The sequence below is a fragment of the Ornithorhynchus anatinus genome, chromosome 3, assembly GCF_004115215.2.
Source record: "Ornithorhynchus anatinus isolate Pmale09 chromosome 3, mOrnAna1.pri.v4, whole genome shotgun sequence".
In the NCBI taxonomy this organism is placed as follows: Eukaryota; Metazoa; Chordata; class Mammalia; order Monotremata; family Ornithorhynchidae; genus Ornithorhynchus; species Ornithorhynchus anatinus.
Genome location: NC_041730.1, coordinates 91,102,266 through 91,174,354, shown reverse-complemented (window position 1 = coordinate 91,174,354; position 72,089 = coordinate 91,102,266). Strand labels below are relative to the sequence as shown.

Sequence of the window (72,089 nt, the reverse complement as noted above, 5' to 3'; positions counted from 1 at the left end):
CCCTTGACTGTTCTGTTACGCTTCACGCATAACTTTAGTCACCGAAGAAAATGTAAGCCTCGCAAGATAGTTCTGCTCTAATAATAATAATTATGTACTTGTTAAGTGCTTACTAGGTTCCTAACACTGCTCTAAGATCCGGGGTAGATACAAGTTAATTGGGCTGGACCTTACTCTCCACCCCTTCAAAGCCTTCCTGAAGGCACATCTCCTCCAAGAGGTTTTCCCAGACTAAACCTCATTTTCCTCATCTCCCACTCCCTTCTCCATCACCCCGACTTGCTCCCTGTGTTTGTCGCGCCTCCCAGCCCCGTAGAACTTATGTATATATTTTTAATTTTATTTGTATTGGTGTCTCTCTCCTCCACCTCTAGACTGTGAGCTCAATGTGGGCAGGGAATGTGTGTTTATTGTTGTATTGTGCTTTCCCACAAGTTTAGTACAGTGCTCTGCACAAAGAAAGCACTCAAATACGACTGAATGAACAAATCCCGTCCCATACGGGGCTCAGGCTAAGTAGGAGTAAGTAATCTCCATTTATCAGAGGGGGTAACTGAGGCACAGAGAAGTTCATCAACTTGCCCAAGATCCCACAGCAAACAAGTGGCAGAGCAAGGATCAGAATCCAGGCCCCTGCTCTTTCCAATCTGCTTTTCTATTCCATAAAGTCAAAATTTTATTTTAAAAACATATTGAAAAATAACTGCACTAGTGAGCATATCTTTAAAGCTTAGGGAGGAGAGAGACTAAATTAATCGTTGTTAAAATCACACGGTGATGACTAGAGCCGTATCTTCTAAGATGGTTCACTGTTGCAGTGTTTGTAGATATGAACTTTTCAAATCAATGGTAAGAGTCAAAATTACTAATTAATAATAATAATGTTCGTATTTGTTAAGCGCTTACTATGTGCAGAGCACTGTTCTAAGCGCTGGGGTAGACACGGGGGAATCAGGTCGTCCCACGTGGGGCTCACGGTCTTAATCCCTATTTTACAGATGAGGTAACTGAGGCACAGATAAGTCAAATGACTTGCCCACAGTCACATAGCTGACAAGTGGCAGAGCGGGGATTCGAACCCATGACCTCGGACTCGAAAGCCCATGCTCTTTCCACTGAGCCACGCTGCTTCTGGCATTGTGCCTAGACCTGCTAAGTCCTGGAGCATATAAAGGATATTCAGTTTAGACATAGTCCCTTCCCCAAAATAGGCTCACCATACAAATAGGGAAAGTCCGGCCCGACGGACCAAAAGAATGAATTCCAAATGAAAGGAACTTAGTAAAAAATTAAACGATCAAATTCCCAAACATTAAAACAAGTTGCCGTTTCTGAAATCTATCATAGCTCTGGTGAGCCACAGGTGAACCAGGGTGAACGTTTTTGTCTTCAATAAATGGCATGTTTCTTGGTTTTTAGAACTGAGCAAACGCCTTTACTACGCAGAGCTCATCGGAACACAAAGAGGAACGGAGGAAACCCATTTTTGCACCTGAATACACTGAGCCTTTTCAGCAGAAACACCAAAGTCAGTAGAAAGATTATGAGGCTAGAAGTCAGGCGATCCAGGTTCTATCTCAGCTCTGTCACTGACCCTTTTAGATTTAACTTTAAGGCATTCAAGTCATTTAACCTCTCCAGGCTTCTTTTTCCTCTGTAAAATGGGGATATCAAAACCCGTCCTATGAGAGCAAAGACTATGCCTGAGCTTATTACTTTGTGTCTACGCCAAGGCTTAGCGCAAACTAAAAGTTCATTAACTACCATTGTTTGTTATCAAGACTAATAATGACATTTATTAGGCAGTTACAACGTGACAAGCACTAGGGGAGATAGGTAATAAGCTAATGAGCTCAAGCACAGTCCTCGACCGACCCAGAGCTCACAGGCTATCTTATCCCTATTTTACAAAAGAGGAAACTGAGGCCCAAGTGGTTAAGCCAGTTGTCCAAAGTCACACAGTAGACCAATGGCAGGGCAGATCCTGGAACCCAGATCTCTTGAATCCAAGTCCAGAGCTGTTTCTACTACGTTATGTTGCCAGACCACTATTTCTTATCATTATTTTTACTATTGAAAGGAAAGAAAGATAGCTTCAACAGGAAGAACAATCTCAGGATAACTGAAGGAAGAGGACAATGATAATAATAACAACTCCCTAGCTCGGGCTCTTTCCACTGAGCCACACTGGGTAGATACAAATTTGTCAGGTTGGACACAATCCCTGTCCGAAATGGTGCAGATCTGTAAAATCCCCATTTTACAGCTGAGGTAACAGGCACAGAGCAGTGAAGACAGGAACTTGTCTGCTGTGTGACTTTGGACAAGTGGTAGAGTTGGCATCAGAACCCCGGCCCTTCTGATTCCCAGGTCCTTTCGACTCCCACTAGACCACGCTGCTCTTTTAGCACTTCCTAGTAGGGTCCTGCTACTTCTAGAAGGTTCGTGAATTGGGTTGCCTTTCTGCAAAATGGAAGGACGGCCCTCCCTCCCCCTTCCATCAACATTAAAGGCAATCACAGATTGAGGTCTCTTTCTGCCCAACGAAAGAAGATGGTCCCCCGGCAAGAGAAACGAATGGGACACAGCTCTAGCGTTTAGATAATCGAATGGAGAAAGCAATCCATTTCCAGAAGAAGCGTTCATATTTTCCAACTCAAATCAGAACTGGACATAACATGGATCATGTTTATAAATACTGCGTGGCATCTGGCATTTGTTAGGTTGGTAGCATAGCTTTAAAAACTCCTGCCAACTCTCTGTCAACTCAAGTTGCACCCAGTTAATGAGAGGGTAAGCCATTCGCTCGCCTGTGAGGTAAGCAGATGCCAGCGGCAACCAGCTCTACCCTTTTTGGAACAGGTACAAAATGCCAACGCTCGGGACGGGGAGAGCTTCGGTTCGGATTCCAGGAAAAGGGGCTCGAAGCACCAGGTCCTTCAAAGTATCCTCTTCCACCTTGAGCTTAATGGCCAAGGGTCAGAGATCACAGACTTTGGCAGTCTTGCTAACGTACCTTCATTTCCCAGCCGGGTCTCGGCTGGACCTATAAATTCAGCACGGTATGAAGCACTGAGTTGATGGAAGGGTAACAAATTGAACTAGAAATAATGTTTACATGCCCCGAAACTGAAGAGAAGAGGCCTGCCAAGAGTTGGCAGGGAAGGAAGGAAGGAAAAGCAACGATAGCCCGAGGAAGGCAGCTCTTGATTTTGTCCTCCATTATCCAGCGATGTCATAATAATAGTAATGATAAAAATAATGGTATTTAAGTGCTCACTCTGTGCCAGGCACTGTACTAAGTGCTGGGGATGATACCAGCAAATCAGGTTGGACACAGTCCCTGTTCCATGGGGGGCTCGCAGTCTCAATCCTCATTTTATAGATGAGGTAACCGAGCCCAAGCGAAGTCAAGTGTCTTGCCCAAGGTCACGCAGCAGACAAGTGGTGCAGTCAGTACTAGAACCCATGACCTTCTGATGCCCAGGCCCATGTACTATTCACTGCCCTATGCTGCTTCCCATAATTCCTGGAATTAACTTGATGAGAGTCTGTGAGAAGACAGTTTTCTATCCAGATATGATTTAGGCTAAGGTCCCTCACTCTGACTCTCTTTCACTTGCTCTCACGCTTGTCCATTAGAGATGTTATACTGGGAATTCCTTTAAGAGCTTGCAAGATTACATGAGGAGAGTAGAGATGGGTCCATTGGGAGAATCGCCCCATTATTTAGTCCTGTGGTTTATACTAGGCTACCAGAAAGAAACCACACTGAGAAGAAAGCTAATTTCTTGGCAAAAAATGTTTCTTTAATTTTATTCACATCAAGAGGAAATCACAATTCTAGAGATGGTCTGGGTGGGGGAGATCAGACAACTTAGAGAAAGGAGAACACAAAAATATCAGCCGGGAGCAGATTCACCAATAAATTATATTTCTCTCTCTTATTTTATGCTGTCAAGTCACCACGTAGCGATACCATGGACGCATCTCTCCCAGAACGCCCCGCTCTCCACCTGCAATCATTCTGGCGGTGGATCCAGAGAGTTTTCTCGGTAAAAATATGGAAGCGGTTTACCATTGTTTCCTGGCAAGCAGTAAACGTGAGTCTCCGTCCTCGACTCTCTGCCGTGCCGCTGCTGCCCAGCACGGGTGAGTTTTGACTTGTAGCAGATTGCCTTCCACTCACTAGCCACTGACCAAGCTAATAATGGAACGGGAATGACTCTGCTTGACTCTCCCTCCCAAAGCCGAGACTGGTGGAGGAAACTCCAGGTGCGACCCTGAGGGGGGGATATTTATCTTTAGTACGTTTTAAATAAATGTATGATATTTGGTGTATCCGTCCAGGTTATGTTGTCTCAGTGCTTTACCTCTTCTCATGCATCTGTCATCTATCCCGTTCCCCTCTTATATTTTTATAGTGTGAGACCCTCTAGGGCTGGGACCATATATTTTTTCAGCATGTCGTGCAGGGCTTTGCACAACCAATAAAGTTGTTACTACAGCAACTATTTAGTGAGTTTCTCCTGCATGCAGAGCCCTGAACTAGAGACTTGAGGAGAACAATAAAAGTAATAGCAAGTGCACAGCCATACAACTAGTAAGAGCAAAGGTATCAAAGAACGATACTTTCAGAGCCAGAATCTGGCCATCTTTAACTGCTCAACTTGACAACTGTGAGGTAGGGTCATGATGCCGCTAAGAACGTTTATTTTGCAAAGGCTTTTTTTTGCCGCTGTTGTTTCAGATGGCATTCGTCAAGCACTTACTATGTGTCAGATGCTGTCCTAAGCTCTGGGGTAGATACAAGGTCAGACACAGTCTCCCACATGGGGCTCACAGTCTAAGTAAGAGGAAGAACGGCTATCAAATCCTCATTTAGCAGTTGAGAAATTGAGGCTTGGCAAGTTAGATGACTTGCCCAAGGTCACCCAGCTGGAAAGTTCATCCAATAGTATTTAATGGTATTTATTGAGCGCTTACTATATGCACAGCACTGTACTAAGAGCTTGGGGGAAGCAGCGCGGCTCAGCGGAAAGAGCCTGCGCTTCGGAGTCAGAGGTCATGTGTTCGACTCCCAGCTCTGCCACTTGTCAGCTGTGTGACTGTGGGCGAGTCACTTCACTGGGCCTCAGTTACCTCATCTGGAGAATGGGGATTAACTGTGAGCCTCACGTGGGACAACCTGATTACCTTGTATCTACCCCAGCGCTTAGAACAGTGCTCTGCACATAGTAAGCGCTTAACAGATACCAACATTATTAATGTACAAATCGGTAACAGATAGAGACAGTCTCTGCCCTTTGACGGGCTCACAGTCTAATCGGGGGAGACGGACAGACAAGAACCATAGCAATAAATAGAATCAAGGCGATGTACATCTCATTAACAAAACGAATAGGGTAATGAAAATATATACAGTCGAGCGGACGAGTACGGTGCCGAGGGGATGGGAAGGGAGAGGGGGAGGAGCAGAGGGAAAGGGGGAAAAGAGGGTTTAGCTGCGGAGAGGTGAAGGGGGGAGATAGAGGGAGTAGAGGGAGAAGGGGAGCTCAGTCTGGGAAGGCCTCTCGGAGGAGGTGAGTTCTAAGTAGGGTTTTGAAGAGGGGAAGAGAATCAGTTTGGCGGAGGTGAGGAGGGAGGGCGTTCCGGGACCGCGGGAGGACGAGGCCCGGGGGTCGACGGCGGGCTGGGCGAGACCGGGGGACGGCGAGGAGGCGGGCGGCGGAGGAGCGGAGCGCGCGGGGTGGGCGGTGGAAAGAGAGAAGGGAGGAGAGGTAGGAGGGGGCGAGGTGACGGACAGCCTTGAAGCCTAGAGGGAGAAGTTGAAAGTGGCGGAGTCGGAATTAGAACCCTGGTCCTCTGGCTCCCAGCCCCATTCTTCATCCACTAGGCCATCCTCCCTCTTTAACAAGTTTCTGCTGAACTTTTGATATGCTAAAGTGAAACTTCTAAACATTTAACAGTTTTGTAAGGGCATAGTGGAAATAGTCGTTCTGTACTCAAGAGTGACCCTAAACATACAGCTATATGGAAGACTGGCCAACATTTCCAGAATTCTTTTCAAATAGATTTGTGAATAGAGATTACCCTCCAGTTACTGACTCATTTGAGCTCAGTAAAGAGTCTGTCGACAAGCCAATTCTTGAATTTCTTGAATTTAGACAGTGAGTCCTATTTGGATAAGAAATGTGTCTGGTCTGATGGCAGTTGACTACCACAGTACTTCGTACACAGAAAGCACTTAATTTTTATCATTATTTTATCCGGCAGCTATCACAATGCTATAGACACTGGGTGCCCAATAGAAGACACAGTCAGTGGTATCTTTCAGGCCGTAGGACCGGTTCATACAGCTCTGCCACTTGTCAGCTGTGTGACTGTGGGCAAATCACTTAACTTCTCTGTGCCTCAGTTACCTCATCTGCAAAATGGGGCTGAAGACTGTGAGCCTCACGTGGGACAACCTGATTACCCTGTATCTACTTCAGCGCTTACAACAGTGCTCTGCACATAGTAAGCGCTTAACAAATACCAACAGTATTATTATTATATGTGATCAATGATAATATTAATGATGCTGCTGCTGCCGCTGCAGGGAAAGGTGGTAGGAATGTCCTCTCATCCAAATTGTCACACCTGCGCTCCAAGTCCCTGCCATATAATAATCATAATGATGGTATTTGTGAAATGCTTACCATGTGCCAAGCACTGTTCTAAGCACTGAGTACTATTCTAAGCGCTGAGTCTATGAATAATAATTGCAGTGTTTGTAAAATGCTTACTATGTGCTAAGCACTAGTGCTGGGGTAGATGTGAGATTATTCATTCAATCGTATTTATTGAGCGCTTACTGTGTGCCGACTACTGTATTAAGTGCTTAAATAATAATGGAATTTTTTAAGCACTTACTATGTGCCAAGCACTGTTCTAAGCCCCGGGATAGATCCAAGGTAATGAGGAGGTTGTCTCACATGGACTCACGGTCTTAATCCCCATTTTACAGATGAGTTAACTTGTCTGTAGCTCAGTTTCCTCATCTGTGAAATGGGGATTCAATCCCTTTTCTCCCTCTTACTTAGACTGTGAGCTCCATGTTGGGCAGACGCTGTGTCTGACCTGATTACCTTGTATCTACCCCAGTGCTTAGAACAGCGCTTGACACAATAAGTGCTTAAGTGGAAAGACCATGCACCTGGGAGTCAAAGGACTTGGGTTCTAATCCTGGCTCCACCAGTTGCCTGGTGTGAGACCTTGGACAAGTCACTTAACTTCTCTATGCCTCAGTTACCTCATCTGTAAAATGGAGGTGAAGACTGTGAGCCTTATGGGGTACAAGGACTGTGTGTGACCAGATTATATCTATTCATTCATTCAATAGTATTTATTGAGCGCTTACTATGTGCAGAGCACTGTACTAAGCTCTTGGAATGAGCAAGTCGGCAACAGATAGAGACGGTCTCTGCCGTTTGACGGGCTTACGGTCTAATCGGGGGAGACAGACAAGAACGATGGCAATAAACAGAGTCAAGGGGAAGAATATCTCGTAAAAACAATGGCAACTAAATAGAATCAAGGCAATGTACATTTCATTACAAAATTAACAAAATAAATAGGGTAAAGAAAATATATACAGTTGAGCGGATGAGTACAGTGCTGAGGGGATGGCAAGGGAGAGGGGGAGGAGCAGAGGGAAATGGGGGGAAAAGAGGGTTAAGCCGCGGAGAGGTGAAGGGGGGGCGGTAGAGGGAGAAGGGGAGCTCGGACTGGGAAGGCCTCTCGGAGGAGGTGAGTTTTAAGTAGGGTTTTGAAGAGGGGAAGAGAATCAGTTTGGCGGAGGTGAGGAGGGAGGGAGTTCCGGGACCGCGGGAGGACGCGGCCCGGGGGTCGACGGCGGGACGGGCGAGACCGATCGACGGCGAGGAGGTGGGCGGCGGAGGAGCGGAGCGTGCGGGGTGGGCGGTAGGAAGAGAGAAGGCAGGAGAGGTAGGACGGGGCGAGGTGACGGAGAGCCTCGAAGCCTAGAGTGAGGAGTTTTTGTTTGGAGCGGAGGTTGATAGGCAACCAGCGGAGGTTGATATCCACCCCAGCCACTGACACAAAGTAAGTGTTTAACAAATACCAATCAATCGAATGCCATCTCAATCCATCTCTAACTCAAGCAGAAACTCCTGAGCATTGGCTTTAAGGCACTCAACTCTATCCTCCTTATCGATTCTTGCTCCTCTCTGCCTACACCCCTGCTGACATGCTTCACTCCTCTCAAATCACCCTACGCACCGTGCCTCATTCTCAGTGCTCGCTCCACTGACCCTTAGCTCATATCGTCCCTTCTACCCGGAACTTCATCTCACTTCACATTCAGCAGACCCCCTTCCGCTCCCCATTTTCAATGCCCTTCTAAAATTTTAACTCCTCCAAGAGGCCTTCCCTGATTAATCCCTCATGCCTCCACCTTACTTTCCTTGCTACTGTCAGTTCAGCACTTCTGGCCCACACTCCTTACACCCACCCACACGTAGCGAAGTTTTTCAACTCTGTTGCTCACCACTACCTGCAATTTATTTTAGCGCCTGCTTCCTCGCTACACCATAAGCTCCCCCAAAGCCGGGGTCTACTCTCCCAATAACTCGGCGCAGTGTTCTGCCCGGGGTAAGCACTCGATAAATCTTCTTGATTGATTGGGAAAGGGTATTTGAGAGCTCACACTTGGGCCACATGGCTCACACTTGCCCCACAGGGGCAGAAGATTCTGGGTGCTCATGGAACCTCTGACCAGTAAACAACAGATTCCAACCCACATTATCAAAAATCAGTCAGTGGTGCTTATTGAACATCTACTGTGTGTAGAGCACTGTACTAAGTGCTTGGGAGAGTACAACGGAATTAGTCTAGTAGACCATAATAATAATAATGCTGGTATTTGTTAAGCGCTTACTATGGGCCAAGAACTGTTCTAAGCACTGGGGTAGATACAAAGCAATCAGGTTTTCCCACGTGGGGCTCACAGTCTTAATCCCCAGTGTACGGATGAGGTAACTGAGGAACAGAGAAGTTATGTGACTTGCCCAAAGTCACACAGCTGACAAGTGGTGGAGCTGGGATTAGAACCCACTACCTCCTACTCCCAAGCCCGTGCTCTTTCTACTAAGCCACGCTGTCTTGTGGTCAGGGAACAGATCTACCAAGTCTACCAAATGTGTTGTACTATCTCAGTCATTTAATCAATCAATAGCATTTATTGAGCACTTTCTGCAGGCAAAGAACTCGTCTAAACACTCGAGAGAGAATACAGTATAACGGAGTTGGTAGACAAGTTCCCTGCCCAAGACTTTACAGTCTAGAGGCTTAGTACAGTGCTCTGCAAACAGTAAAAATTCAAAAAATGCCATCGATTGATAATAAACATACATTACCCCTGACTTCAAGAAGCTTACAGTCTAGCCAGGGAGAGAGACACTGGCATAAATGACCTTACATCCCTCATTTCTCTCTGTACAATTCCAATTGGATAATTTCTAATTCCACAACCCCAGATTCCAAAGCCATTTCACAAAATGCTCTTCACCTTCTGACAGCCTTGGCAATTTCAGAATGTCAAGCTCAGGACTGTCAGCACGTGAGACGCAATAGCATGTTTATTCATTTTGTAAATACGCCCAGGGAATAATAAGAATGATGAGACTTTCCAAAAACCCTAATGAGACAAACGGATTTGGGAAGAAGTAGAGGACACACAGTAGGAGGCAGAGCAAAGCTGCCAGTAGGACACGCTTGTTGTATGAAAAATCGAAATAAAAGCAACCGTGATTATAATATTAAGGGCTTACTGTATGCTAAACCCTGGGGTGGATAACAATAATGATAATAATAATGGCATTCGTTAAGCGCTTACTACTTGCCAACCTCTGTTCTAAGCGCTGGGGAGGATACAAGGTGATCAGGTTGCCCCACGTGGGGCTCACAGTCTTAATGCCCATTTTACAGATGAGGTGGATACAAGGTAACCCGATCTGATCCGGTGGGACAAGCACACATAGAGTTACCAATTTCAAAGATACAGAGAGCCGGTTTTTTAACCTTATTTCCTGGATGAGGAAACTGAGGGACAGAGAGGATAAATTACTTGCCCAAGGTCACACAACAGGCAGAGTTGAAGCTAGAATCTGCATCCCCTTACTCTGTCCCCTGCCCTTGCCGCTAGGCTATGCTGGCTCTCCGTACCCGTCGGCTGAAGTCAGAAACCAGGAAGATACTGATCGTAATAGGACAACCCAATAATTTCCTTCTATTCAAGAAATAAATATGTCCAGTGACACTGCTGAGATTCAAAATTCAGGGCCATCCCAAGGAGACATTCTCAATCTTCACTGAAAATTCACAGAGCAAGCTCAATTTGTAGGATAATTAAAAAAGAAAAACTGTATCACTTGGTTGCTGACAACTGCTTTCTACTGACCACACGCTACGACCCTTCGCTGCATAACGCCCACCCGGAAGAGAGTACCCGCAGGCCAAGAAGTCTAGAGCGATTCAGTTTAGCCAGTCTGTCGATCGTATTTACTGAGCACTTCCAGGGTGTAGAGCATTATAATAGTAATTATGGTATTTGTTAAGCACCTACTATGTGCCAAACACTGTTCTAACTGCTGGGGTAGATGAGCTTATCCCATGTAGGGCTCACAGTCTTAATCCCCATTTTACAGATGAGGTAACTGAGGCACAGAGAAGCAAAGTGACCTGCCCAAGATCGCACAGCAGAAAAGTGGCAGAGCCAGGATTAGAATCCACGTCCTTTGGCTCCCAAGCCTGTGCTCTTAATAATGTTGGTACGTGGTAAGCGCTCACCATGTGCCGAGCACTGTTCTAAGCGCTGGGGTAGACACCGGGGAATCAGGTTGTCCCACGTGGGGCTCACGGCCTTAATCCCCATTTTACAGATGAAGTAACCGAGGCACCGAGAAGTTAAGTGACTCGCCCAAAGTCCCACAGCTGACAAGTGGCCGGGCCGAGCTTCGAACCCATGACCTCCGACTCCAAAGCCCGTGCTCTTTCCACTGAGCCGCGCTGCTCTTGCCACTAGGCCTGTACTAACCGCTTGGGAGAGTACAATATATAATAGACACATGCCCTGTTCACAGCAAGCTTATAGTCTAGAGGGGGAGACGGACATTATAAATAAGTGAAATTACAGTCATGTACGTAAGCGCTGTGGGGCTGGGAGGGGGGATGAATAAAGGGAGCAAGTCAAGGGGACACCGAAGGGAGTGGAAGAAAAGGAAAGGAGGGTTTAGCGAGGGAAGGCATCCAAGTGTTCGTGACAGCCGCAAACCGGCTCCATCCAGCAGAGCAAAGATCACACTGCAACAGCCCCTTTTACCCACTCCTTCATCCCAAGCCTCTCCCCGCTTCTGCCTCAGGGTGGGTTCCCTCACCTCTGACCCTCGTCCTCAGGTTTCAGATTTGTCCGTCTCATGCTGAGTAGGCCAGGATGTCCACTCGAATAGGGATCTCTCTCTTCACGGACTCTACCCGGTCTTCCCCAAGGTGACCGCGGATTCAGCTGGTAGGAGCTCCATATCCAGAGAACATCCCCGGCCATCTCTCAGTTCACGGAGGGGTCCCCTTCTTCAACCCCCTCTTCCAACTTCTTCCTCTCTCCGGCTTTCCCTTTTTCGAAAGCGCAGTCTAGTTCCCAGGGTTCCCGTGTTCCTGTCAGCTGCAGAAAGTCTTCTTTGGCTACTCTTGCGGAAATGCTCCAGCTATTTAGAAATAATAATAATGCCGGGATTTGTTAAGCGCTTCCTATGCGCAGAGCACTGTTCTAAGCGCTGGGGGGAGATACAGGGGAATCGGGTCGTCCCACGTGAGGCTCACAGTTAATCCCCATTTTCCTGATGAGGTCACTGAGGCACAGAGAAGTTCAGTGACTTGCCCAAAGTCACACAGCTGCCAAGTGGCGGAGCCGGGATTCGAACTCATGACCTCCGACTCCCACGCCCGGGCTCTTTCCACTGAGCCGCGCTGCTTCTCTAATTCATCTCTTATTCATCTGTACTGTTCCAGTCGACGGAGTTGAACTGAGTACTATGTCTAGAACGCTGCGCTAAGGACTTGTGTATCTAAGTACATATGCATTATATTAATGATGTGCGTATATTTATAACTCCATTATTTATATTGCTGCTACTGATGCCTGTTCACTTGTTTTGATGTCCGACTCCCTGCTTCTAGACCATGAGCCCGTTGTTGGGTAGGGATTGTCTCTATCTGTTCCTGAATTGTACTTTCCAAGCACTTATTACAGTGCTCTGCACACACTAAGCACTCAATAAATACTACTGAATGAATGTCTGACTTCCACCCTGTCCCTCTGGTTCACAGTTTATTCCCCACAACCACACATCCTTCGAACCTAAATCGGTGATATGGACTGTGCGTTTACTTTAGGGAGAACACTGCATTAAACCCTTGGAAGAGTGCATGGCATAGTGGATAAAGCATGGGCCTGGGAGGCAGAGGTCATGGGTTCTAATCTAGGATCTGCCACTTGTCTGTATGACCTTGGGCAAATCACTTCCCTTCTCTGAGCCTCAGTTTCCTCATCTGTAAAATGGGGATCGAGACCAAGCCCCGTGCTGGACAGGGACTGTGCCCGAACCAATTTGCTGATATCCACCCCGGCACTTACTACAGTGCTTGGCACGCAGTAAGCACTTAGGAGAAGCCGAGTGGCTCGGTGGAAAGAGCCCGGGCTTGGGAGTCAGAGGTCATGGGTTCGAATGCCTGCTCTGCCACTTGTCAGCTGTGTGACTGTGGGCAAGTCACTTCACTTCTCTGGGCCTCCGTGACCTCATCTGTAAAATGGGGATGAAGACTGTGAGCCTCACGTGGGACGACCTGATCACCCTGTATCTACCCCAGCGCTTAGAACAGCGCTCTGCACGTAGTAAGCGCTTAACAAATAACAACACTCAGTCATTCACTTAAATACCCTCATTATTATTACAACATAATTGGTATAAACAGCCACATTCAACTTGGAAATATCAGTTCCTCATTCTAGGTTCTAATCTTGAGGGTTCAGGTCCAACATCAGGAGTTCCCCTTTCTCTTCCTTACCGAGACCAAAAGCCTCCAACGGCTCCAGGAAGCTTCACTGCTACATGAGGAGGCCAGGCAAAGACCTAAGACTGTTACATGACTAAGAATAGTAACCACAAGAGACAAGTTAAGTGCCTGCAACTATTTAGCCTCTCAGCCTAAGGTCAGAAAAACTTTCCCAGGATTGCACAATGGCTCATTATGCAATGGCTTTGAATTCGCTTAGTGGCTAGGGAAGGAGTGGAGCCTTCTGGAGAGAGAACAGAATGAGGAGCGAGAAGCTCGGGATCTCTGCGGCCGCCATGACCGCTGGGCGATTCTTTAACGTTCCGTCGTCTCCCTCCGGCCCGGCTCTCCCCAGCTGTAAGATGAGTAACCCACAGATCCGAGAGGATTCTTGTCTCCTCGGCTGAGTTAAGCTGAGGGGTTGGAGGTCATCGGTGGCAGGACATCTTGCGTTTGAACTGGGAAAGAGAGGCGAAACCCTGCTAATGATGATAATAACGTTCATTAAGCATTTACTATGTGTCAGGCACTACATTGAGTCTTGCCTTGTGCCGTCATCTTCAATCCATAGCGACGCCATGGACACATCTCTCCCAGAGCCTCTATCCGACATCGTTCTGGTAGTATATCCACAGAGCTTTCCTGGTACGGAAGAGGTTTACCACTGCCTCCTTTCACGCAGTAATTTGAGTCTTCACCCTTGATTCTCTCCCATGCAGCTGCTGCCCAGCACAGGTGAGTTTCGACTTGCAGCAGATTGCCTTCCAGTCACTAGCCACTGCCCAAGCTAGGAATTAATTCAGTCGTATTTATTGAGCGCTTACTGTGTGCAGACCACAGCACTAAGCGCTTGGAATGTACGGAATGGATGACTCCGCCTGAATCTCCCTCCTGTAGTCCAGACCGGTAGAGTACTGGAAACTCCAGGCGTGACCCTGAGGAGACTACACTAAGTGCTGGGGTAGATAAAAGATGATCAGGACAGGCACGTCTTCATCCCTCATGGGACTCACAGTTCAAGTAAGAAAGAGAACAGGTACTGAAGCCTCATTTTACAGATGAGGAAATTGAGGCAGAGAGAAGTCAGGTGACTTGCCCAAAGTCACGGAGCAGACTGTGGCAGAACCAGGATTAGAATCCAGGTCTCTTGATTCCCAGGCTTGCGCTCGTTCCACTAGGCCGGGCCGCTCTCTATTCTACTCAGAAGCCTGAAGTGCCACACGCAAAGTGGGCTGAAAAGGGGAGCCAGTCGGCGTGGACCTCTTGAGAGTGATTCCTGCCTCCATTATGTTGCCCAAAGAAAATAGCGAATGCCAGAAGCTCTTCTGCCCAGAACGGCCTGCTGGAAAGAACACCGGGCCTAGAAATCGGAAGGTCATTCATGGGCTCTTATCCCGGCTCTGCCACCTGTCTGCTGTATGGCCTTGGGCAAGTCACTTCATTTCTCTGTGCTTCAGTTCCCTCGTTTGTAAATGGGGATTAAGACTGCGAGCCCTATGTGGGACAGGGATTCTGTCCAACCCGATTGCTTAGCGCAGTGCCTGGAACGTAGTAAAACCTTAACAAATACCATCATTATTATTAATCCCGCACCTAGTTAAGAACCCAGGAGAGGATTTAAATAGAGGACGGAGAAAGCTCCTCTGAGGGAAGGAATTGTATCTTTGTCGGAATGCTCCCAATGACCTAGTACAGGATTCTGTCCTTAGTAAGCATAGTTCTCTGAGCATAGTAGGCATCCGGTAGGTTGCTATATGCAGAGATAACTTTTCTAGGTTCCTACTACGTGCAGAGCACCAATGTGCCTAGTATATTCCCGATTAGACTGTAAGCCCGTCGATGGGCAGGGATTATCTCTATCTGTTGCCGTATAGTACATTCCAAGCGCTTAGTACAAGACTCTCCACATAGTAAGCGCTCAGTAAATACTATTGAATGAATGTACTACCAATCAAGCGATCAATAGCACCTACTGAGCCCGTGCGCTATCCACTAAGCCACGAAGAAAGGGATATGGGAAATTAATGGGGGGAAGTACTCCTGGCAAAGACGCCCGGGGCAGGTCTGGACCTCTGTCTACTCCCGAGAGACCCAGTGTGGTGGGCGCCCCCTCTGAGGCCGGTGGTCGTGAGAGAGATGGGTGAGTGTGCCCCCTTAACCTTCACCCACAGCTCCCACTTCCTCTCAGAGTATTATACTAATGTAGAGGTCAGTAATAACTCTCACGGAGCCCACATTTAGGGACTTTCTGATCATCCTGTACAGTCACCCCCCTTCTAGACTGTGAGCCAGTTCTCGGGTAGCGATTGTCTCTCTCTGTTGCTGAATTGTACTTTCCAAGAGCTCAGTACAGTGCTCTGCACACGGTAAGCACTCAGTAAATATGATTCATTGAATGAATGAAAGTCATGGCACGCAGTCGAGCTGTGACCCGCAGGAGACGGTGAGGAAGCTGATGCCTCAATAACCGGGGTCTCCCCTCCAAATCCCGTTAACCTAGGAAAGAAGGCGACTCCAGACATCTTTCTGGATTCCACTTCGGAGGCAGAAGAGACCTTCAAAGCAGGAACAGCTATGGGATGACCAGTTCCGCTGGTCTACCATGTAGGAGCGGGAGGAGGAAGCCAGCAGAGCCACTCCAGGGCGCCTTTCCCGGAAGGGAAGTATAAAGACCTGGCCAAGCCGGAGAGGGAAGAATTAAGGAGGAAGCAGTGGGGAGTAGGTGGTAAGAGAAGGAGAAGCTTGGCCATCTTGGTGGCCTAAGAGAGCACTGTAAGATTTTCTGGGTAGAGAACATATCTCTTAATTCTGTTTTATTGTATCAATCATATTTATTGATCACTTCTTGTGCGCAAAGTCCTGTACTAAGCTCTTGGGAGAATACAACACGGCAGTATAACACATTCCCTGCCCCCAGCGAGCTGAAAGTCCAGAAGTGGAGACAGACATTAATATAAATAATTTACAGATGTGTATATAAGTGCTGTGGGGTTGGGAGGGTGGTCAATAAATGGAGCAACCATGATCTGCACAAAGTAAATGCTCAATAAATACCACTAATGGATTGACTGATCGATTGAACAGGACACAGAAAAAGCTCATGCTGTGGACCTTGAGTGGAAGTAGGGCATAGGGAGGGTTAAGTGAGGGTCTTAAATTAGGGTTGAAATATCTTGGAAGTTCAGGATCCAGAGTTAGGATTCCAGAACAGCAAGGCTCTTGCCCCTGAGGAAGAGAAAGGATGTTGAGACCCTGCTCCAAAAGACAAAGAGGATAATAATTATGGTATTTGTTAAGCGCTTACTCTGTGCCAGGCACTGTACTAAGCACTGGGGTGGAAACAAGCAAATCGGGTTGGACACAGTCCCTGTCCCACATAGGGTTCTCAGTCTCGCTCCCCATTCTACAGTCGAGGTAACTGAGGCATAGAGAAGTGAAGTGACTTGCCCAAGGTCACACAGAAGATAAATAATGTTGGTATTGGTTAAGCGCTTATGTGCAGAGCACTGTTCTAAGCGCTGAGATAGATACGGGGTAATCGGATTGTCCCACATGAGGCTCACAGTAAATCCTCATTTTACAGATGAGGTAACTGAGGCACAGAGAAATTAAATGACTTGCCCAAAGTCACACAGCTGACAAGTGGTGGAGCCGGAAGTCGAACTCATGACCTCTGACTGCGAAGTCCAGGCTCTTGTCCACTGAGCCACGCCGCTTCCCCTAAAATAAATGGCAGATCTGGATTGGAACCCATGACCTTGTGACCCCCAGGTCCGGGCTCTATCCCCTATGCTATGCTGCTTAGATGCCCTGAAAGAAGATGGGGAAGAACCAGAGGATAGTGAACCTTGGAATGCCTACAGAGAAGTTCAGTGGGTCTGCGGAGCAAAGTAGTGGATCCAGGGAAAGACAGTAGAACTGGATTTGCTTTCATTGTTACAAAATGATTAGACTTTGTTACCATCTCAGATCTTGGGACCTGCCTGGGGCAGGGCTTGGGGAGAAGCTCTGGGTTCAGGGAGACACATGACCTAGAGCCATAGGCAGAGGAGGGGACTGTCCTAAAGCTTCCTGCAGCCAGACCCAGGAGGGGGATAATATTAATGGTAATTATGATATTTGTTAAGAACTTACTATATGCCAAGCACTCTACTAAGCACCGGGGTGGATACAAGCAAATCAGGTTGGACACAGTCCGTGTCCCACATGGGGCTCACCATCTTAATCCCCATTTTACAGTTGAGGTAACTGAGGCACAGGGAGGATAGAAGTGATTTTCCCAAGGCCACAGAGCAGAGCAGTGGCAGAGCTGGGGTTAGAACCCATGACCTTCTTTCATTCATTCAGGAGTATTTGTTGAGCGCTTACTATGTGCAGAGCACTGTACTAAGTGCTTGGAATGTACAATTCGGCAACAGATAGAGACAATCCCTGCCCAACGATGGGCTCACCATCTAATCGGGGGAGACAGATGGCAGAGCAAAAATGAATGAAACAAAAGCAAGACAACGGTATCACGGTTAATAGAATCTAGGGGATATACACCTCATTAACAAAATAAATAGGGTAATAAAAATATACAAATGAGCACAGTGCTGAGGGGAAGGGAAGGGGGGAGGGGGAGCAGAGGGGGAGCAGAGGGAAAAGGGGGTAGCTCAGTCTGGGAAGACCTTTTGGAGGAGGTGAGCTCTCAGTAAGGCTTTGAAGAGGGAAAGAGAGTTAGTTTGGCAGAGGTGAGGAGGGAGGCCATTCCGGGACAGTGGTAGGACGTGGGCCAGAGGTCGACGGCGGGATAGGCGTGAACGGGGGAAGGTGAGGAGGTGAGCGACAGAGGAGCGGAGCGTACGGGGTGGACGGTAGAAAGAGAGAAGGGAGGTGAGGTAAGAGGGGGCAAGGTGACGGAGAGCCTTGAAGCCAAGAGTGAGGAGTTTTTGTTTCATGTGGAAGTTGATAGACAACCACCGGAGGTTTTTAAGGAGGGGAGTGACATGCCCAGAGCGTTTCTGCAGGAAAATGATCCGGGCAGCGGAATGAAGAATAGACGGGAGTGGGGAGAGACAGGAGGGAGAGAGATTAGAGAGAAGACTGACACAATAATCCAGCTGGGATATCACGAGAGCCTGTACCAGCACGATAGCCGTTTGGACGGAGAGGAAAGGGCAGATCCTGGCGATATTGTAAAGGTCAGATCGGCAGGTGTTGGTGACGGATCGGATGTGTGGGGTGAATGAGAGAGCTGAGTCAAGGACGACACCAAGGTTGCGGGCTTGTGAGATGGGAAGGATGGTGGTGCCGTCCACAGTGATAGGGAAGTCAGGAAGAGGACAGGGCTTGGGAGGGAAGATAAGGAGCTCAGTTTTGGACATGTTGAGTTTTAGGTGGCGGCCAGACATCCAGGTAGAGACGTCCTGGAGGCAGGAGGAGATACTAGCCTGAAGGGAGGAGGAGAGAACAGGGGAGGAGATGTAGATTTGGGTGTCATCTGCATAGCGATGATAGTTGAAGCCGTGGGAGCAAATGAGTTCACCAAGGAGTGAGTATAGATGGACAACAGAAGAGGGCCAAGAACTGACTCCTTTCTGACTCCGAAGCCCGTGCTCTAGCCACTACGCCATCGACGATCCCTTAGGCTTCAGGGAGACACCTGGGCTTTGGTCAGAGTGTTGTGGCAGGGATAGGCGAGCGGGAATCCCCGAGCTGTGTTAGAAGAATGGGGGAGCCTCAGGGCTTCGGGACCCAGCAGAGGCCGACCGACCGGGGTCCTGAAGATTCTAAAGTGATGCTGTGGGGGAGGGAAGGTTGGGATTTAGGGCTGAAAACCCCCAGTAATTTCACAAGGACATCTTCTGTTTCTCTCAAAATTTTCTCCCTCCCCTTTAGACAGTGAGCTCCATGAGAAATTGGGATTGTGTGCAGTTTATCTGGTATCAACCCCAGTGCTTGGCATAAAGTATGTACTTAAATACCACAATTATTATTAGTAGTAGTAGTAATACTGTAAAAGCCGTTTTCTCCTCTTCCCTGCACTTCTTATTCATTCAGTCGTATTTACTGAGCGCTGTGTGCAGAGCACTGTACTAAGCACTTGGGAGAGTACAGTATACCAGTGTAACAGACACATTCCCTCCCCGCAACAGACTTATAGTCTAGGAGAGACAGACATTAATAGAAACAAATTACAGATATGTACTTAAGTGCTGTGGGGGTGGGTTGGGGGGTGAATAAAGGGAGCAAGTCAGGATGACATAGAAGAGAGTGGGAGAAGAGGAAAGGAGGTCTTCCCTGACTCTCCTTTGACACACACTCTCACTAAAGAATATTTGCTGTTATGTTATCTAGACTCCCCACTTCTACAGTGTGCAATAACTGACCTAAAGCCAGAACCCCTTCTTCAAATAATCCAAGTGAGCCCCTGGCATCATTTTCCCAAAGGAATTTGGAAGGAATGCATTACATCTACCGGAAGTTCTGCAAAACCGACACCTAGACAAAGAAAACCATGAGTTTCAGCGCGTGGAAAGAAAAATGCACACATTAGTCATTCAATAGCCAACTGAGGTCATGAATGGAGCTTATCGCTTTCCCATGAAAGGATGCCAAATTAATTCCATTCAGTGAATTATTTCCCAAAAGAGAGCAGTAAGGAAGCTTTTTTGGAATCGCGATAATGTCTTTCCATGTAGGATAGAATCTCATCTGTCTGTGGTAGATTCGCTCAGTCTGGCCCAGAGTGGAACATCTTGAGGTTTCCTGTAGTCCTCCGGTTTTTTGGCTCTGTAGTTAGGTAAAAAAGGGATAAAGTAACAGAAGGGACATCTTTTGGCAATGAAAGGTACTCTTTAAATGGTAGAGGGCATTTCATTCATGTTGTAATTAAATTAGAGATAGTTTTCCTGAATAATGTAAGATTAACCCTGAACTCAAGTGATTTTAACCCGGGAGGGCACGGACACACTTATAGTGAAACCTGAACATTTCCATAACGGAGTGGTGAACATTCAGCCACCCCTAGCAGTCAGTTGTGCTAGAATACAGATTTTCACTACAGGGAGACTACATAGCCTAAATGCAGTCTGTCCGATCTAATTACCCTTCATGTTCCGCTGTGATTAGCTCGGGGCTTGGCCCAGAGTAAACAGTTAATAAATGCCACAATCATCACCATCATCAATATTATTATTGGTAGACAGGAAATAGGTCCAGGACTTAAGAAATCCGGAATTCTACTCATACCTCTACTTGCAGTGTGACCCTAAGTCACTTAACTTCTTCCTTTGTCTTTAGGTTGCGAGCACCTATGTGGAACCGTGACTGGCTGACTCGATCCTCTTGCATCTACTGAAGTGCTTAGTGCAGTATTTGACACATAGTAGATGTTGAAGAGATAGAAAAATGTTTATAGCATGATTTGGAAATAGCAGGATGGGAAAGTTAGGGATTGTTCTTCCACCAACACAAGCCTGTTCTGGGATAACATAAAGCACAAGGCGGCTCAAGGAAAGCAGTGTGGGCTAGTGGATAGAACATGGACTTGGGAGTCAGAAGGACCCAATTGCCTACTGGGTCATCTTAGGCAAATCACTGCACTTCTCTGTGCCTTCGTTACCCCATCTGTAAATGTCATTCATTCATTAGTATTTAGTGAGCGCTTACTATGTGCAGAGCACTGTACTAAGCGCTTGGAATGTACAAATGGGTAACAGATAGAGACGGTCCCTGCCCTTTGACGGGCTTGCAGTCCAATCGGGGGATTAAGTCTAACGGGGGTTAAGGCTTGAAGGCTCAAGTAGGACTTGTACTACGTCCAACCTGATTAGATTGTATCTATCCCAGGGTTTAGGACAGTGTAGGCACATGGTAATTGTTTAACAAATATCATGAAAAAAAGGAGATTTGGTGTAGGAAGAAAACAGTTTTGTTCCTGCATGTGGTATAAATCAAAATGTAATGCTGTTGAATGTAACAGCTCCTGTACTGCTCGGTATTTTGTGGTTTTACAGCTTCACGGTATTTAATACAGGGACATAACCATGAGTGGCAAAACTGCAATGCATGCTGCTAGTAGCTAACGTAGTAGAAATAGAGGAGTCTGTGTCCAAAAAATGTTAATCACGATGGAATCTTTTAACCATTTCTTAATTCATGGATACTCATGGAAAGTGTGATCTGTCCAGGGTGACACACTCACACACACACTCACCAGGCAAATGGCAGAGCAGGGATTAGAATCCAGGTATCCTGGCTGTCAGTCCTATGCTCTTTCCAGTAGACCGCACTGGTCTGTATATATTATTGATTTCATAGAGATCACTGATAGATCGATTGACCGATTGAGACCCTGAGTTTATTCTCAGGGAATGGACTAGTGTTTTGCCAAACACAAGAGGAGGAAGTGACCTCCCTGGCAGAGTAAAAGTGGCAGTTGAGGGGCTTTCCACATCAAACAGTCTCCCTGGCGAAGACCCACAGAGGAAATCTGAGAAATCACTTCAAACTTATCCAGAAAGGCTAGAAGCAACCCCACCTGTCTGCTTTGCAGAGTTCACCTGTGACGGGGCAGGGGCCGGGCGGGAGGAGAGAAACTGCTTTGGGGAAGTGTTCTATTTGAGCTGGGAAAACCAACTAGGTCCTCATACGTACACACACGTGCACCACTTTCTGTCCTTAAGATGACACTATTTGCAGTGTTCTTATCCATATCGGCGTAAGTGAAACGCCCTACAGTTTCGCTGTCCTTCCATTCTTTGGTCTGTGCACAGATGGGGCTTTTCTGAGTTGATGAATTTACCATCTTCATGGCCTGCCTCTGTTTTTGAATCTCCCTTTTTCTCCTGGCCTTTCCAAAATCTGTGCTCAAGGGGAGGAGCCTGCCTGGCGTAGGGTCTCCCGGCCATTTCCTGGTCTGTCCCATTGTTTTAGACTCCGCTCCACTCAATCTTTTTATCCCGTTGCCACTCTCTTGATCACATTTATTGAACACTTCCTATGTGCAGAGCATTTCCTAAGCACTAGGAAGAGGACAATATAGCAGCGTCGCAAGACATGTTCCCTGATAAGAAACCTAGGGTCTCCTCCTCATATTCCAGCCAGAGGAGCCATGCTACCGTGAGTGATGGTTCACTGTCATTACAGATTTTGTGGTCGTTTGATGTTGGGTTTGGTTTGTAGCTGGCCCTGATGAAACAGGGCGAGAGGTTGGATTGATCTACCCACTCTATTGCATCATGTTCTCCTAAATGCTTAGCACAGTGCTAGGCATACAGTAAGTGCTCAATAAATACCACTGGAGGTTCAAATCACCATATTCGTTTTCTATGTGGTACCAAGCTGAATTCTTCACTGTAATCACACTCCGCGTGTTTTGCAGAGGCCAAGCTGGACCTTGCGATTTGGTTTATTATTTCATAAAGAGCCGTGAACTCTCCAATCATGTTTCATCAAATAATAAACCAAGTCGCAAGGTCCAGGACTTTAGAAGAATGTAATGGCAGCAGTATACTCCCTGTTGTCCAGGAAAATCTGAGGCTCTGTGTAGGTCTTCCCTTGCGCACGTTAGTCAATAACTTTAGCTAACTGCGCTATCCGGCAAGGCTGCCATGAGCAGCTATATATTCTGCTGTGCAAAGTTACCAGAGTATAGCACCATAGATGGGCACTTGGTATTCACCTCAACCTCATTTCCACAGCACTTATTTGCATGCACATTAGTACTTTATATTAATGTCTGTCTGTTCCTCTAGACTGCAGCTTGGCTCAGTGGAACGAGCCTGGGCTTCGGAGTCAGAGGTCATGGGTTCGACTCCCGGCTCTGCCACTTGTCAGCTGTGTGACTGGGGGCAAGTCACTTCACTTCTCTGTGCCTCCGTTACCTCATCTGGAAAATGGGGATTAACTGTGAGCCCCACATGGGACGACCCGATTACCCTGTATCTCCCCCCGCGCTTAGAACAGTGCCCTGCACATAGTCAGCGCTTAACAAATACCAACATTATTATTAGACTGTAAGCTGCCTGTGGGCAGGGAACGTGTCTACCAACTCCTTTTGCACTGTACTCAGTGCTCTGCACACAGTAAGCACTTACCGTTGATTGATGGAAGACTTTAGATGAAACTTGCATCCTGGTTGAAGAAAGATTTCCAGGGGAATTGGAAACAGAGTCTTATGTCAACTTCCATGTATGGCTCTTCTTATGTCTTCAAGTATACTGGCATAAAAGCAGTTTAAAAAGTATAGCGTTTGTGCAGTTCAGGGCTGGTGCCAACAGATAGCATAAAATGAAAAGCTCTTTGCTCTGGCCAAATAAGATACCCAACCGGACCACCAGATCACTTTGTGAGTTCAGAGCTGTTTCCTAATTACTGTAATAAGAATCCAGAACCAGATAGGGCCAGGGTTCCTGGGGTCACCTGGGGTTTGTTTTGGATTTACTCTCTGGAGGCCATTATCTTTCCCACTCGGCCCTTTCATATATCTGCAAGTGTTTTTTTATGTTTGTTTATTTATTTATGTAAATGGCATATATTGTGTTTTCTATGTGCCAAGCACTGTACCAAGCATGGGGGTAGATACAATCCCACATGAGATTCAAAGTCTTAATCCCCATTTTTACAGATGAAGTAACGGAGGCTCAGAGAAGTGAAGTGACTCTCCCAAAGTCACACAACGGACAAGTGGTGGAGCTGGGATTAGAATCCCAGCCTTTCTGACTCCCAAGCCCATGCTCTAGCCACTAGGCCAGGCTGCTTCCCAAGTTGTGTATGAAACTCGCTGAAGACGGTAAAAATTCAGCCAGAGAAAAGGCTAGGCACTAACACTAACTGCTACGACGCTTCTCTTCTATGAATATGAATTATTACATAATCCCATTTTACAGCTGAGGAAACTGAGGCACCGAGAAGTTAAGTGACTTGCCCAAGTTGACAGAGCAAGCAATCGGCAGAGTCGGGGTTAGAATCCAGGTCCTGCGACCCCAAGGCTCGGGTTGTTTTCACTAGGCCATGTGGCTTCTCTCCTCTGACATTCAGCCCAGTGGAGCTGCTCTGATGTGAGCACTGCCTCGGTGCTGATGGAGCTGAAAGTGGCAGAGGCACTTGGAGACGCAGCATGGCTTAGTGGAAAGAGCACGGGTTTGGGAGTCAGAAATCGTGGGTTCTAATCCCGACTCTGCCACTTATCAGCTACGTGGCTTTGGGTAAGTCACTTCACTTCTCTGTGCCTCAGTTACCTCATCTGTAAAATGGGGATTAAGACTGTGAGCCCCAAGTGGGACAACCTGGTAATCTTGTATCTACCCCAGTCCTTAGCACATAGTAAGCGCTTAACAAATACCATTATTATCATCATATTAAAGTTCACAGATCTGCACTCTGTTCATAAAGGTACGTCAGAGACATATTCATTGCTGCTAGTGCTTTTTCTAGTAGGGAGTGGGAGTGGGGGTTGACGGTCACAGTTTTCTCTTCTAGTCAAGGCCAGCTCAAATTCGAGCAATACAGAGTTTCCTACTTTCCAAGCGAGCATCTCTTCTAACTTCTGGGATTGGATTGGCTTCAGAGCTCTCCATGCCCTTACCCCCTCCTACCTCACCTCCCTTCTCTCCTTCTCCAACCAGGCCGGTTCACTCTGCTCCTCTGCCGCTAACCTTCTCACTGTGCCTCGTTCTCGCCTGCCCCACCATCGAGGCCTGGTCCGTGTCCCACCTCTGGCCTCGAATGCTCTCCCCACATCTGCCAAACTAGCCCACTTCCCCTCTTCAAAACCCTACTGAAAGCTCACCTCCTCCAGGAGATCTTCCCAGACTAAACCCCCTTTTCCTCTAAGCCCCCCTTTTCCTCTGTTCCTCTGCCCCCCATCACCCTGACTCGCTCCCTCTGCTCTATCCCCCTCCCCGCACCACAGCACTTGTGTATATTTGTACATATTTATTATTCTGTTTATTTTATTACTGATGTGTATATATCTATAAGTCTATTTATTAATATTGATGCTATTGATGCCTGTTTACTTGTTTTGATGTCTGTCTCCCTCCTTCTAGACTGTGAGCCCACTGTTGGACAGGGATTGTCTCTATTTGTTGCTGAATTGTACTTTCCAAGTGCTTAGTACAGTGCTCTGCAAACAGTAAGCCCTCAATAAATTCAATTGAATGAATGAATGAATGAATGAATGAATGAATGGAAGTTACCCAGGAAGAATTTGACTTGGATCTGGGCCTTGGAACCTAGGACCCAGAGCGAAATAAAACTCACTGTGGGCCGGGAATGTGTCTACCAACCCTACTGTATTATACTTTCCTAGGTGGTTAGTATAATATTCCATACACAGTGAGAGTGTTTAATAAATACGATCGAATGAAATAACACCCGTTGAAATAGGAGGTCTTGGAACTTTCAGCTCCATCAACACCGAGGCAGTGCTCACATCAGAGCAGCTCCACTAGGCTGAATGTCAGAGGAGAGAAGCCACATGGCCTAGTGAAAACAACCCGAGCCTTGGGGTCGAAGGACCTGGATTCTAATCCCGACTCTGCCGATTGCGTGCTCGGGCAAGTCACTTAACTCCTCGGTGCCTCAGTTTCCTCAACTGTAAAATGGCATTACATAATACTACTACTACTACTAATAACTATGGTATTTGTTAAGCACTTACTATGTGCCAAGCACTATTCTAAGCACTGGGGGAGATACAAGATAATGAGCTTGTCCCCCATGGAGCTCACAGTCTTCACCCCCTTTTTCCTGATGAGATAACTGAGGCCCAGAGAAGTTAACTGACTTGTCCAAGGTCACACAGAAGACCAGTGGCGGGGTCAGGATTAGAACCCAGTCCTCTGACTCCCAAGCCCGGGCTCTTCCTACTAAGCCACACTGCTTCTCTGTCACCCTCCTATTTAGAGACTGTGAGCCCCATGTGGGGCAGGGACTTAATTCTAATTAACTTGTACTTACCCAATCGCTTAGAACAGCGTTCGTCACATAGTAAGCGCTTAACAAATACCTTAAAACAAAAACTATAAAACAACGGCAGCACAACAGATCAATTCCCGGTTGGAAAAGTGGAAATTATAGAGCAATAGCTACTTAGTCTGTAAGCCCCACTTGGGACAGGGGCTGAGACCGACCTGAATAACTTCAATCTACCCCAGCACTTAGAAAAGTCCCTGAGACGTAGTAAGCACTTAAAATAGATTATCATCTTCATCTTTCTGCAGCACTGAGCCCTCATTTCTCCCCTCCTCAAACCCCCCACATTATAAAACAACTCTTTACTATCAGCTTCAAGTCTCTTGACCACCGGGCCCCACCTTAGCCATTGTCATTCTTATTTATCGCGAGCTTGCTGTGTGCGGAGCACTGTATTAAGTGCTTGGGAGAGTTGTCACGTCATCGAGTCGTTTCTGACCCATAGCGACACCGTGGACACATCTCTCCCACCAGAACGCCCCGCTCTCCATCTGCAATCATTCTGGTAGTGGATCCGTGGAGTTTTCTTGATAAAAATACGGAAGAGGTTTACCACTGCCTCCTTCCACACGGTAAACTTGAGTCTCCACCCTCGACTCTCTCCCCTTCCGCTGCTGCCCAGCACAGGTGAGTTTTGACTTGTAGCAGATTGCCTTCTACTGGCTAGCCACTGGCCAAGTTAGGAATGGAATGGGTAGGCCTCTGCTCGACTCTCCCTCCAATAGCCGATACTGATAGAGTACTGGAAACTCTCCAGGTGGGAACCTGAGAGGGGCTTGGGAAAATACAATAGAGCAACAGAAACATTTCCTGCCCACAATAAGATTAGCGCTGTACTTTCTCCTTCTGCGAATTCCCAACTTGCTGTCTTCATTCCTCGCAAGCCAACCTTCTAACTGTACCTTACTCTGACTCCCCACAGTGTCCCCTTACCCATACAGTTACCCCGACCTGAAACACCCTCACTACAACCGACAGACCACGTCTCTCTCCACATTCAAATCCCTCTTCAAGTCTCCCCTCCTCCAATAAGCTTTCTCTGATTAAATTTCCAGCATCCTGGGCTGTATCTTCCCTTCGGCCAACTCTAGCATTTAAGGATTTATTTACACCCTTCTTAGCATCCATGAATATATATAGCCATTTTATTTAAAGAGCTGCAGTGAGGCCTATAGAAAGAGCCCGAGCCTGTGCCTCAGAGGAGCCAGCTTTTATTCCCGGGTCCATCATATACCTGTTGTGTGACTTCCGGCTATTCACTTAGCTTCTCATTGCCTCATTTTCCTCATCTGTACAATGGAGATCCAATATTTGTTCTCCTTCCTAGATTCTGAACTCCCCGTGGGGCAGGGACTGTGTCCGATCTGATTAACTTGTACCAACCCCAGTGCTTAGAACAGCACTCAGAACAATTGTAAACACTTAGAAAATACCAAAATTATTATTATTGCTCTTGTTATTATTTGACCTCTCTACTTAACGTTTCTATGTTTGTCACTGCATCGATCAGTGGTATTGACTGAGTGCTTCGTGGGTGCAGAACACTGACCTAAGCGCTTAGAAGAGTAGAATATAATAGAGTTGGTAGACATCAGCTCTGCCTACAGAGAACTTGGTCTCCCCTTTTAAAATATAAGTAAGAAACAGGCCATTATATTCTTTACTTCCCAAGTGTCTAGTCTATTGTACCTCATAAAGTAAGCACCCAACTACAATTACTGCTGCTGCTAGTGTTAGTAGTAAGACAGGATAAACGACTCAAAGAACAGCTGAAGCAGTCAAAACAATGAGATAGAGCAGTGGAATGCAGAGACTCCCCACAGCTTTTATGTAAATACCCATTTTTTAATATTAATGTCTGTTTCCCCTCTAGACTGTAAGCTCACTGTGGACAGGGATTATGTCTAACAATTCTGAGATATTGTACTCTCCCAAGCACTTATTACAGTGCTTCCCACATATTTAAGTGCTCAATAAATTCCTTTGATTAACCGATGGTCGTGACAGGCACACCAAGCTGAAGGGCAGCAATCAAGAGAGGAGTCACTCTCCTCTAAACTGTAAGTTGTGGGCAGGAAATGTATGTTTACTGTTATTGGACTCTCCCAAGCGTTTAGTATAGTGCTCGACACATAGTAAGCACTCAATAAATACTACTGAATGAACTTGAATTTCAGTGGGAAGGCAGGCTCACAGACAGGAATGGGCCCTGTAAGAGACCAACCTATCAGTGAGAAAGGATCTATCTTCACGAATAAACAGTGGAGCAGGAAATGTTTGTCACAGATTGACCTGGCACCTGGATAGGATGTCACCGTCATTCGTTTTTATCTTCGCCTATGAGAGGCGAACCCCAGGGTCAACCCATGGAATATCCCGGCTACCACAACTCTATAGTTCTTAAAGAAAAGTCCACCACTCTAAGAAATATCTCAAAGTGATCTCCTCCGTTCAGAGAAAGCATTAATGCCCAGTAAATGTCACAGGTTGCTTATTCCCAACTCCAAAGCTTCCTGGCCAATATTTGCTAATGCTTTTCAAGTATATTGTAGAGAGGGGAACAAAGGAAAAAGAAAAGCATGTTTTTGAAAGGAAAAAGGAACAGCTCATACCCTTCCTGCTGCCTTGTGCACATTATATGAGTTTGGATAGTATTCAAGGGTATTTTTAGTGAGATTTGGGGCTCACTTTATATCGTCTATCAACAAACAGGCCATCAAAGGGAGGGAAAGTTTCCACTTACGCCAACATTATACTTTTCTCCTCCCTTTTTGTTCTTCCCAAACTTGTCTTTTTTCTCTTGTGACATTATGCCTCATATAATCAGACAAATCTTAGAGGAAAATGAATGCCTATTGACACATTACCTATTTTTCAATCAGTAGTATTTATTGAGTGCTTACTGTATGCCAAGCACTATGCTAAGCATTTGGTAGAGTACACTATAATAGAGTTGATAGATATATGTTTCCTGCCTCCTTTGGTGTGACAGATTAGAGGCAACCGCTTTAACAAAAGCCAGCTATGTAATCTTGAATTGTTTTCTTGTATATTAGAATATAGTGAGCTGCTAAAAAAGAGGTGAAGGAAATGAAGACAAAATAATGAAATTCCCAAACCCAAATTCTCACCGTTTACTCCGTTACATTTGATGTCCTATTTTAAGATATCAGATATGACATTGTTAAACAGTGGGAAAAGGAGTCAAAGAAAGCAATTATGTAGGCAGAAGTTATGCTTCATTACTGCTCGTTTCCAGCTTTTATTGCTATTCGTTATGGTTCATTTAAAGGGCACAACTCTCTATAGTACTATATTATGAATTCTGGGTAGATTTGAATTACCTGTGTTTAACTTCATCCAGAATTTAGGGAGATTGATATTGGCTTTCAGCATACACCGTGAAACAATGATCATTACTTAATGACATCCCAAGGATTAGGGATTCTTTGCCTGTTGGAACAGACCACAAGATTACTGCAGACTTATCAGACTCAACAAACTTAAGACGCTCTCTAAGTAGAAGGTGATGACTTTGCTAAAATTTACTGAGTGGAAATCAGTGATTACAAGCTGCCTGTAGTCTGTAAGCTACTTAAAGGGATAACATCTACCTTCTCTTCCAAGTACTTTGATTAACTGATGGTCGTGACAGGCAAACCAGGCTGAAGGGCATCGATCAAGAGAGGAGTCACTCTCCTCTAGACTGTAAGTATGTTGTGGGCAGGAAATGTGTGTTTACTGTTATATTGGACTCTCCCAAGTGTTCAGTACAGTGCTCGACACATAAGCACTCAATAAATACTACTGAATGATCTATGATGGACTGGAGGGCTTCTATTAAACAATTCAGTGTATGTTATCCATCTTGCTGAAAACTGTATCAAGGACCTGACATTTTTGATTCTATTGTTCTTACAAATCCAAGATAAGCATTTAAAAAAAAAAAAAAAAGAAAGGCAAATTTAATTATTTTCCTTGTCTAATCTAGCACTGTGAGATGGTTTTTCAATCAGTATTTACTGGAATCGTTTTGGTGCAATTTATTTGGATTATAAAACCATTAGGGAGATATTTTTCTTTACTGGCTCCATTCTGAATCACTTAATCTGTTGGACGCTTTCCACAAAAGTACAATAATACCTGACTATGGGACTGGGAGTCAGAGGGTCATGGGTTAAAATCCCTGCTCCACCACTTGTCTGCTGTGTTGCCTTGGGCAAGCCACTTCACTATTCTGTACCTCTGTTACCTCATCTGTAAATCAGCGATGAATAATGTGAGCCCGCTATGGGACACTGATTGGGTCCAGCTGGATTTGCTTGTATCCATCCCAGTGCTTAGTACAGTACCTGGAAAATACTAAGCACTTAAATACCATCATAATAATAATAAGAAGAAGAATCTGAGGAAATCTAGCTTCTGATATGAGGAAGTTTACTGGATATCAAAATCGCTAAGGCAACAATATTTTTGTCTTGACCAGTTTAGTAAATGCAATGGGGCTATTACAAACTAATGTGACCCTGAGATACAGGGATAGGAAGATGAGATAAAAGCCATAAAACAATCCTCTCGGTACATACAGATCTTTAGCATAGACTCTATCCAAGTTGTAACAATGTGACTGTTACAAAAATTAACATGATTCTGAGATATAGGAGTAGGAAGATGAGATAGAAGCCACAAAGCAATTCTCATGATACACCCAGATTCTTAGTCTAGAAATGGGAGCAGGTGGAACTACAAAAAAAAAAAAATTGACAGAGGTTTTCACGAGAACGATAGCAACGATTAGAGGAAGGATGTGAGGAAGATAAAAATTGATTATAAATTCCTTGACATGGGTGATCAATGTTCTAGTTTGATTGTTCTGCCCAAAATATGCTGCGTAGTGCTCTGAGAAACAGCATGGCCTAAGGGGAAGACAATTGACATGGGAGTCAGAGAACCTGGGCTGCAGTGTGACCTTGGGCAAGTTAACTTCTCTGGCCTCAGTTTTCTCACTTGGAGAAAACTGTTCCCCTTCCTATTTAGACTGTGAGCCCCATGTGGGACAGGGATCTGATTAACTTGTATCTACCTCAGAGCTTAGAATAGTGCTTGATCTATGTGTTTAATAAATACAATAATATGATGACTGTAAGCCCATCAAAGGGCAGGGACTGCCTCTATCTGTTATAGATTTGTACATTCCAAGCGCTTAGTACAGTGCTCTGCACATAGTAAGCGCTCAATAAATACTATTGAATGAACAAGAATAGTGTCAAAGATAATAATACTACCAATACCACAGAAGATGTCTATTTGTTTTGATGTGTATATATCTAAAATTCTATTTATTTAGACTGATGCCTGTTTACTTGTTTTGATGTCTGTTTTATCCCTTCTAGTCTGTAAGCCCCGTGTGGGCAGGAATTGTCTCTCTTGATTGCTGAACTGTACTTAGTACAGTGTTCTGCACACAGTAAACAATAAATATGATTGAATGAATAATAATGCATGCCAGGGGCTCAGTACAGTGCTTTACACACTGTAGTTAGTTAAAATACTCTGCACATAATGATACCTGAGTGTTCTGCGCAAATTATGCACTGAATCAATGTGATGATGAAATGAGTTGGGGTTGATGACATTAATTTGGTTGGTACTTAGAAAACATAGATTATGTACCAAATGTTGGGATAGATAAAATAAGTCGGCCAAAGTCCCTGTCCCACATGAGATTCACATTTTAAGAGATGGGTAGAGTAGGAAACCAAGGCACAGAGAGCTTTAGTGGCTTGCCCAAGGTGGCCTAGCTAGATAAGATCAACTCTTCCCTAAGCCCCCCAGCACTTACGTACATATGCATAATTCATTTATTTATATTAATGTCTGTCTCCCAATCTAGACTGTAAGTTCATTGCAGGTATAGAATGTGCCTAAAAACTGCTTTATTGTACTCACCCAAGTGCTTAGCCCAGTGCTCTGCACATGGTAAGTGCTCAGTAAATATAATCAATTCATTGATGAGATGAGAATCCAGTTCTCCCATTTCCACTCCCAGGTTCATGCCACCAGGGCTTTTTTCCCCCAGGCAATTTCATCATTTCCTTCACTGAGACTTTCATATACTTGAAGATGCTGGCGGTGTCCACTTTCACAGCAGTTCAAGCAAGAGAAAGCAGTTTAAATTACAACAGAGATCATACCTACGGAACAACCTCTTGACCAAAGCGGAGAGCAAGCACTAAAATGAAAGATCTCTAACCCTTGGTATCTTCAACTTACTTGGGGCTTAATCTGGCCTGAAAGAATAGGCAGAACTGGATGAGCACTTGAAGAACTTGTCCCTTTTGGGGATATAACTCTAAATTAATTGGAAATAGAAGAATTTGATTTTGGTAAAAAAAAAAAATTGGTAGAAAATCAAAGCCCCAATCAAATTTGAAATAAAAATTTATGGGAAAAAGCATTGCCTAAATCTGAAAAAAGTTCATTTGAGTCAGTGGACCTAAATATTATTATATTTGTTAAACCCATACTATGTGTCAAACACCATTCTAAACACTGGAGTAGATACAACTAATCGGGTAAGACACAGCCCCGTCCCCAAAAGGGTTAGTAGTCTAAATAGGAGGGAGAACAGACATCTAATTGTATTTTACAGAGTAAGAAACTGAGGCAGAGGCAAGTCAAGTGATTTGCCCAAGGTCACATAGCAGGGAACTGGTAGAACTGGGATTAGAATCTGGGTCTTCTGCCCCCCATGCCTGTGCTCCCTCTGCTAAAGTGAAAAGCAGTGTGGTTTAGTGGAAAGAGCCCGGGCTTGGGAATAAGAGGTCATGGGCTCTAATCCCTACTCTGCTACTTGTCAGCTGTGTGACTTTGGGCAAGTCGCTTCACTTCTCTGGGCCTCAGTTACCTTATCTGTAACATGGGGATTAAGACTGTGAGCCCCACGTGGGGCAACCTCATTACCTTCTATCGACCCCAGCACTTAGAACACAGTGCTTGGCACATAGTAAGCGTTTAACAAATACCATTATTATTATGATTAGCAGCACAGAATACTGATAGAGAAGCAGCATGGCTTAGTGGAAAAGTCACGATCCCGGGGGTCACAAGATCTGGCTTCTAATCCCGGCTCTGCCACTTGTTTGTTGTGTGACTGTAGACAAGTCACTTAGCTTTTCTGGATCTCAGTTATCGCATCTGTAAAATGGGGATTAAAATTGGGAACCCTATGTGGGACAGGAACTGTGTCCAATCTGATTAACTTGTATCTATCCTAGAGCTTAGCCCAGTGCCTGGAACATAGTAATTGCTGAATAAATACTATAAAAACTAATAATGGTCACAAGATAGATCTTGTGGCTCATCAGCAAGAATATAGAAAACACTTTCTAATTGCTCTGAAACAATTCTTTTCTGACATGGGAGGGTCTCAGTAGTTCAAACCATGGTACTTCATTTGAGGGTAAATCTGATCTCAAAGACCTGTAAATCCTTTTCCAACTTTTACGACACTAGCAGTGCAAATGGAACTAACCCCTCCCCCGAGCCAGAAAGTCAAATTTTGTTACCTCAAAGAGTCTTGGGAGGTAAATATTCAAGCTTTTCCAGTTGAGTTAGTCAAAGTTAAGTGGAGAATCATGCACTTGCTCCAGTTTAAAAACCTATCAAAATCGTTTTCCATTTATTAAAATGACTTTCAAGCTTCCACTTGAGCTAATATGGTCCCTTGAAATTAAATGGCCTCAAATCTCCCGAGTCCCAGGTTTACACTGAGATGCTTCTGTTTACTTAATGTCAAACACTCCAAGGAAAGAATCGAAATTCTTGCCTTCATTAAGACTCTGTTCCCACCACTATCTCTGAGAAGAAGCTCCATGTCCTTGCAAGAGGGAGGAGAGTGAGGAAAGATGGAAGAGGGACAGAAATCTACAGTTCTTGTCTGTAAACTCGCTGTGGTCAAAGATTGAGTGTCCCAACTCTATTGCATTGTACTCTCCCAAAAGAGAAGCAACCTGGCCTCGTGGACAGAGCACGGACCAGTGCGTCAGAAGGACCCGTGTTCCAATTGCGGCTCCGCCACTCGTCTCCTGTATGAGCCGGGGAGAGTCACTTAACCACTTAAATTCTCTTTGCTTCAGTTACACCATCTGTAAAGTGGGGATTAAGACTGTGGGACATGGGCCGTGTTCATCCTGATTATCTTGTTCAGTATCCCAGAGATTAGTTCAGTACCAGGCACATAGATACAGCTTAACAAATGTTATTAAAAAAAAATTAGTGTAGTGCTCTGCACCCATTTAGCACTCAATAAATACCATTGACTGATTGCCAAAACTAGGAATGCTGGGAAGGTTTTGGCAAGTTTTCACAGTGGGCTGTTTGTCAAAGTGGCAAGGGGTTTGAGGAATACAGCAAAGTTCCATTTCCTGCCATTAAAAACTGTTCCATTGTTCTATTTTCTGTTTCACCCTGCTCTGGTTCATTTTAAGGAGCAGGCTTTCCTTTTATATCTTTTCCCCCACCCCCTTCCCAAACCTAAACTTTAGATTGTGAGTCCCTTGTGGCCAGGGACCAAGTCTGAATTCATATCTACAAATCCCTCCCAAAGATTAGGGCAGTGCTTTGCACATTGTAAGTGCTTTAATAAATGTTATCCACTTTAATGAGGGCCATTTCCTGTGCCTCAAGATTGATATTAAAAGGGCTCGCTTTTAATATGTCCCATGTTTACACAGTACAGTTTCCCTGCACACTTATCTCTTGCAAAATGCAGAAATAACAGCCACTGGGGAGTCTGTTACTATTGCTTTATTATTGCATTCCAAATTCATCGGTCCTGAGTTTCACAAGCAGTCTCTGTTGTGGTGTGCCCGATTTGGAAAGACCAGAATGTTTTCACTTAGATGGTTTTAGAGACTAAAATTGAATCAGCTTTGAAAATTTGTCCTACAGAGAAAAAAGAAAATTCAAGTTAATATCAGTTGCTCTGCCACTCTTCACCTGAGTTCTCTTGTTCCGATTGTTCATCGATGCTCTTCTCTCCTTTTCCCCTTGCGTTGCCAGCTACCCATCTCATCTTCCCCTACTGATTTTTCAAGGCCGTGTCTTCTGCTTTTACTGCACTCATCTACGAACTTAGTACAGTGTTCCGCACACAGTAGAAGCTCAATATACACAGATGATCGATTGGTTGATCTGCTCATTACCATCTTCATTCATCAACAAAAAAATGGATTTCAAATAAGATTGGTATATTTAGAAAGGGAATCCAAAGAACCAATATCTTAATTGATCATCAAGTCACTCCGAAAGGCCACTAGGAACCTGGAGTTTCAGGATGGGATAAGAGTCTTGTCAGGTTGATGATGATTAGTGCTACAACTGCAATTTCAGCCACTCTCAATTATGCAGATTTTTAAATGGTATTTTTTAATGACTTGCCAAGCACTGTCTCCCGATTCGCTTCTGTGTCCCACATGGGGCTCACAGTCCTACTGAGGCCAAAGTTAAGTGACTTACCCAAAGTCATACAGCAGAAAAGTGGTGGAGCTAGGATTAGAACCCAGGTCCTTCTTACTCCCATGATCTATCCACTAGGACATGTTGCTTCTCCCAGAGCAGATGTGAATTTTCTATTTGGACTCTTGGTTTGCCTTTCTTGTCTGTTAAATTCCCAGTCCGTTATCATCTTCCCCAAAAGGCAAGTAAGTTAAAGGGAGGGAAAATGGAGCTCAAGGCTCATCATTTTTATAGTAGGAGGAGTAGCATTTTTTGAGGTCCCTCTTTAAGGCTGTGTATTCTGTTAGGCGTTGTGATTTATAATAAAAATAAATAATATTTATATTACTCTTCAATAATAGAATAAAGAAGTGGCATGTCCCTTCCCCACAAGCAGCTCACACTCTGATAGGAGACAGAAACAAAAATACTTACAGCTAGAGTGAACGAAATAGACTGTAAAGCTCATTGTGGGCAGGGAATATGGTTACTACAGTGTACTCTGAGCGCTTAGTACAGTGCTCTGAACACCATAAGCACTCAATAAATACGAGTGACAACGGTAGATACATATGCATACACACACACACACACGCATGCTTAGGAGGGCGGAAATAAGTGCTAGAGATGACACATTTCTTAGCAGCTCTGGCTAAAGATTTTCCAGAAGAGGATGTCACAGCAATTAGCCAAACAAATTTAGGAATGTATCTGCAGATTTCAATTTCCTTCCCAGCCCCCTTCCCTAATTATCACAGCTAATTGCAATAGAACTGGTTTTTTTTCTTTTCCGTTAATGGCATGTGATTGAATGAAAGATGGTGTTTTTGTCTGACAAACAGTAGTCTTGTTTTTCTCAGTTTAGTTTTGCCTTTGCTTCCAGATTATTAAAAAAAAAAAAAAATGGAAGTAGGACAAAGTAGACACGAATGTCTGCTCTTGGCTTAAGTAAGAAGTGGTTTGGGCTCAACATTGCATACCAATGAGCTTGCTTCAATGGAATAAGATGAATTTAATGAGCTGCTGGCTAGGGCTGACTTCTATTGGCTAAAACACACATTTCCTTGGGTTTCTGATATTTTTGATTTCTCAACTGGCTTCTTGATAAAGCCATGGAAAAAGACCACTTTCTTTCAAGGCAAGTGGCCTAGTGGAAAGACCACGGGCTTGAAAGTGAGAGGACGTGGATTCTAATCCTGCTCTGCCAATTGCTTACCGTGTGACCTTAGGCAAGTCACTTCACTTCTCTCTGCCTCAGTTTCCTCAACTATAAAATAGGGATTCAAATCCTATTCTCCGTCCGACTTGGACTGTGAGCCCCATGTTGGGCAGGGATTGTGTCTGACTTGACTCACATATCTACACCAGAGTTCAGAACAGTACCTGACACATAGTAAGTGCTTAACAAATACCTTAAAAAAAACCATTTGCATACAGAGTATTGTACTGAATGCCTAAGGGTTCAGAGCATTTAACTCAGTGTCTACTGGTTACAGAGCCCTGTCCTGTGGGTCTACTGAGTGCAGAGCCCTGCTCTGGATGCCTACTGTACCGAATTCTTGGAAGAGAAGTCAGAGACGCTGTTCCTACCCTCATGAGGTTTACATTCCAGTGAGGAAATCTGCAGGCACAAGTTTTAAACAGTAATAGGTTTCATGGTAGAAGAGCACAGATAGTTATGGTTAAAGACAGAAGACAATGAATTGGTTTCACGGTAGGAGAGCATATATAGTTATGGTTAAAGGCAGAAGACAATTCAGTAAGGGGAGAAGTAAATACAATAAACTGATACATTAGGGTGCCAGGGGAGCTGATGGGAAGACACAGTCAACAGTCAAATAGGATTGAATGAAATAACTGAGGAGGAGGAGATTAAATGGAGGAATCGGCCAAACATATAGCACTAAATAAGACCTTTCAAAGGAGGAAAAACAAGGCCTAACTGTTAGTGAACTCTCAACTATTTTACAATTATCTTAACAACAATCTAGACTCAGGCAGAGCCAGCTTTATTGCATTCACTGGAATTAGCTGGGGCCTCACTTTTGAAATCATTCACTTTTGAGAACATAATCCTTTCTCTGGGACCGATTTTTTTTCCACATACAAGAACCTTTACATCAATTTTTTGCAAACCACTGGGGATGAAAATTACCCCACTTCTCTTCAACTATCAACAGGGACTCAGTAAATACTAATGACGGAAATAAGTAATCCAATTCCGGATTAGCTAATTATTTTCTTCCTTCTGAGGTATTCCAAAGAAGAATGGACAGAGAAATAAAAAAGTGAAGTCTATGGATTTTTTAAAATTTCAGTTGGCCATTAAATCAAGGATACTAAACACCTTCTGCATGAAGAGCACTGCTAAAATCAAGTTAGAATCCACAATCTCTGTCCTCAAGGAACTTTTATTATACCCAAATGGTATACTCAAATGCAAAATTATTTACAGAAAAAAAACTGGATATATAGATGAGTCCCTACAGAAGATGTAGGCTATGTAAGGTTTTATACATCTCTAAGTGGGTAATAGGTGCAAGTGGGATGATGTATCAGAACAGAGTGAAGAAAACTGAGACATGGAAGGCCTTCTGGAGTAGTTATGGTTTTAGAAGGGCTTTAAAGATGAGGAGAGGACTAGGTAATTAATGAAGCTTTTAGAAGAGGGGGAAGATATGCACAGAACAATATTTTAGAATACAAACAGGGAAGCGGAGAGAATTTTGGACTGGAAACAAGGAGACTAGTAAGGGGCTGCTGCAGTCGTCAGGCTAGGTTTTGACAAGCGCCCAAAACAGAATAGTGGCAGTTTGGGTCGACAGGAAGGGCTGGACTCTGGAAATAGTAGGAAGGATAAACTTACATGATTTGGCAACAGACTGAATATTGGGGTTCAAAGTGAGGTAGGAGTCAAGGATACTGCCAATTTCCTCCTCCGTTCCTCTCTCCCTGATTGACTAGTCATTTTGCAATGGGTCCTTCACCACTGCTTTCAATAATGTCCATATATTCTCTATCCTAAAACAACCATCCCTCAACCCCACAACTGCCTCCAGTTATCACACCGTCTCCCTCCTGTCATTTCTGTCCAAACAATTTGAGTGAATTGATTACACTCACAGCCTCCACTTTCCCTGTTCTCCAGGAGAAGCAGCACGGCCTAGTGAAAGGAGCAAAGGCCTGGGAGTCAGAAGGACCTGGATTATAATCCAGGATCTGCCAATTGCTCGCTATGTGACCTTGGGCAAGTCACTTAACTTCTCTGTGCCTCAGTTTTCCTGTTCGCCCTCCTACTTTGACTGTGAGCCCATGCGGGACGGGGACTGTGTCTGACCTAATTAATTTGTATCTAATCCAGCGTTTACCACAGTGTTTGACACATAGTTAGTGCTTAAATACCATTATAAAACCCTCTGCAATATGGCTTCTCCCCCATCCTTCCAAGGAAGCCCTCTCGCGGCTCACCAGTGGGCTCCTTCTTAACAAAATCAATGCTATGCCTCCTCAACTACTCTACTGCTTTCAACGCTGTCGACTTCCCGTCTGGAAAACACGATCCAATCTTGTCTTGTCTGACACTGTCCTCTCCTGGTTCTCCTCCTATCTCTGACTGCTCCTTCTCAGTATCTTCCATGGGCTCTTTCTTTGCCTCCCACCCTCTAACTGTGGCGGTTCTTCAGTTCTGGGTCCATTTTTATTCTCCACCTCCACCCACCCCCTTGGAGAACTCACTCCCCAGCTTCACTTATCACACGTGGATGATTCCCATATCTACCTCTCCACCCCTGCCCCCTGCAGCTTCATATTTGCTCCTTCCTTCGGGACATCTCTACTTGGATGTTCCCCAAATGCCTTTGACTTAACCGGTACCAAACAGAGCTGGGTTACAGCCACCTGGCCAGAGCCACCCATCCCCAGCCAACCAGGGCCACGACCACCCATTCCCACAGCCAACCAGGGCCACGACCACCCATTCCCACACCCAACCACAGCCAGAACCATCTCTTCCCAGCCAACAAAGGTTAAGGGCCACGGGCCCCAGGCAACCGCAGTCAGAATCATCCAACCCCAGCCCCCCCATCTCCAGCTAAACACAGCCCAGAGCCAGTTCCCAAACCACGTTTCAGTGCCACCTGCTCCAGGCAGCCACTGTCCAAAGCCATACATCCCCAGCCAGCCATTCCAGAGCCACCCATCCCTGGCCAGCCGTAGCTAATAATAATAATAATAATAATGTTGGTATTTGTTAAGCGTTTACTATGTGCAGAGCACTGTTCTAAGCGCTGGGGTAGACAAAAGGGAATCAGGTTGTCCCACGTGGGGCTCACAGTCTTTATTCTCATTTTACAGATGAGGTAACTGAGGCACAGAGAAGTTAAGTGACTTGCCCAAAGTCACACAGCTAAGTGGCAGAGCCGGGATTCGAAACCATGATCTCTGACTCCAAAGCCCGGGCTTTTTCCACTGAGCCACGCTGCTTCTCTACACCCGTCCCAGCAAGAGGCACTCAGCCCGCCCACCCCAAGCACCCGAGACCCCCACCCACTGCTGTGCCTGCCACTTCCACAAGCATGGGAGGTGGATTTTCAGAAGTGCTTTTAAAGTACTCAATCACCTTGTCCCCTTCCTCCCCTCACTAATTTTCTACCACAACTCAACCTTCACACTCCGTTCCTCTAATGCTACCCTCCCCACTATACCTCGATCTCATCTATCTCACCGCCGACCTCTTGCCCACATCCTCCCTCTGGCTTGGAATGCCCTCATCATATACATCAGACAATTACTCCTCCTCTTTTCAAAGCCTTATCCAAACCACATCTCCTCCAAGAGGCCTTCCCTGCTTAACCTCTTTTCCTTTTCTTCCATTCCCCTCTTATTATTGTCTGTCTCTCCCTCTATTCTGTAAGCTCATGTGGGGAGGGAATGTGTCTGTTACATTATTGCATTGAGTTCTCTTAAGTGCTTAGTACAGTGTTCCGCACATAGTAAGTACTCAAATACAACTGACTGACTGGCTTTGGAACTGACGACTGTCACGATCTGGTTGGCTTTCAGACGGGCCATAAGAATGAGCGATGCAATGGAGGCAGAAAAGTGAGAGCAAAGGACCCTACCTGAGAAGCTTTGTTGGGTAGACCAGAGGCCTCAAGGGTGATGAGGATTTCAAAACTCTGGCCTCTGGACTAAAAAGACTCTGCAGGTCTTCCCCTCTTTAGAATAACAAATCTAGAATGGTCTAATCTCTTTTTATGCTTAAAGACGAAATGAACATCATTTGGTGGTCCTTTTATAAAGGGGAGTGACACTTATCTCTGCTATCTTTGAATATTAGCTGCCTCTTTAAAGCAACGTGATGCATTAAAGTCTCCGTCTTTTGCAAATTAGATGGCTGCGTACCTGACTCACAACTAATTCTCTTCCCCTCTTCAAAACCCTACTTAGAGCTCACCTCCTCCGAGAGGCCTTCCCAGACTGAGCTTCCCCTTTTCCCTCTGCTCCCACCGCTGCCCCTTTACCCCTCTCCCTTCCCCTCCCCTCAGCAGAGCCTCCTTTTCCGCCCCTTTCCCACTGCTCCTCCCCCCTCCCTTCCCCTCCCCTCAGCACCGTGCTCGTCCGCTCATTTGTATATATTTTTGATTACCCTATTTATTTTGTTAATGAGATGTACATCACCTTGATTCTATTTATTCCTATAGTTTTAATGAGATATACATCCCCTTGATTCTTTTTATTGCTATTGTTTTTGTCTGTCTTCCCCGATTAGACCGTAAGCCCGTCAATGGGCAGGGACTGTCTCTGTTGCCGATTTGTACATTCCAAGCGCTTAGTACAGTGCTCTGCACATAGTAAGTGCTCAATAAATACTACTGAATGAATGAATGAAATAGAGAGACCGAGAAAAAGCATCCAGAGCAGCTTAGGTCCCTCAAAATCTTCTCCTGCCCAAGCAGACAAATTTTCTTATGGGAGGTTTCGGGGGATGCGACATCCAGCCACACAGACAGGAGGAGAACTCTTGGCCTTGAGCAATAAAGCCAGCAGCTGCTGGAGATGTTGACAGAGAAAACTTGATTCACCCAGAGTCACTCCGGATCCAGGGAGCGGGGGAGGAAGGACAGAGCTGCAGAGATATTTACTGGGAAATGCTTGCTTAATCGATAGTCAAATGTCGAGTTCAGTTAGGTGATCGTCAACCGTTGGCTGTAATTTATGATACTTTCTTTGTATTGATTTCAGATGTTTGTGTTCAGGCCTGTCTGGAGAGTTCCTGTTTTCTGCTATTTAGAAGGGTGAGATCTTGCAAATTAATTCCCAGATTGTATTTGTTTCTGGTAAAGTCAGATGATGGTTTGAGAGTGTTTTCAAATTCCAAAGAGAGATGTGGGATGCAACCACATGGACACAGAGCTTGAAGTCTCTCCTCAGGAAAAAAGGGTGAGCTTTAATTTGATAGTTGAAATGACCCAGCTACAGACACCTATAATAATAATGATAATAATAATGGTGGTATTTGTTAAGCGCTTACTATGCGCAAAGCACTATTCCAAGCGCTGGGGCGATACAGGGTGATCAGATTGTCCCACCTGGGGCTCACAGTTTTAATCCCCATTTTACAGGTGAGCTACCTGAGGCACAGAGAAATTAAGTGACTTGCCCAAAGTCACACAGCTAGCAAGCGGCAGAGCTGGGATTCGAATCCACGACCTCTGACTCCCAAGCCCACGCTCTTGCCACTGAGTCACGCTGCTTCTCTAATTCCCTGGTCCTTTGCCAGTCATGTTTCCACTGGGGCTGAGAGTGCCATAAACTAGTAGTTGGGCAGGAGTGAAGCACATATCCTATCTACCCCCATTAATCAGCCACAGGCAAAACCAAGACTAGAACTCAGATCTCCCGATTCCCAGAACAGTGCTGTTTCCACTGAACCAACATTCAAACTATGCCTTATGCTATATTAGCTTTGACAAATCTCTAAAGGGTAAACTCGGTGTGGACAGAGAATGTGTCTACCAACTCTGTTGTATTGTCACGGCTTATTGTCGGGCTTGGGAGTCAGAGGTCATGGGTTCTAATCCCCGTTCCACCGCTTGTCAGCTGTGTGACTTTGGGCAAGTCACTTCACTTCTCTGTGCCTCAGTTACCACATCTGAAAAATGGGGATTAAGACCGTGAGCCCCACGTGGGACAACCTGATCACTTCATATCCCCCCCCCCGCAGTGCTTCACACATAGTAAGCACTTAAATACCACCGTTATTGCTATTCCTTGCCCAGGTGCTTAGTACAGTGCTCTGCATGCACTAAGTGCTTAATACATACAATTAAGACTCATCTTCGCCTTATAGTTCAGTGCTGTAACACTTGATGTGGGATAGCCTTGATGGAAAGGCTGATCCTAACATCTTGATGATCTGCTTGCTGGTTTTTTGGGGGGTGTTTGATGGTAAGCGCTAACTGCGTGCCAAGCACTGTTCTAAAGTGCTGGGTTAGATATAATTTAATCAGGTCACTCCCAGTTCCTGTCCCACACAGGGCTCACAATCTAAGTAGGAGGGAGAACCTACTAGAAACCCCATTTTACACTTGAGAAAACCGAGGTCTAGAAAAGTTAAGTGATTTGCCTAAAATCACACAGTAGGCAAGTGGGGGGAGCTGGGATTAGTGAGAATTTTAAAAAGCCCCATTAAAACTGTGTAACAATCAAATCAGTGCTTACCAGTGTTTCTTCATAAGTTTCAAAAGCCATTTTTCACTTCCCTGAATCAAAATCCCCTGTAAGAGTAAGCTAATTCATTCCTATATTGATCCTATTTTTCATGTAGCTCTGTTGAAATATCTTCCCGACAGTTTCTTATTGAATTTCATTTCTATGAGAGTATTGTAGGTTAGGGTCACATTTTTATGGTACACATAACCCACAGCGCTTTGCATGATGCTCCCCTCGGAAGGAATATCTCAAATGCTGAACAAACAAAATTAAGTCGTTTGGATCTTGGTTGCTACAGTTATGATTTTCCCCCCACCCTCCCACCCCGCTCTCTTCTTTTGCTCTACATTGGCTGGGCTACCCACCCCACCTCTTCGATTAACCTACAACAAATAAGGCCCTTTTTAAAATTTGCTTTTGCTTTTCTGGTTGGGGAAGCTGTTAGTTAAAAGCTAGCTGTGTCTGCCTAGGTGAATGTAGACAGCAAACAGCATTTTCTTAAAGAAATGCTGGTTGCACTTTTTTCTCAAATCGGTGACTCACATTGGCACATATCTAACCCACCTGGCCTAACTCTGCTCCTAAGGCCCTCACTGACATAATAATAGTAAGAATTATTGTAGTTAAGCACTTACTACGCGCCTAGCACTGTTCTAAATGCGGGGGTAGATACGAGGTAATCAGGTTGTCCCACTTGGGGCTCACAGTCTTAATCCCCGTTTTACAGATGAAGGAACTGAGGCACAGAGAATTAAGTGGTTTGCCCAAGGTCACACAGCAGACGAGTGATGGAACCGGGATTAGAACCCACGTCCTCTGACTCCCATCCCCGTGCTCCTTCCACTAACTCACTTAGAGAGGCCTCTCCTGAGAGGTAGGTTTAGTGATGCCTTAGCCTCACTGAGAGTGGGAGGAAAGGGAAGAGAGAGATAAGAATAATGTTGGCATTTGTTAAGCGCTTACTGTGTGCAGAGCACTGTTCTAAGCGCTGGGGAAGACATAGCTTCGATCTAGGGGTCGTCAGGTTGTCCCACGTGAGGCTCACAGTCTTCATCCCCATTTTACAGATGAGGGACCTGAGGCACAGAGAAAAGTTCATTCAATATTCAATAGTATTTATTGAGCGCTTACTATGTGCAGAGCACTGTACTAAGCGCTTGGGATGAACAAGTCGGCAACAGATAGAGACGGTCCCTGCCGTCTGACGGGCTCACGGTCTAATCGGGGGAGACGGACAGACGAGAACGATGGCGATAAATAGAGTCGAGGGGAAGAACGTCTCGTAAAAACGATGGCGACTAAATAGAATCGAGGCGACGTACAATTCATTAACAAAATAAATAGGGTAACGAAAATATATACAGTCGAGCGGACGGGTACGGTGCTGTGGGGATGGGAAGGGAGAGGTGGAGGAGCAGAGGGAAAAGGGGAAAATGAGGCTTTAGCTGCAGAGAGGTGAAGGGGGGATGGCAGAGGGAGTAGAGGGAGAAGAGGAGCTCAGTCTGGGAAGGCCTCTCGGAGGAGGTGAGTTTTAAGTAGGGTTTTGAAGAGGGAAAGAGAATCAGTTTGGCGGAGGCGAGGAGGGAGGGCGTTCCGGGACCGCGGGAGGACGCGACCCGGGGGTCGACGGCGGGACGGGCGAGACCGAGGGAGGCGAGGAGGTGGGCGGCGGAGGAGCGGAGCGTGCGGGGTGGGCGGTGGAAAGAGAGAAGGGAGGAGAGGTAGGAAGGGGTGAGGTGACGGAGAGCCTCGAAGCCTAGAGTGAGGAGTTTTTGTTTGGACCGGAGGTCGATATCCAACCACTGGAGTTGTTTAAGAAGGGGAGTGACGGGGCCAGATCGTCTCTGCGGGAAGATGAGCCGGGCAGCGGAGTGAAGAATAGACTGGAGTGATTTGCCCACAGTCACCCAGTTGACAAGTGGCAGAGCTGGGATTCGAACTCATGACCCCCGACTCCCAAGCCCGGGCTCTTTCCACTGAGCCATGCTGCTCATGCTTAGAGTCCCAGTTTCTCCTCATTCAGACTCCTTCCTCCAGCCCTACCCTGTCACCTCTGTCACCCCTGTCTAGGTGAATGTGTGACACGGTCCAGAAACTGAGGCAACGCCCGGCTGCTAGTGCGAGCCACTCATTCAATCGTATTTATTGAGCACTTAATGTGCCAAGCACCCTACTAAGGGCTTGGGAGAGTACAATATAAGAGTAAATAGACACAATCCCTATTGACAATAATCTTATGGTCTAGAGACCAGCTGGGACAGAAGAGAGTAGACGTTTCTGGGGACGGTAAGGGAGAGATTCCAGGAGTAGCTTCAGAGGCAGGATCGGGAAACAGGTAGACGTGATTTCCTTATGTACGGAATGACTTAATGGAACCACACAGGGTATTTGCAAAATTGAATAGTCCCCCAGGTCACTGGCCGTGCCACCTATTACCATGTCTAACCGAGGCTTGGTTGAATATAATCTCTAAAGATTGAAAAGCAGCACTGTTCAGCGGATAGAGCGTGGGCCTGGGAGTCAGAAGACGATGGGTTCTATTCCCCGGTCTGCCCCTTGTCTGCCGTGTGACCTTAGGCAAGTCACCTCACTTTTCTGTGCCTCAGTTCCCTCCTCTATAAAGTGGGGATTAAGACTGTGAGGCCTATGTGGGACAGGAAGTAGGTCTAACCTAATTATCTTATATCTACCCCAGCGCTTAGAACAGTGTCTGGCAGAGTAAGTGCTCCAAAAACACCATAATTATCCTTGTTATATGACTCAATCAGGTCACACCCAATTCCTCTCCTATACAGGGGTCACAATCTAAGTAGGAGGGAGAACAGGTATTGAATCCCCATTTTATACTTGAGGAAAATGAGGCACAGAGGAGTTAAGTGATTTGCCTAAGATCGTGGGCCCCACGTGGGACAGGGACTGTGTCCAGCCTGATTTGTTCGTATCCATCCCAGTACTTAGTACAGTGCTTTGCACATAGTCGGCGCTTAATACCATCATTATTATTACAATGACTGGCATGTAATATGCACTTAACATAACGATTATATGATTACTAAACTGTAAGCTCATCAGGGGCAGGGAATGTCTGTTATATTGCTATAGTGTACTCTCCCAGCCACTTAGTTCAGTGTTGTGCACACAGTAAGCGTTCAAATGCGATTGACTAATAAATGACCGTTCAACTCGATCAAGTCGATCAAAAGCACCGTATTTCTGTTTGTGTTCTACCAAATGTACAGGAAGATATTTCACACTAGTAGGTATCTATCAAGGTCACCAGTAACCTGCGTACTTTCTTATGGGCAATTAAAGGATTCGTTATCTGTAGGCTTGAGGAATTGCATTCTGTTTAGCTAAGAGTTAAAGTGGAGATCGGGAAGCTTAAGTAGCCTCTGAAAAGCTGTAGGTTGTGAAGTCCAGGAAGTTGACATTGCAGAGCATCTTATCTATATGTAAATTCGGGGGACTATTTGCTGAACACTTTGAGGGATTGTTTATTTCTGAAGCTGTTATTTGAGGGAGAGGACTTTTCTTTGACATTAGCATGGGTTAGTGGAAAGAACACAGTATGGCTTGGTCGATAGAGCGCGGGCCTGGGAGTCTGAAGGATCTGGGTTCTAAACCTAGCTCTACCACCTGTCTTTCATGTGACCTCGGGCAAGTCACTTAGGGAAGCAGTGTGGCTCAGTAGAAAGAGCCCGGGCTTGGGAGTCGGAGGTCACGGGTTCGAATCCCTGCTCGGCCACTTGTCAGCCGTGTGACTGTGGGCAAGTCGCTTCACTTCTCGGTGCCTCAGTTATCTCGTCTGTAAAATGGGGATTAAGACTGTGAGCCTCACGTGGGACAACCTGATTACCCTGCATCTCCCCCAGCACTTAGAACAGTGCTCTGCACATAGTGAGCGCTTAACAAATGCCAACATTATTATTATTACTTCACTTCCCTGTGTCTCATCTATAAAGTGGGGATTAAGACTGTGAGGCCTGGGAGGGATTGGGACTGTGTCCAAACCAATTACCTTGCATTTCCCAGCACTCAGTACTGTGCCTGGCACATAGAAAGCTCTTAGTAATAATAATTGTGGTATTTGTTAATGCAGGACAGATAATCAGAAGGACCTAATCTCAGCTCTTCCACTTGTCTATTGTGTAGCCCCAAGAAAATCATTTAACTTCTCTGGGCCTCAATTTCCTCATTGGTAAAATGGGGATACAATACTGTGTCTCTCCCCACCTCAGTCCATACTTCACTCTGCTGCCTGGATTATTTTTCTCCAAAAACATTCAGGACATATTTCCCCATTCCTCAAGAAACTCCAGTGGTCGCCCACCCACCTCCTCAAACAAAACCACCTCACCACTGATTTCAAAGGACTCAATCACCTTGCCCCCTCCTACCTCAACTTGCTACTTTCCTACTAAAGCCCACACACATTGCTCCTCTAATGCTATCCTTCTCCCTGTGCCTCAATCTCTTCTATCTTGCCACCACCCCCTTGCACACATCCTGCCTCTGGCCTGGAATGTCCTCCTTCCTCAAATCTCCAAGACGATTACTCTCCCCACCTTCAAAACCTTATTGAAGGCACGTCTCCAAGAGGCCTTCCCTGATTAATCCCTCCTATCCTCTTCTCCTACTCCCTTCTGCGTCACCCTGACTTGCTCCCTGTATTTATCCCCCCTCCTAGCCCCAAAGGACTTATTTTTTACATATCAATAAATTATTAATTTTTATTGCTGTCTCTCTCCCCCTCTAGACTGTAAGCTCACTGGGGCAGGGAACGTGTCTGTTTACTGTTCTATTGCACTCTCCCAAGGGCTTGGTACAGTGTTCTGCACACAGTAAGCACTCAATAAATAGGATTGAATGTACTCCCTTGGACTGTGATCTTATGTGGCCTAGGGACTGCATCCAATTGAAGTGCTTCATATCTACTCCATTCTTAGCACAGGTCTCGGCCCAGAATAAGCACTTAATAAATACCACCCTAATTAGCAAAAATTTAAAAGTGTAAAAAAAAGCACGTGTGGCTCAGGGAAAGAGCCCGGGCTTGGGAGTCAGAGGTCACGGGCTCGAATCCCGGCTCTGCCACTCGTCAGCTGTGTGACTGTGGGCAAGTCACTTGGCTTCTCTGTGCCTCAGTGACCTCATCTGTAAAATGGGGATTGAAACTGAGTCCCACGTGGGACAACCCGATCGCTTTGTATCCCCCTGCGCTTGGAACAGTGCTTTGCACATAGTAAGCGCTTAACAAATACCACCATTATTCTTATGTAGTATAGTCTAGAGGAGTGCAATCAGCTTGAAAATGGAGGAATAGCCAGGACTGAGGAGAGAAACTCTGCTGATAGGAAGAGTTGAAACTGCCTCCTCATTAGGATAGTAGACTGGCCTTGACAGAACTCAAGCACTATAATTCTTTTTCCAGCAGGGATCAGTTGGTCGGAACTTCACACGAGGGAGAATATCTGAAAGGCTAGTTAGTAGTCTCTCTACTTGATGGCAACTAACGGAGCATTTTATTGTATTTCAATTCCTCCCTAATCGAGGTCTCGTTATTTTTTCTGTTAAAGAAACTGCAATACAACTCCTTAAAAGTCAACCCCCATAGTTACATCCACCACTTAATGAAAATAATTCAGGTCCCCAAGGAAAACCAGCACACTCCTGCAAGTGGAACTAAAATCTTTACTGAACCAACACTGTTCAAAATATTCTCAGCTGGAGTTTCCCCAAGTGCCCTAAACATTGTAGTTTGAACCTTTCAGTGATTCTTTTGTGCCTGTAAGCCTTCAACATTCTTTTCCTGGAAAACGACCTAAATCTCAGTTCGATGGTAATAAATTCAGCCTCGCTGATTGCTTTCCCTTATTTTAAATGTTTTACACAGCCTCTGACCTGGTCGACTTAATTATCTCCCATCCCAGCTAACAAAATGATGTCTTCTCTTCACAAGTGAATCGCTTTGGCCTCCTAATTCCTCATACCTTTCTTTACCCTTACGTCAGCTCAACACTTCCATCTCTTAAATTGGGTAAAAGAATTTAACGAAAATGAAAATCATGAAAAAAACACCTTAAGCACAAATTTATCAGTGTAAAGTGGAGATCAATCCTAGACTCTAAGGAATGTGATTTAAATGGGGGAAAAAGAAACAGATTTTTTCCCCCAGCAACAGCAGCATGGCCTAGTGGATAGAGCACGGACTGGGAGTCAGAAGGACCGGACTTCCATTCCCAGTTCTGCCACCTATCCGCTATGGGTCTTTGGGCAAACCACTTCACTTTTTTCGGCCTCAGTTACCTCATCCGTACAATGGGGATTAAGAATGTAAGCCCCATTTGGGACAGGGAATGTTTCCAACCTAAAATATGCTTATATCCACCCCAGTTCTTAGTACACTGCCTGGCACATAGTAAGTGCTTAACAAATACCACGTTTATCATCACTGTCATTATAATTAGGGAAATTGCCACTTCCAGTATTTATTAAACATTTACTCAATGCTCAGTATCCAGTAGACACAAGGTAAATCAGATCAGACAGTCTCTATCCTGTCTGGGGTTTGCTAATTCTTCATCCTTCTTAGACATTCCAGAATAATTAACTTCTAGGACCCAGATATCACAGCTACAGCTCACAAAATGAAATCCACCAGGTCGGACAATTCTAGTTTATTTTTCACCCAGAAAATTTACGCTAAGATGAGGGACATCCACACCTCCATGAGGACACGGAGATGAACATTTTTATGGAGATGCACCTTAATGGAGATGGAGAAGCAGCATGGCATAGTGGGTAGAGCACGGGCCTGGGAATCAGAAGGTCATGGGTTCGAATTCTAGCTCTGCCACTTGTCTGATGTGTGACCTTGGGCAAGTCTTCTCACTTCTCTGTGCCTCAGGTATCTCAACTATAACATGGGGATTGAAACTGTGATCCCCGTGGGACAGGGACTGTGTCCAACCCGATTTGCTTGTATCCACCCCAGCGTTTAGTACAGTGCCTGTCACGTGGTATGTGCTTAAATCCCACTATTATTATCATTTTTTGGTTAGCTTCTACTCATTGGGTATCCAAAGAGCCACCGATTTGTCCATCAGGATGATGGTAGACGCGTGGCTCGGTGGAAAGAGCCTGGGCTTCGGAGTCAGAGGTCATGGGTTCGACTCCCGGCTCTGCCACTTGTCAGCCGTGTGACTGTGGGCGAGTCGCTTCACTTCTCTGTGCCTCAGTGACCCCCATCTGTAAAATGGGGATTAAGTGTGAGCCTCACGTGGGACGACCTGATCACCCTGCATCTCCCCCAGCGCTTAGAACGGTGCTCTGCACATAGTAAGCGTTGAACATATACGAATATTATTAAGACGCAAAATGAAACTTTCCTAGATTAGTCAAATAGATTGGGTTTGCCAGCATACTCTCAGTACCATAAATGCAAGACTATTTATTGAGTAGCCACCTTAACTGGCACACCTCACTGGATGCCTATGGTGGAAAAAGAACCGTATTAGGTACTCGGAACCATACAACTAGAGTAAAAGATATGGTCCCTGTCCTCTAAGAGCTTTCAGTATAAGTGGGGAGGCAGGCAGACACAGAGCATTTACGTACAAGGAAAACGAAAAGGAAAACATACCCGTGGTAACGAAGGTAAGGTAAAGTGAATAAATGCATATGTGGCATAGACAAACTAGTCTGTAAGCTTGACGAAGGCAGAGAACGTGTGTACCAATTCTGTTACACTGTAATCTCCCGAGGGCTCTGTACAGTGCTCTGCACACATTAAGGGTTCAATAAACATGATCGACTGAAACCAAGATGTAGGAGCGCTAAAGATGATGAGCTTCTTGTGGGAAGAGAATGGATCTGTTATTCTCCCAAACACTTAATACAGTGCTCTGCACGCGGCAGGTGCTCAGTACGATCGATTGATATAAGGATTAGTCAAGGGAGGTTACCTGAAGGAGCTGCATTTTAAGAAGTTTAACAGAGACAATCTGGTAGTGGAACTTTGCAAGGTGGACTTTAAAAGGAAATCCTAGTTTCCTGTCAGACCTAGGGTGCAAACGAAACATCTTGTACTGTCAAGTTGTCCTGGATTTTCCATATGGTTAAAATGTGAATTCACATTTAACCAAGAACGCATCAAAGCCTTGCTGTCACAAAGTAAACAAATAAATTCCACCTTGGGTTCAGGCTCCAGTGTCACTGATGCTTAAAAGAAAACAGTCACCTAAGCTCCTTTGGGGAAAAACTGCCCAATGCAAGACTCCAGGAGATCTTAAGTTGCCAAGAGCAATTTGCATAAACCTACCCAGCTTCAGAGGATGTGATGCTTCACTTGGTTATGTCATAGCTTGACATACCAAAATTTAAAGTAAACTCTATGGGAGGTAATTTGAGAAAAGGTCCCAGGAAGGTAAATTTAAAAAAAAAAAACATACAAAAACCAGACAACTTCATAGCAGAGGGCTTTAAAGCTTTAAAATGAAGCATCTTCAGCAGCAGTCAAGTTGACTTTGGAGGGAAAGACCTAAGCCAGGAGAATGTTAAACCTTGGGAGCAGGGAGGTCGGGTGGAAAGGGGAGGAAAATCATTTACAATTCAGAGTGCGGCTAAAAGTCGGTTCAGTTTCTAATGGTCTTAGTTACCTTCTGGACTCCCACTTCTGCTATGTCCGTATCCAAAAGAGCTGGTCTAGAGCCCCGACTTCTGGAATCGCTAGGTCACACCATGGCCTAGTGATAAAGACATGGGAATCAGAGGATCTGGGTTCTAATCCTGGCTCTGCCACCTGTCTAGAGTGTGACCTCGGGTAAGTCACTTCACTTCTGTGCTCCAGTTCCCTTATCTATCAAACAGAGATTAACATTGTGAGCCCCACATGAGATGTGGACTGTGTCCCCCTTGATTAGCTTATATCTATCCCAGCACTTAGTACAGTGACTGGCACATAGTGAGCACTTTAATACCAAAAAAATAATAATAATAATCCTCCAGCCCTAAGGCATCTAGGGAATAGATCTGTGGAGGTCTAACCCCAGCAAGAGCTAGAGAATTGATGGGTTCAGCATTCAGACCCTCTCTCATCAGAAGACACAGGCTGGAGTGGCAGAGAACAGAACCAAAGAGAGGACCAGAGAAGAAGATTAGATGGGAGTCACAGGGTGAGGAGAACAGGAGTAGCAAGCAAAAATCAGGGAAGAGGAGTGCATTATCACTTTGGCATTTCAAAACTAACCCCAATGATGATATTGCAAGTTGTGAACATACCAAGTAGCAAGAACTCTTCCTTGACTCAGTGATCCAGAAGTGATTCCCATCAGAGCCCCATGTTTTCTATGAGCTTGACCTTAATGCCGGCACATTCCCAGACCTCCCCGTGGGTAATCTCATCCCGCCAGGCGGGGTAGATTAGACATGGCCCCTGCCTTCTTAAAGGCTTTCAAGCAGACCCAAATACATTTAGCAGGAATGACATGCATCTGCATCCTATTAGATGCCCAACCATGAGTCTCTTCCTCTTAAAGTGGCAGACTACAGGTTCCTCTTAGCCCAGGTTAGCGTTCTGAAGAACACGAAGAGGTTTAAAATGAGCCGGTTTCATATGGAAAAGGGAAAGGGGGGGGAGAAATGGGAGCCCACAACCCACCGAACAAGCAATGATATACCTCAATCTCATTTAATCTTGCCACACACCTCTTGCCCACATCCTGCCTCTGGCCTGGAATACCCTCTCTCCTTATATCCAATAGACAGTTACTCTTCCCTATTTTCAAAAGCCTTTATGAAAGTCCATCTCCTCCAAGAGGCCTTCCCTGATTTAGCCCTCTTTTTCTTTCCTTCCACTGTGTCACCCTGACTTGCTCTCTTTATTCATCCCCCCTCCCAGCCCCACAGCACTTATATACATATCATAATAATAATAATAATGTTGGTATTTAAGCACTTACCATGTGCAGAGCACTGTTCTAAGCACTGGGGTAGATACAGGGTAAGCAGGTTGTCCCACGTGAGGCTCACAGTCTTAATCCCCATTTTACAGATGAGCTAACTGAGGCACAGAGAAGTGAAGCGACTTGCCCACAGTCACACGGCTGACAAGTGGCAGAGCCGGGATTCGAACCCACGATCTCTGACTCCCAAGCCGGGGCTCTTTCCACTATATAGTGGAAGCTACATGAGGTAGTGGATAGAGCGCGGGCCTAGGGGTCAGAGGGTCATGGGTTCTAATCTCATCTCTGCCACTTATCTCCTGTGTGACCTTGGGCAAGTCAATTCACTTCTCTGGGCCTCAGTTACCTCATCCGTACAGTGGGGGGTTAAGACTGTGAGCCCCATGTGGGAAGCGGACTGTGTCCAACCCGATTTGTTTCTATCCACCCCAGGGCTTAGTTGGTGCCTGGCACATATAAATGCTTAATATTATTATTACTGTAGCTGTAATTTATATCAATGTCTGTCTCCTCCTCTAGACTGTAAGCTTGTCATGGGCAGGGAATGTGTCCATTATATCGTTATAGCGTACTCTCCCAAGTGCTTAGTACAGTGCTCAATGATAATAATAATAATAATAATAATAATAATAATGTTGGTATTTGTTAAGCGCTTCCTATGTGCAGAGCACTGTTCTAAGCGCCGGGGGAGATCAGGTTGTCAGTAAATATGATTAAGTGACGGACTGACGATCCTATAAGGCAGGATCAACCCACAGTTTTCCAGAATCATAGAACAAGCACGGCAGCCCGAAAAGATAAATTAAATAGGGAATGGGACTGCAGGCCTATGGGGGCCCGATTCATTCATCCGATAGTATTTACTGAGCGCTTACTATGTGCAGAGCAGTGTACTAAGCGCTTGGCATGTACAAATCGGTAACAGATAGAGACGGTCCCTGTCCTTTGACGGGATGCCTGATGACATGATGCTCTAAGTAAATCAATTAATAGTATTTAGAGAGTGGGGTGGAAAGAACACAGACCTGAGAGTCGCAAGACTTGGATTCTAATCTCAACTCCACCAATTACCTGTTGTGTGATCTTGAGCAATTCACTTCACTTTTCTTTCCCTCAATTACCTCATCTGTAAAATGGGGATAGAGCCTGTGAGCTCTATGTGGGACAGGGACTGTGTTCAATCTATCTCGTATCTACCCCGGCGCTTGGTACACAGAAATGCTTAACTACTACAATTATCATCACTGTTATTATGCATTTGGGAAAATACACTAGAATGAGTAGATAATAATAATAATAATAATGTTGGTATTTGTTAAGCGCTTACTATGTGCAGAGCACTGTTCTACACAAGGGAATCAAGTTGTCCCACGAGGGGCTCACAGTCAATCCCCATTGTACAGATGAGGTCACTGAGGCCCAGAGAAGTGAAGTGACTCGCCCACAGTCACACGGCTGACAAGTGGCAGAGCTGGGAGTCGAACCCACGACCTCTGACTCCCAAACCCAGACTCTTTCCACTGAGTCACGCTGTGACCCTGCCTTTAAAATACTTTCAATATAGCTGGGCAGTCATTCATTCAATCATATTTATTGAGTGTTTACTCTGTGCAGAGCACTGTACTAAGTGCTTGGAAAGTACAATTCAGCAATAAAGAGAGACAATCCCTGCCCACGCCGGGCTTACTGAAATGCAGAAAGGAAAACAGTAAGCTCATCGTAAGCAGGGAACGCGTCTACCAGCTTTGCCGTACTGTACTCCCGCAAGTGCTTAATACAGTGTTCTGCACACAGTGAACACTCAATAAATAAACACTGATTGATTGAATAGAAGAGTTATTAAAGAAGCAGCGTGGCTCAGTGGAAAGAGCGCGGGCTTGGGAGTCAGAGGTCATGGGTTCTAATCCCAGCTCCGCCGCTAGTCAGCTGTGTGACCTCGGGCCAGTCAGTTCGCTTCTCTGTGCCTCACTTACCTCATCTGTCAAATGGGGATTCAAAAAACTGTGAGCCGCACGTGGGACAACCTGATCACCTTGTATCCCCCGGCGCTTAGAACAGTGCTTTGCACATAGTAAGCGCTTAACGAATACCGCAATTATTATCAAGGTGTGTATCTAAGTGCTACAGAGCATCTGGGGTATCCGGGTTCTCGGGTGACGGGGGAGCGCTAAGTTGCAGTTGGAGTCGCATCAAGTGGGAAGGTGAGATATTAATCAAGGAAGGCCTCCTGGTGGAGAGGTGATTTCCAAAAGACTTTGAAAGTTAGGAGCTGTGCTCTGCTGAAGGGGAACTATCAGATAGGGGGAAATAAATCATTTGTATTTATTGAGCACTTAGTATGTGGAGAGCACTTACTAAGCTTGAACAAGATGTAGATGGAAAGACAGGTGAGAATGAAGCACAGTGAGCAGTTGGGCTCGAGAAGAACAAGCCCCTTCCTACCTCACCACTCTCCTTCTACAGCGTGGCTCAGTGGAAAGAGCACGGGCTTCGGAGTCAGAGGTCATGGTTTCGAATCCCGGCTCTGCCGCTTGTCAGCTGTGTGACTGTGGGCGAGTCGCTTCGCCTCTCTGGGCCTCAGTTCCCTCATCTGGAAAATGGGGATGAAGACTGGGAGCCCCAGGTGGGACGACCTGATTCCCCTGTGCCTCCCCCAGCGCTTAGAACGGTGCTCTGCACATAGTAAGCGCTTAACAAATACCAGCATTATTAAGTACAATGCGAGATGGAGGTGACGGGAGAAGACATTGGATAATTAGGAGGGTGGGAACGGAATAATTGCCTTAAAGCTGATGGTCAGGGGTTTGTTTCCCAAGCACTTAGCACAATGCTCTGCACACGGTAAGCGCTCGATAAAAATACGTTTGAATGAATGAATGAATGAGGAGAAGGGGGCAACCATTGGAGGTTTTTGAGGAGAAGTACAACCATGTATTAGTGGAAAGAGCCCGGGCTTGGGAGTCACAGGTCATGGGTTCGAATCCCTGCTCTGCCACTTGTCAGCTGTGTGACTGTAGGCAAGTCACTTCACTTCTCTGTGCCTCAGTTACCTCATCTGTCAAATGGGGATTAACTGTGAGCCTCACGCGGGACAACCTGATGACCCTGTATCTACCCCAGAGCTTAGGACAGTGCTCTGCACATAGTAAGCGCTTACCAAATACCAACATCATTATTAGAAAAATGGTCTGGGTAGACTCAGAAAGGGAAAGATTGGAGGCAGGGAGGTTTGAGAGGAGATTAATGCAGGAGTCAAGCTGGGTTAGGACAAGTGCCTGGAACAATATGGTGTCTGTTTGGAAAGGAAGGGCTGGAGTCTCTTTAGTTTCTCCACCTGTAAAATGGGAATATATGATACCTGTTCTCCCTATCGCTTAGGCTGAGTTTTATAAGGGACAGGAGGCGGATCTGATCAGGCTACCGAGTGACGCCTTGGCACGTTGTCTTCCCTCATGTGTACCATAATTTCAAAGAATAATGGAAGCATCCTGCACACCGAAAGTCAGGGCTCCCAAAGAATAATTCTCTGTAAATCTGAAGTCCGTAGACACAGCTGCTGTAAAGCAAGAGAAACTGCGCATGTTTAACAGGCCAGGAGACTAGAATGAAATACCCAGGTCTGGCAGAAAAAACAAAAGCCCTAGTTTATCTCTGGAGCCAATTTAAAAAGGGCTAGTGAAAGCAACTGCATTTTAAAAGGATTTTTCTTTGAAGAGTTTCAAATGACCTAAAAACAACACAGGAAGGCATTTTGAGGCTGTTTTCTATTTGCATTATTAGTTTCTTTTAGACATGAGCTACTGGTTCACATGAGAAAGTTATAGTCCTAGTAATTTTTAAAACAGTTGCAGGTTTAGTTTTGGCATTTTCAAAACGAACGCATAAACGCACACACATTTTATGGTCCACTGATGATAAGAGAAATTTCTAAGCCAAACCCCACTAGGAACAAATCATTTCATCAGACTCCTGCCTATTTTAGTTAATAAGAAACGCTTCTTTCGTATGTGGAGTTCTCAGAATATGTAAATACCTCTTCATCATATTCCATGAGATGCATTGGCTGAGAATTTTCAATTTCCTGCAGTCAGGATCATTAAGGCTAAGCCACGGTAGCTGCGGATGCTCTTCGAGCCCTGCTAGCTGTTTCGGTACAGAAGCTCAGCACACAGCAGTGAGTCAAATTCAAATCAGATGATGATCATTATTATTATCATGATCTCTCTAGACGTGGGCGTACAAAGAAATGAGAAAACATTATTTCCATTGCAATTCCAGGAAAAAAGTGCAGGTCTTGTAGCTTTACAATAATAGTAATAATAATAACAACTATGGTACTTATTAGGCAGTTTGAGAAGCAGCGTGGCTCAGTGGAAAGAGCATGGGCTTTGGAGTCAGAGGTCATGGGTTCAAATCCCCGCTCGGCCACTTGTCAGCTGTGTGACTTTGGGCAAGTCACTTAACTTCTCAGTGCCTCAGTGACCTCATCTGTAAAATGGGGATTAAGACTGTGAGCCCCACGTGGGACAACCTGATTCCACTGTGTCTACCCCAGCGCTTAGAACAGTGTTCGGCACATAATAAGTGCTTAACAAATACCAACATTATTAAGAGTGCCAAGGACTGTTCTAAGCTCTGGGGTAGATACAATCAGTTTGGACACAGTCCCCATCCCATACAGGGCTCACACTTTTATCCCCATTTTACAGATGAGGTAACAGGCACAGTTTGACCCCAGATGCTTCTGACTCCCAGGGCTGTAGTCTATCCACTAGGCCACACTCCTTCTCTGGGAAACTAAAGGGGAAGCAGCGTGGCTCAGTGGAAAGAGCCTGGGCTTCGGAGGCAGAGGTCATGGGTTCGACTCCCGGCTCGGCCACTGGTCAGCTGGGTGACGGTGGGCGAGTCCCTTCACTTCTCTGGGCCCCAGTTACCTCATCTGTCCAATGGGGATTGACTGTGAGCCTCCCGTGGGACAACCTGATTACCCTGTATCTACCCCAGCGTTTAGAACAGTGTTCTGCACATAGTAAGCGCTTAACAAATACCAACATCATTATTATCTACAAACACAAACGCACACAAATCTGTACTGGATGTTGGTCTCCCTCTTACATCCTCTACCGAATGGGTGAAGGATGGAACGTGGCCTGAGTCTCGGTCACGCAGCATGGTCTATTTGGAAAGAGCACGGTACTTTAAATAAAGTATTTATTTGGAATTCACGTGCTTTCTGTGTGACCTTGGGCAGGCACTTAACATCTCTGTGACTCAGTTTCCTGTCTTCCCTCCCTCTTAGCCTGGGAACCCCACAGGGGACCAGCAGGAACTGTGTCTTATCTAATTATCTCTTATCTATCCCACCACATAGGGTTTAAAAAATGTCACAATTATTACTCTTAATGAGTCGAGCAGGTGGCTTGTAGCTTCAGGCCTTATCTTAGGGGTCCTGGCTGCCGTCACAGCAGCCAAGTCTGCTGTCACAGGTGTTAAAAGATTTTAGAGCCTCAGCCGGGCTTTCTTAAAATAAATACTTATAAATCATAGGGTGGAGCATTTCACTTGCTTGTGACCACATTTTTGCTCCAAATACTTAATTCTTCGCATGATGTTGGAATATCTGATAATTAACTACTATATTTTTTAAAAAAAAAGTTCTCTCCTTTAGAGTGCTTCTGCTAAGTGCATATTGCAGGACATTTGCTGATCCTTTTTCTGGGAATTTGGTTGGAATGGTACATGGTAAATGGTACATAAATTATTTCATTGGCTGGGTTCTCTTAAATGAACATTTTCTATGGAAAATAGTTTTTTCTCTGCAAGGTATTATAAGCACCTGTGAATGTTAAATTCATTATGTATATATATATATATATACACACACACACACGCCACACACACATATACACACACACATATACAAAACACACACACATATATATATACACACATATATATGAATGGCACTGAAATAAAAAGCTAAACAGATGTTGAATTAAAATTCATATCTACTGGCTTGAGAATAATTTGGATTGGGCCAAATTTTATTTGTGCCCTTTACTTATGGAAATGTTTCCTTACTGAAACCAGGCACAAGGTACATGCAATTAAAATAATTGATTGTTGTTAGTCCCTATTATTTTTCTTTAATGTTTTTACTGATAAAAAAGGATTTTATTGAGAAATATCACATTTCCAAACGTTCAAATGCGACTGCCTTATAGAGTCATAATTATAATGATGGATGCAACTTATAATATTAGCAGTTGGAAGAAAAAATGGGGTTTATTAAATTGTGTCAAAAGAATATTTGAATTGTTAGAAAAAGGGTCATTCTAATTGCATTCTAATAACAATCCACATACTTTACATTTCTATAAGCAGCTTCATTGATTTTTTTTTGACACACCAAATAGTCATGATTTATCACTAACAATGCAACTAATGCAAAATCAGGCTAGACAATCTCTCAACAAGGAAACTGAACGGTGCCAATTCAGTTTGAATTTCATGCTGTCTACAAAGGATTCAGTTGCATGAAGAGTTGGGCCAAATATAATTTTAAAATGAAATATTGCATTAAGGGACATATGATCTGGGCAGAATTTATCTATGTCTTTAATCAATTCTCCCAGATCTAGAAGAACACTAATCGCAGAATTTGATTATCTTGTGAACACCCTTACTTTCATGGTACCCTCGCAAGCACCTTAAAGTGGGCTACGCCCAAAAAAGGTACCCAAAAGACCGCATTATACTCAGTAGGAGCTTAAGTCCGATTTACTGAATTTCAGCTCATTTAACCATCCCCCAAACAATTTCCCTAACCACAACTTCCATGCCTTTTTCACTCACATCTAGCCTCTCCACCAAACGTTTCAACCCCCACCTCTGTCACCTCTGACTGCTTTGCCAGCTTCACAACCGCAGCAGGGGACCACGATGGATTCTTTATCTAACCTCTCTTGTGATGCACAAATCTGCCCTCTCAAAACCAGCCTCAGTTCAAAATCAATCTGCGAGCTCTCTGTTGATGTTGATCTCACACCATCGACACTCAGCTCTTCATCACTTAATAATGATAATGATATTTGTTAAGTGCTTACTGTGTCAGGCACTGTACTGGATACAAGCAAATAAGGATGGACACAGTTCCTGTCCCACAAGCGGCAAAAACCGAGTGACTTCCAGGCCGACGCTCTATCCACTAGACTACACTGCTTCTCCTTCGCCTCTGTGCTTGTGCCACATGGCGTTACTGACGTTAATCACGTTACCAGGATGACTTTGGCCACCTCAGATTCATCGTTGCTTGTTACAATTCTGCCTTTTTTCCACGCTCAGCAACATCACTTCTCCCTCGCTGACTTCCAGATCCTTTGTTTCCACGATTTTAAACTCCCTCCATTGTCCACTTCTTCACCCTTCTCTTGCCTCTTGTTAACCACTTTGTTGCCAAAAATCTAAGCCATTCAATATGAGCAGCCCAACTCTCCCCTTCACTCCTTAACTCCCTCCCACCCCCAATCCATCACTCATCCTTTTAGGCCATGTCTCAAAGACATCTCTGGTCTGCTTTTTTATCGTATTTGTTGAGCACTTACTACGTTCCAAGCACCGTACTGGGCACTCGGGGAGACGCAAGGAAATCAGGTTGGACACAGTCCATGTCCCAGACAGGGCTCACAGTCTTTACCTCCATTTCATTCATTCATTCATTGAATCGTACTTAGCACTTACTGTGTGCAAAGCACTGTACTAAGCACTTGGGAGAGTACAACGGAACAACAGACTGACACATTCCTGCCCACAGTGAGCTCACGGTCTAGAAGGGGAAGACAGACATTAATATAAATTCCAGATCTTACAGATAACCGAGGCAAGTAGAAGTGAAGTGACTTGCCCAAGGTCAAACAGCAGAAAAGTGGCAGAGTCGGGATTAGAACCCAGGTCCTTATGACTCCCAGGCCCATGGTCTATCTACACACTAGACACTGTTGTCTATTCTTTAGCTCATCTTCGGCACTGGCTGCAATCAATTTCCCAAGTGTACTTCCAGACTGAGCTTCCCCTTTTCCCTCTGCTCCCTCCCCCCTCCCCCCCCTTCACCTCCCCTCAGCGAAGCCCCCTTTCCCTCTGCTCCTCCCCCTCTCTCTTCCCCTCCCCTCAGCACTGTGCTCATTTGTATATATTTTTATTACCCTATTGATTTTGTCAATGAGGTGTCCATCCCCTCGACTCTATTCATCGTGATAATGTCGTCTCGTTTTTGTCCGTCCGTCTCCCCCGATTGGACCGCGAGCCCGTCATCGGGCAGGGATCGTCTCTATCCGTTGCCGCATTGTACGTTCCAAGCGCTTAGTACAGTGCTCTGCACATAGTAAACGCTCAATAAGTTCTATTGAATGAATGAATGAAGTGTACCTGGACTCAAAAGCCTACCACGGTGACCTCTCGCACTTTCTTTTAATGGTTTTTGTTAAGCATATACTATGTCCCGGGCACTGTACTAAGAGCTGGGGTCTTGTCTTATGCCACCGAACCACCTCCGACCCATAACGACACCATGGACGCATCTCTCCCCAGAACGCCCCACCTCCCTCTGCAATCATTCCGGGAGTGGATCCGTAGAGTTTTCTTCGTAAAAATCCGGAAGTGGTTTACCGTCGTCTCTTTCCGCGCGGTAAACTCGAGTCTCCGCCCTCGACTCTCTCCCGTGCTGCTGCTGCTGCTGCCCGGCCCAGGTGAGTTTTGCCTTGTAGCAGATTTCCTGCCCCTCGTTAGCCACTGGCCAAGCTAGGAATGGAATGGACAGGCCTCTGCTCGACCCTCCCTCCCGTAGTTGAGAAAGGTAGGTTACTGGAAACTCTCCAGGTGCGACCCTGAGAGGGGAAGAGCCGGGGTAGGTACGAGCTGATCAGGTTGGACGGAAAAACTCTTCGTCTTCAGAGCACCCCGTCACCTTGCCCCTTCCTACCTCACCACTCTCCTTCCACAGCATGGCTCAGTGGAAAGAGCCTGGGCTTCGGAGTCAGAAGCCACGGGTTCGAACCCCGGCTCTGCCACCTGTCAGCCGTGTGACTGTGGGCAAGTCACTTCACTTCTCTGGGCCTCAGTTCCCTCATCTGTCAAATGGGGATTAACTGTGAGCCCCACGTGGAACAACCCGGTTGCCCTGTGTCTACCCCAGCGCTTAGAACAGTGCTCGGCACATAGTAAGCGCTTAACAAATACCAACATTATTATTACAACCCGGCCCGCACACTTTGCTCCTCTAGTACTAACCTTCTCACTGTGCCTCCGTCTCACTCCCAACCCTCACCCCACATCTTGCTTCTGGCCCGGAATGCTCTCCCTCCTCAAATCCAACAGACAGTTACTCTTCCACCCTTCAAAGCCTCCTTGAAAGCACATCTCCTCCAAGAGACCTTCCCAGACTAAGCCCCCCTTTCCTCTTAATCCACTCCCTCCTGACTTGCTGTTTGCTCTTCCCCCTTCCGAGCCCCACGGCACTTAAGCAGCGTGGCTCAGTGGAAAGAGGCCGGGCTTGGGAGTCAGAAGTCGTGGGTTCGAATCCCGGTTCTGCCACTTGGCAGCTGGGTGACTGTGGGCAAGTCACTTCACTTCTCTGTGCCTCAGTTACCTCATCTGTAAAATGGGGATTAAGACTGTGAGCCTCACGTGGGACAACCTGATGACCCTGTATCCACCCCAGTGCTTAGAACAGTGCTCTGCGCTTAGTAAGCGCTTAACAAATACCAACATTATTATGTATATATCTGTGATTTATTTATTTTTATTTTATGACTGTCTCCCCCCGCTTTAGACAGTAAATTCATTGTAGGCAGAGAATGTGCCTGTTTACTGCTGCACTTTACTCTTCCAAGCACTTAGTACAGTGCTCTGCACCCAGTAAGTGCTCAGTATTTTTGAATGAATGAATGACAGTTATAAATCCCACAATCAGTTGTATTTATTGAGCACTTACTGTGTGCAGAGCACTGTCCTAAGCGCTCGGGAGAGTACAGTTCAACTACCTGACACGTTCCTCATATTACAAGGAGCCAAATGAGGCTCACAGTCTAAATCCCCATTTTACAGATGGAGTAACTGAGGCACAGAGAAGTTCAGTGACTTGCCCAAGATCGTACAGCAGGCCAGTGCAGAGCTGGGATTAGAACCTAGGTCCTCCTGACTCCCAGACCTGTGCTCTACCCTTTAGATCATGCTACTTAACTGTGGACTTATAACTCCTTACAGAACTAGCACATTATGCTTCCTTTTTGATCTTCCTAAAACTCCCTTTCATCTTTAAGGCCATTTCTTCCTGTTCAGTCCTGGGGAGTAATCAACCTTCTTCCCCAACAAAACCTGTTACTTACTTGAAACTTTATCAAGGCCCCACTCTTAGCCTTAACTTCCCATCCTAAACCACTCCAATTCCTTTCTTCTTTCCTCTCAAGACCCGTAGCATACCCCGGCATCATTATTTTCAATCAGCCTTAGATCTAGTAAGGTTCCGAGGCATTCTGATTCAAAGTATTTTAGTAAAGACCCTACACTTGCTGTTACCAGAAGGTATTGTTTCCTCAAGATGAGTTAACTCATCTTGAGTTGGGCAGCAATGTGACCGAATGGCAAGAGCAGACCTGGGAATCAGAGGAACTGAGTTCTAAACTTGGCTCCAACGCTCGTCTGCTGGGTGAGCTCGAACAAGTGACTTCACTGCTCTATGCCTCAGTTACCTCTTTTGTTAAAAAGGCAACGAAAACCGGGAGTCCCATGTGGGACATGGACTGTGTCCAATCTGATTAGTTTGTATCTACCCCAGCACTTATTACAGTGCCTGGTACATAACAAGCACTTAATAAATACCATTAAAAGATGAAAAATGAAAAACAACTGGGTGGCAAGTGACAAAAGAAAGATCGGGTCTTTGAGGTACTAAAAAGAAGACATTTATAAGAAACAGGTTTCCCTAGACATAGCATATAATTTAAGAAATACCATGTAAAAGAATTAATCATCACATTTAGCCAATACGGTAGAAATGATTAAATGAATGATGCTACTGAGGTAAGTGTAACAGAGAAAATGCCGAGCAGATATGAATTTTGGCTGTTTAATCTGTGTCTGCCTGGGCTCTCCGTTAGCTCAGTGTGGGCAGGGAACGTGTCTGCCAATGCTGTTGTTATGTACTTTCCCAGGCACTTCGTAGAGCGCTCGGGACATAGTAAGCACTCAATAAATACCTTAGATGAAGACTGTTTTCTTCTTGGGGGCAAGAAATGTGTCTTATATTTTATGGCTCCAAGTACCAAGTAATAATAATGATTACTGTCTGTTAAGTGCTTACTATCTGACAGGCCCGTACTCGGCACTGGGGTAGTTAGAAGGTAATTGGGTTGCCCACAGTCCCTTTCCCACATAGGGCTCACAGCCTTAATCCCTATTTTCAAGGTGAGGGAATTGAGGCACAGAGAAGTAAAGTGGCTTGCCCAAGGTCACGCAGCAGACGAGTAGCAGAGCCAAGATCAGAACCCAAGTCCTTCTGACTCCCAGACCTGTGCTCTGTCCACTTAACCGTGCTGCCTCTCTATATGTAAGTGTAAATATAGGGCTTCTTACATATATTAGGCTTTCATCACAGTGGTCTGCTCATAGTAGGTGCTCAGTAAATACTACTAACTGAATGGATTGTAAGAGTGTGGTGAAACCCTAGGTATTTCTTTCAAAATGCCTAATCCACTGATGCCAAACACTCTGCTCCCCTCCAAACATGGTATTTCTTCACCATCTTCCATTAGAGCACCGTGATTAGCCACCCATGACCTCCTTCTTGCCAAAACCAATGGCTCCTACTCTATCCTAATCCTCCTCGACCTCTCAGCTGCCTATGACACTGCTGACCAACCCCTTCTCCTCCACACCTCATCTCACCTTGGCTTCACGGACTCCGTCCTCTCCTGGTTCTCCTCTTATCTTTCTGGTTGTTCATTCTCGGTCTCCTTCACGGGCTCCTCCTCCGCCTCCCATCCACTAGCTGAGGGATTCCTCAAGGGTCAGTTCTTGGCCCTCTTCTGTTTTCCATCTACACTCACTCCCTCGGTGAACTCATTCGCTCCCATGGCTTCAACTATCATTTCTATGCAGATCACACCCAGGTCTACATCTCCTCCCTGTTTTCTCCCCCTCCCTTCGGGCTCGTATCTCCTCCCGCCTCCAGGACCTCTCCACCTGGATGCCTGCCCGCTACCTAAAACTCAACATGTCCAAAACTGAGCTCCTTTTCTTCCCTCCCAAACCCTGGCCTCTCCCTGACTTCCGACACTGTGGATGGCACGACCGTCCTTCCCGTCTCACAGGCCCTCAGCCTCGGTGTCATCCTTGACTCAGCTCTCTTTCACCCCACACATCCAATCCATCACCAACATCTGTCGGTCTTACTTTTACAATATCGCCAAGATCCGCCTTTTCCTCTCCATCCGAACGGCTATCGTGCTGGTACAAGCTCTCATAATATCCCGGATTACTGTGTCAGCCTGCTCTCTGATCTCCCTTCCTCCTGTCTCTCCCCGCTCCAGTCTATTCTTCATTCTGCTGTCTGGATCATCTTCCTACAGAAACGCTCTGGGCATGTCACTCCCCTCCTTAAAAACCTCCAGTGGTTGCCTATCAACCTCCACGTGAAATAAAAACTCCTCACTCTTGGCTTCGAGGCTCTCCATCCCCTTGCCCCTCCTACCTCACCTTCCTTCTCTCTTTCTACTGCCCACCCCGTACGCTCCGCTCCTCTGCCGCTCACCTCCTCACCGTCCCCCATTCACGCCTATCCCGCCGTCCACCTCTGGCCCACATCCTCCCGCTGTCCCGGAACGCCCTCCCTCCTCACCTCCGCCAAACTAACTCTCTTCCCCTCTTCAAAGCCCTACTGAGAACTCACCTCCTCCAAGAGGCCTTCCCAGAGAGACTTTTTCCTTCTTCTCCCCCTCCACCCTCTGCTCCTCCCCCTTCACCTCCTCTCAGCTAAGCCCCCTTATCCTCTGCTCCTCCCCCTCCCCCTCCTCTCAGCACTTTCCTCATTCGTATTTTTTATTACCCTATTTATTTTGCTAATGAGCTGCACATCCCCTCGATTCTATCTATCGTGATAATGTTGTCTTGTTTTTGTTTCGTTCTGTTTCACTCTGCCGTCTGTCTCCCCCGATTATAATGTGAGCCCATCACTGGGCAGGGATTGTCTGTGTTGCTGAATTGCACGTTCCAAGGGCTTAGTACAGTGCTCTGCACATAATAAGCTCTCATTAAATACTATTGAATGAACGAATGAATTAGCCAAGCAGCAGGTACGAAGTAAGAGTTAAAAACAGCAACCACAAAAAAAGAGTGACAACCAGCTCTGGAGGCTGGAGAGGGGTTGCATGTTCCTTCTGGGGGCTCTTCTGGGAAGGTCACAGCCCCTTGTCTGACCCCCATGACCCTCCTGCGCTTTGACTGACTGAGTCCAGAGCCACTCCAGAGTTCCACGGCGAAGCGCTTTCCAACTAAGAACATTTCTGACATTCTCCCCTCTGCCTTGAGTTGGCCAGACTCCAGCATATCTCAGAATTGGTCAAGAGAGTGGCCATCTCCTCTCCCGCCTCAGCCCTGTCGACGGCTACCGGATCCCCGGCCCGCCCATTTTTCCACAGCCTACTCTGGCTGCACTTTTCAGGTTGATTCCAGTTATTTGCGCCAATTTGGGGAAATTGAAAAACGTCCCAGCGGGTCCTCCCCATACCAGCCACCCCCCCGTTCCTCTGTCGTTTGCAGGCTTCCTTCTTTCTCTACTTCATGTTTCTGATATTGGGACCGAGGAGTCGGAGCCAATTTTACAAAAAGACTCAGCGGGCATTCACGTAACTACAGTGACATCGGTAGCCGAAGGGCAAAGGTACATACGCGATCTTTTCTAATTGCCTATAGCTAGAACACGAGCATTGGGTAGGACAGAGAGAGATGGTAAGTAGCATTATCCAGCTGGATGGGACACCTGTAGAGCTTTCCAGAGCCCCAAGAACCAAAATAAAAGTGGGACATTATTTCCTGATGAAGCAGTTTCAGAGTTTCGGGAGTATTTTAAGCTGAGGAAAAAACTTTCCAGCAGTAGTGCGACTAGTAGTCTCCGAGCAAACTTCCAGCCAATTCCCTAAAGGGAAGACCCATTACACTGGAAAGCCAAAGAGGGCATAGTCTTAAAAGGAAACATATTGGACAGCAGAACCCTTTTGGGAATGTCCCCTTGATCTCCAGATAACCCCTAATTCCATCCCTATTTCCCACTAATAACTCGCCCCCGTATTAAAAATTCACAGGGCATCCAAACACAGTTCAGGTCCCAGCAGGATTGTCCTTTATTCATTTCCCTGAGGTGATGCACAATGGCAAACACTTCCACTTCAAATTCTACACCATAAGAAAACATTTTATAAAGATAGTGAAGCGGCACGGCCTAGTGGATAGATACCGGTCTTGGAGTCATTTAGGACCCGGATTCTAATCCCGGATCCTCCACTTATCTGCTCTGGGACCTTGGGCGAGTCGTTTCACTTCTCTGGGCCTCGGTTACCTCGTCTGTAAAATGGGGAGGAAGACCGTGAGCCCCATGTGGGACAGGGACTTGGTCCAACCTGATTTATTTGTATCTACCCCAGAGTTTAGATCGATGCTGGTGCACAGTAAACGCTTAGCACATACTCCAAAAAAATTAAGTGCTTATTATGTGCTAAGTACTGTACTAAATGTTGGGGTAGGGAAAAACATAGATCAGATGAGGTCCCTGTCCCACATAGGGCTCAAAGTCTTTGGTCCAGGGAAGAACAGGTATTTTATCCCCATTTTGCAGATGAGGAAACTGAGGCCAAGAGAAGTTAAGTACCTTATCAAAAGTCACCGAGTAGACAGCGGGCAGAGCCAGGATTAGAACCCAAGTCCCTGACTTCCAGGCCTGTGATCTTTCCACCAGACCATGCACTGGCCTGGTTTATTAATACAATCCATGGGGCAGCAACACTGCAGACCAACTCCACTAATGTCATCAGCTCATTTCCTGTAGTAAAGCATTCTCATCCGTTTAAATTACTGACCGCCTGTAATGAATGATTTGCTTTTCTTTTAGGTCAATTCCTTTTCACTCATTCTAAGACACTCAATCAGCTCTTCCCTTTCTACTTTACCTTGCTGATTTCCTACTACAACCCAACTCTCTAACACCAACCTTGTCACTGTACCTCGACCTCTTCCGACTCACCGAGGATCTCTTGTCCACATCCTCCTTCAGGCCTGTGACTCCCTCCCCCTTTCCAGAGAGACTACTCCTCATCTTACCTTCAAAGCCTTACTAAAAGATCACATCTCCTCCAAGATGCCTTCCCTGACTAAACCCTCATTTCCCCTCTTCCCTTTCTCTTCTGCACCGACTCTGCACTTGGATCTGACCCCTTAAAAACACTCGATATTAACTTCACAGTACCTATGGACGTATCGGCAATTTACTTTAAAATCTGTCACCTCTCTAGAGGGTAAGCTCCTTTCTTAACAAATGGTTTTAAATGGTATTTGCCGGGGTCTTATATGTCAGGCGCTCTACTAAGCGCCGCGGTAGATTCATGCTAATCACGTTGCACACGGTCCCTGTCCGTTTGGGGTTTACAGTACTAATCCAGATTTGACAGATGAGTTAACGGGCACAGAGGACTTCAGTGACTTGCCCAAGGTAACACAGCAGACAAGTGGCCGAGCCAAGATCAGAAACCGGGTCCCTCTGACCCTGAGGACCCCTGGGAAGCAGCGTGGCTCAGTGGAAAGAGCCCGGGCTTTGGAGGCAGAGGTCTTGGGTTCGAAACCCGGCTCTGCCGCTTGTCAGCTGTGTGACCGTAGGCCAGTCACTTCACTTCTCTGTGCCTCAGTTCCTTCATCTGTAAAACGGGGATTAAGACTGTGAGCCTCAAGTGGGACAACCTGATGACCCTGTATCTACCCCGGCGCTTAGAACTGTGCTCTGTACAGAGTAAGCACTTAAAGACCAACATTATTGTTATTATTATTATGTTCCATCCACTAGGCCACATGGTTTCTGAAGATAACTTATTGTAGTTTCCCAAGTGTTTAGTACAATGCTCTGCATTCAGTAAGCACTCACTAAATACTACTGACCGATTGATCTTTGGGAACCATAGACCACCTACCCCTCTACATATCCAGACTCAAACGCGGCCTCTTCCAGACTTGCGATCCTGTTGACACGATTCACTGAATTGCCTGGGTAAAGACGATCCTAGAGAGGGCTGTTCAAACGCCTAAGTTACCAGTGAATGTTGCTTCTCCTTCTTTGCCATTTGGGGAATCAGTATTCTGGATCATTAAATATTCTGGGTGCAAGAGCGGAGGATCGCTGACGGTAGGACATGTGTTCAAGGGCAGGGACTGTCTCTAGCTATTGCTGATTTGTCCATTCCAAGCGCTTAGTACAGGGCTCTGCACATAGTAAGCGCTCAATAAATACTACTGAATGAATGAGTGTTTGTGGTGCTTTACCAGTGAGTTGCACCAAGCCCTCCGCATTCTTTCACCCCATCTCCCTCTGTCCCACATCACAATTGTGTGTTGTCCATCTGGGTTGAGCAGCAGGCTGTGGCCACAGAGGAGGCTGTCCTTGTGTGTTTTTTTCAGCAGCAGACACTTCCGCAGCCCCCGCCCCCAGTTCATGAGCAGCAACTCCTCTTGGCTGTACCAATAGCTGGGGGTCAAAGGTGATCACAAAGGCGAACTCCCACTGTGGCCCATTTGGTAAAAACAGAGCGCGGGCTTGGATGTCAATTTTAAAAAAAAGACACTGTAAACAAAGACAAGCGAAAGAGAGCCATTATCTCCTTCCGCTTAACAGCCTAATTCCTTTGGAAATAAATATGTATCCAGGATGCTTAGTTAGTTGCCTATCAAGCTGTTACACAAAAGAGTTGTGTATAACTCTTCAGGGAGGTTTTCCAAGAAATTTAACTGGACAGTGGGAAGGGAATCTCAACTGGACTGTTCATCACTGCACTTAGATATTTTCTACTCTTGGACAATGCCATCTCAGCCCATCTGAATTCCGGATAGCTCCGGGAAGTGTGGTCCCCCACAGGGCTCACTCACAAATCTCATTCTTCATATCTTGGTGCTCTCCAGAGCTCCAACCTGCTTTTCACGGTACTTACGCACAGATCTGTAATTTCTGTATATTAATACCCGTCTCCCTCTATAGACTGTAAGCTTGCTGTGGTCAGGAATGTCTCTCTTATACTGGACTCTCCCAAATGCTTAGCGTAATGCTTTGCACGCAGTAATGCTCAATATATACGACAATGAATGATTCTGATCTCTAAAATCCATTTCAGTATCACTCGTTGTGCTCCTGCCTCAGTTGCATTTCGAATGAAATTCAAAGAACATGGAATGGGTTTAAGAAAAAAAAAAAAAAAACACACATAGCGGTGGATATATTCAACTATTCCAAATGACTTGAGATTTCCAGTGACAGGGCAACAGGATGAAGGCATGCTGGCTAGGAGGAGGACATTCCCAACTTGAGCCTCAGTGGTGCGTTTCAGAACAGTTTTCCCCTCCTAGATCCTTATTAAATAATTCCAATGGGATCATATCGTCCCATCCACGGGGGTCTCTACGAATCACCCAAATATCCTACGGCAAGCTAGGATCCCTTTCCGAGGGCAGAAGACACTGACAGTGCCAGTGGAAAGTTACCTGGAAGCTGAGCGGATCCACGGGCAAAGTTAAATGGAGTAAATAAACACATTTGTGTGTTTTGTAAACACACGGTGGCATTTTAGCAGTGAAGATACACAGCTCCCAGATGAGCCTGGAATGTCTTGGTCTCCAGGGAGTTCTCCATCTCAGGAACCTTCTGGTCTGAACCTCTCCTAATATCTGGAAGGGTGTAACAAGTGCCTCTTAACCAGCTTTGACACGTTTCACGATCGTTAGGACATCACGATTCTTTCACGACACACGTTTTGACACTCTCTCTCTCCTGCCTCCCAATTCTAGTTAAAATGCTGCCATAAATGGGAAGCCATTCAACTTTCCTCAACGTAATAAAGCCGTGAATTTATATTGCACTTATTTTTTCTAAAGGGCTTTTCCATTACTAAGCTCAGCTCATCTCCGTGAAGGGGAGGCAGTTATTAATATCCCCATTTTAGAGATTAATCATCTGAGGCCCAGGAAGATGATGTTCTCCTGCTCCATCTTAATCCACCTTGATCTCTCGGCTGCCTTCGACAGGGTTGGCCGCTGGCTTTTCCCCAAGACATCATCTAAAACTGGCTTTGCTGAGATTGTCTTCTATTTCTTCTCCTACCTGTATGACTGTTTTCAATCTTTTTCATGGGCTCCCTCTCTGACTCCCACCCTCAAAGTCTGGACCCGCCACCGCCCGGCAGTGCTTAGTTCTGGGTCTCCTCTTCACCATCTACACCCACTCCCTTGGAGAGAACCCATTCGCTCCCACGGTTTCAACTATCACCCCTACGCAGACGATTCGAAAATCTACATCTCCAGCCCCGACTTCTCTACTGTCTCACGTTTCTTCCTGCCTTCAGAACATCTCTAATAATAATAATAATGATGGTTATTTGTTAAGCGCTTACTGTGCGCAAAGCACCGTTCTAAGCTACTGGATCTCCCACTACTTCAGATTTAACATGGGCAAAATAGAGCTTCTCATCTTTCCACCCAAATCCTATCACTGTAGAAAACACCACTATCCTGCCGGCCTCGCAAGCCATTACCCTAGCTCATCTC

At 45.7% G+C, this 72,089-nt stretch overlaps 1 long non-coding RNA gene and 1 other non-coding gene across 2 annotated transcripts; both read right to left on the bottom strand.

The window, feature by feature from the left end:
* Positions 1-19,670: 19,670 nt before the first annotated feature.
* Positions 19,671-29,519, bottom strand: LOC114809968. Its single transcript, XR_003757732.2, has 3 exons — positions 29,421-29,519; positions 23,196-23,318; positions 19,671-19,887 (listed from the first exon to the last, which is right to left on the bottom strand). It is a non-coding gene; the product is annotated as an uncharacterized LOC114809968 (long non-coding RNA).
* LOC114810446 lies at positions 26,714-26,851 on the bottom strand. Its single transcript, XR_003758145.1, has one exon. It is a non-coding gene; the product is annotated as a small nucleolar RNA SNORA7 (small nucleolar RNA).
* Positions 29,520-72,089: the final 42,570 nt, after the last annotated feature.